We start from the raw sequence: 60,948 nt of genomic DNA, 5'->3' as shown, positions 1-60,948 counted from the left end.
GTACCCCCCAATGTAGTCTGGAGATTTAGGGTGTGCATGTGAGAAAACAGGGAGGGAAGATTCTGTGTGTTCCTCACATGCAGTGATTTAACTGGATACAACTCTTTGTGCTGCAGAATGTTATTCCATGTACGCCACTCATGAATACCCAGTTACCCCAAAAACATGGAGGTTACACAAAATTGATCAAAAAACTAAAGAGAAGAGTTACTGGAAAGTTTCAGATTATTTTTTTTAAAATTCAAGCACTTTAAAAGGGGGGCCAAAATTGTTCTTTTCTATGATCTGTGTGGCTGAGAAACACCTTAGCTTGCAATTCATTCAAGAATGATGTTTAACTGAAGTGCACATTTCATTTCTTCTCCCATAGAATTATTTACTGCCATATTTTTTTTCAGAATTCACCAGGAAAACCAGGTCAGTGCAACCTAAGTCAAAGTCCGAAGCCTCTTTACTGGATGGCGAATCCCTAGTTAACTCAGTGGGACTTACTTCTGAGTAGACGTGATACAACCAGGCTGCTAGATCATTTAAAAAAGATTGCGTCTAGAGTAGCACAATTTCACAAGTCAAAGTTGCAACCAGCCCGTACTATCCTTTGATCGTACAGCAGAATTGCCCCTTGTCCCAAACTGCTTTGAAATGGGTGCAAATGCAGTTCACTGTGGCCACCTGGTCACAGGAGCAGTCTGTCGCCTGTCACATCACTCCTGTTTAAAGGCAAATGATTTGTCACACTATCATTTTCTAAACTAGTGATGTGTGTCAACAATGGGGAAATATGCAAGGTCTAAGAAAGCAGCATGAAGTATTTGGCAATACTGAAAGAAACAAGAGGCAAAAAGGTTATTTAAAAACAATACCTAAATCACACTTTCCCCAGTGTTTCCAATCTCTCTGCATTCAGGTGCTCATTTCCACATGAAACAGCTCTGCTGAAGGAATTTCCCAATATAATTTCAAAAAATTGGGAGCATTGGTGAGTAACCTGCGGCCCTGCATGTGTTGCTGATCCCCAACTCCCATCAGCCCCAGCCAGCAGCACCAATGGCCAAGGATGATGGTACTGTAACTGCAGTGCAGCAACATCTGGAGAACCAAGCATTAGCCACCCTTGTTCTACAGCAGTGGTTCCCCAACTTGGGTCTCCAGCTGCTTTTGGACTACAATTCCCACCGTCCCTGACCACTGGTCTTGCTAGCTAGGGATGATAGGAGTTGTAGTCTAAAACCAGCTGGAGACCCAAGTTGGGGAAACACTGGTATAGAGAACACAGTCAGCATAGTTCATCTGTGGCTTCAGCCAGGCCTGTTGACCTTCTCATCATTGTCCCATATGAGCTGAGAGTGAAATTTACAATATACCAGATGCTCTCCTTCTTGCTGTAGGGAAGACAGGTAGTGCTTGCTAAGCTGCCTTTCAGGAAAGCTTGTCTCCTGTTATTGATCCTATCACTGAGAAAGTCATGATAAGCTTCCAAGCAACCCCAGGCCTTCCCGGAAAACAGCTTGAAAACCACAGACTTTACTCTGCAAATCCCACTGTTGGTGGGTCTTTCAAAGCAAAATGTTCAGATCAAGCATTAGATCTCCTTTCAGTTCAAAGATGAACATCACCCGCAGCTAAACAAGACTGCTGTATGGCATGTTTCAATTCTATGTTGTGTCTAACACGACAATAGCTATCATATAAAGTTACTACCACATTGGTAGGACAACACTCACTGATTGTGTATTATTTTGAACATGGACAAAGGCCAGGGTCTACGCTGGCTAACAATTTTGTTGAGCACAGAGGTAGATCTATTGATACCAGTACAAAGGGGTCTTCACTGTGACATTAAAATTGGTTTACCATACATGAAAAGGTAAGTAGTAGCAATGAAGTAGGTATGTCAGGCATACTGAAGTTACAGTGATATGTTGATGATTGGTGAACAGAGTATTAGAACCTGGGTTCAAATTTTAACTCAGACATAGTCTTGCCAGGTGGCTTTTGGGTGGCAGGGAGAAAGGTTTGGTCTGCCCTGGTTTCCAGAAGTAATATCAGCCTACCCCTCACAGGATCACTGTATAAATAAGGGTTGCAAAACATAATCAATAAGCAGTGGATTAAAAGTTCCATAAACAATGTTTGTGCTTCTTAAAACAGTTGACCAACAACCACCAATATTATAAAATGACACAACTCATTTGGGGTGGAAAACAGGGCACTCTTGCCATTGTTTTTAGCAGCATAGTGTTTTCATGTGACTGGACTTAAAATATTGTATCAAGAATGTGATTGCCAGATATGAAAAAATAAGGCTAGGAAATAGAGAACTAATATACCCCTCCCCCATCTCTTGGGGAAACATGTCAGTTAAGGCAACTGAATCTCATGAATGTAATACAGAAACCCAGTCTCTTGATTCCCCCCCCTCCCCAAGAATTTGGCAACTGCCACTAATAAAGCAGCACAAATTAAGTTTGGCAGCCATTAGAGAATTCCTATAGGATCCTGCCCAATGCTGCAGTATGCCAGGCACCATGACTAAGAGTGAATTCACATATTGAACAGGGTGGTTTTTTCTGCACCCAGAGAGTTAGCATAGTATACTAACTTTATATGCACACGTTTTAACATGGGACACATTTAATATGCAACCCCTAAGGAGAGGACTGTACCATGTACCCTGCACAACACTTGGATAGGCTCCAAGGCAATTTGGAGAGTTTGCCCCACCTGTGGCAACTTTGCACACTGTAAGAGTCTATGTTTTCTGTGATTACCAGTTTCCTTTCACTGTAATAGTTAAGTGATTTCAGAAGTGATGGGGGAAGATATCATTCCTTTGCACTACATCATTCAAGTTTTCCCACCCATCACTCTTCCCCCACCCACCCCCAAATACTTGTTACATAACTGAGATAAGGCAACTTATGAACCCAATATCAAAAGCAAACCACACATTCACACTCTGGGCCTTTGAGAAAAGGAATCTGATGAAGAAATAACACCTGAACTGTAGGTATAAATATAATAGCTCTTTGCTTTCCTGTAGGGTAGGGTTGCCATATTTCAGAGCCTGGGTTGTCCGCACCGGAGCCTGAACAAGAGCCACCAGCGCACATTTTTTAAAATAAAAAAAACCAAAATCCAGGAAATTTGCTTTAAAATGTAAAATCCCCCAGATGGGCATGTAGGACCCCCAAAAGAGGACATGTCCTGGAATTCCCAGACATATGGCAACCCTACTGCAGGGCAAAATTGAGAAAGGCAGCAAATCTAAAATAGCATCCTGTGATCTCCTTCTGTCTGCAACATTTTCCCAAGGAACCTCATCTTTAGCTTCTTGAGAGTAGTTAATGGGAACTGTTTTAAATATTGGCAGCAGAAAAAACAAAGTGGACAGTGAAGTAATGGCATCGACAGCAATTTGAAGCCATGATTAGGAAAATTATATTGCAAAGCTTAAATAACCTCAGTGCTAAAAAAATAAAAGTGTAAAATTGAAATAATACACTAGGACCGAGTTGTCTTCACCAAGGCTTTCTCACAATTTAAAATAAGTTCACCTAATTGTCACTGAGGGATATTTTGTCTTCTACAAATTATAACCCTTTGTTAAAATACACACGCTCCAATTCAGGGTTGCTGTTTTGGATCTTGGCTTGTAATTCTGGCTCCAGACGAGTTACAGACATGGAACTGAGCAAAAGAAAAACAGAAGAGACGTCACATACAACCCATGATCAAGTTTCATACATGCAAGTGGTGAAGCTTTATGATGATGGTTTGTTTTTTTTTAAAGTTGGAATTTATATCAAATATGATTTTGTACTAAGGGGACTTCATTATCAATTCTAAAAGTATTTTCTTGCACTTCAAACAGTCCCTGTTCAACATTATGAGCCACAGAAGAAGATTTTCAAGTTTTTGCTTGGCTGTTTTGCTTGGCTAAAGTTAACTGGTGAGGTACGTTAATGTGTCAGCCAGGAAAATGCACTTTACATGAACCATTAAGCTTTCACTTATAAATTAAACTTGGCCTAACAGTTCGTGTATCACCAACAGGTCTTTAAAACTGATTGCTAACATTTTAATTGCATTCACTCTTAATAATAAAAAACAGTTTAGCATGTGTGAAAAGAAAGGCATGCGGTTAAAATCAAAAACTGTGTCACAGAACTCTTTAACATGTCAACACTAGAGAATACCCACCTAAGCGTGATAAATTCTGATCCCCCTCAAGCTAAGCCTGGAACTGCTTTGGCTAGATGCAACTCATAGGCCTTTTCGAAGCCAAGAGGGGAAATGTTAGCAATCACACTGCTTTGAGTTAAATCAGCATTCATGTGCCAGAAGAGAAGCAGGGGGATTTCTGGTTCCATGAAATAACCTTGATCAATCCATGAAATGAAGTTTATATTTACTGATGCCAGCAAATGGGAGTCAAACTTTTGTTTATGTAGCTTCCTTTAGAGCTCGGTGCAGAAGCAAACATATCCCTTATACAAGGTGGCACGAAGGACCACAGTGTTGCAACAGGGAACACCAAAGCTGTTCATCTTCAACAGGAGGATGTTCCAGGAGCCTCTGTAAGGTTTCCCCCCATGATCCTATACTGGCTTGCAGGATAAAGCACTTCAGTGTGAAGAAGCTCTTAGGGAATCTATGGCATCCTTCCTCACAGGAGCCCATTCGTAATCTGGCTGAATGACTGCAAAGCATAACCCCAGTGGTAGCTATAGAAAACAACCAAGAAAATGCCTGTGGGTGATGAGAAAGAAGGCAGGAAGACTGCTGTGCTTCCTCTCCTGGGCTTCCTCTGGGTGGTGAAGAGGGAGTGATGATTATATAAGCAACACCACCAACCATTAGGTGGCGGTGTTTCATCCACTAAGTCCTTAGCTAAGGTTCTATATATTGTCTGTTGCATTGCCTTGGATCTGTTTCTCTAAAGAACAGACCTGTGTTGGAGGTCTGTGCTGTTGATTTAACTGGCAGTATTTTATTCTAAGCTGGTACGGCAGTAGCCAGGGGAGAGTTTGAGACCACCAATCTACATAGGAACAAGGTAACCCTCTGCCGGAAGAAATATCAACAACCTCATATATGCTGATGACACAACCTTGATGGCAGAAACTGAGGAGGAATTAAAGAACCTTTTAATGAGGTTGAAAGAGGAGAGCGCAAAATATGGTCTGAAGCTCAGCATCAAAAAAACTAAGATCATGGCCACTGGTCCCATCACCTCCTGGCAAATAGAAGGGGAAGAAATGGAGGCAGTGAGAGATTTTACTTTCTTGGGCTCCATGATCACTGCAGATGGTGACAGCAGTCACGAAATTAAAAGATGCCTGCTTCTTGGGAGGAAAGCAATGACAAACCTAGACAGCATCTTAAAAAGCAGAGACATCACCTTGCCGACAAAGGTCTGTATAGTTAAAGCTATGGTTTTCCCAGTAGTAATGTATGGAAGTGAGAGCTGGACCATAAAGACTGATCACCGAAGAATTGATGCTTTTGAGTTATGGTGCTGGAGGAGACTCTTGAGAGTCCCATGGACTGCAAAAAGATCAAACTTATCCATCCTTAAAGAAATCAGCCCTGAGTGCTTACTGGAAGGGCAGATCCTGAAGTTGAGGCTCCAGTACTCATGAGAAGAGAAGACTCCCTGGAAAAGACCCTGATGTTGGGAAAGATGGGGGGCACAAGGAGAAGGGGACAACAGAGGATGAGATGGTTGGACAGTGTTCTCGAAGCGACTGGCATGAGTTTGGCCAAACTGCGGGAGGCAGTGGAGGATAGGGGTGCCTGGCATGCTCTGGTCCATGGGGTCACGAAGAGTCGGACACGACTGAACGACTGAACAACAACAACCCTCTGCTGAAAGCCCCACTCCTAAGTAAAAGGAGTTGAAGAGGCATTAGAGTAGTTTCTCATTGGCTGGGAAACAGCGGCATCTTCTTCCTTACATAGTCATGGATAAGAAAGTGTTCCAAGACAGAATCAGGGCTTTTTTTCCCCAGCCGGAACTCAGTTCCAGGTGGGTGCCATTGTCATTATAAGAGAACAAGGTGAGTTCTGGCACCGCTTTTTCTAGAAAAATAACACTTAGTAACTACAAGTGAATGGGGTGAAGGAGAGGAAAATGAATGTGAGAAAGATCTAATCTTATCATGCCAGGCAGGATTAGAACAGAAGTGGTACCTAACCTGCTTCCTCAGAGCTAGGCAAGAGTGGACTTTGGGCTGGGAACCTATCCTAAGAATAAGGTCATTTTGAAAATTTCTTACTTCCAGTATTAAAAAAAAAGTGGGGGTTGTGTTCTGACTTCTGGAATGTCTCTCTGCTCATATCCATAGAAATGATGATGACTCTTTGTTTTCAAAAAATTTTTTTGCAATGTGCTCAGCATAATCTTACCTCTCACCATAGACCAAAGTAATTTTTTTAAAAAACATGCATTACCTTTTTTGTGGAAATAATGCACAGCACAGAGGTGTTGCGAACACCAAACTGGAAAAGACAAACATTAAGTTAGGTTATTTCGGGGTAACTGTCCTCAAAGTACGAACTGGCCTCTTCAAAATTTGCAGATAGTTTCAAAGCACCTTAAAATCCTAACTCTGGACATCAATATGAAAAGCACAGATATTGCAGCAAAAGATTTCATGGGCTAAAGTCCACTTCATCAGATGCATGGAACTCTCCATTGTTTCTTTCCTTTGCTCCTGCATTATGTGCTACATTCAATTTATTTACTATTCAACGCAGCTGATAGTAATGAACACGGTTCTGATATGGGAGGCTCGAAAAGGAACCACAGGGAGACTTGTAAAGGCTTCTGTGAGTCTCCTCCCTACCCAGTTTGAGTTCCAAAACTTGGAGGTTTAAATGGGGAGCAGGAGAAGGCTCCCAAAGCCTTTTCCAAGTCCCACCATATTGAGGATTTTAAAGGAAAGGCAGGAGGCAGCCCTATGCTCTCATTTGAGCCTCTGGAGAAGACAATGTCTTAAACCTCGTTGAAGTAGCTTGTGTGTGCAAGCTGTTTCCATGGGTGCTTTTGCACAGGCCAGTAATCCCCACACAACTGATGAAACCCTGTCCTCCCACCTATCAGCTGGTGACCCCTTGGTGGGCCAGGATTGGCCTCGTACTACAACGTGCCGTTCCCCCTCTGGGCTTATATGGCCCCCTGTTCCTCCCCTTTGTTTTGCTCTGTATCTTCCCCAACCAAGACGAAGTCAGCCTATTCCAGAGGCTCAAGGCCTGCTTTTGTTTGCATTGCTTCCCCAGTAGCTGCTTTGGGAAAAGGTTATCATAGCACTTTCTCCAAGTTATTTGCCTTAGCCTTAAAGAGAGGCTTTGATGGCCTCACTGTGCCAAAGTCAAAACTACACATTTTGCTTAATGTGTAGGATGCAGGTATTGTCTCTGCCCATCTAGTCCAGTATTTGGTCCTCACAGACACCAATCAGATGCCTCTGTGACGCCACTAGCTTTTCTTTAATTGATTACAGCTGAACCTGGTGGATTGTTTTTGGGTGGGGTCATAGGTGGAGAGGAGAAGAAGAAGAAGTGTTTGGATTTGATATCCCGCTTTATCACTACCCGAAGGAGTCTCAAAGCGGCTAACATTCTCCTTTCCCTTCCTCCCCCACAACAAACACTCTGTGAGGTGAGTGGGGCTGAGAGACTTCAAAGAAGTGTGACTAGCCCAAGGTCACCCAGCAGCTGCATGTGGAGGAGCGGAGACGTGAACCCGGTTCCCCAGATTATGAGTCTGCCGCTCTTAACCACTACACCACACTGGAGAGGGAAGGGACAATCCTATTATTTCCACATGTTGTGATCTCAATAGCAATTGCCCCTCCCACCATTGCTGGAATTAAAGAAAACACAAGATACACAGCCACACTGCACACATGAAGCGCAATGTGCGATTCCCCATTTAGGGTTCAAAATCAACATCCGTCACAGAAGGAAACATTGTTATGATAACCACAATCATATCCCCATGAATTCATTTTTATTTATTTTTATACTCACCAGAAGCCAACTAAACCCACTTGAATGGGGGCACTCATCCATGGAAACCTCTGCGTTTTAAAAGAAATGTGACATGATGAAATGAGATATTTCCTCTCACCACATATGTACTATTCACACACACCTAACTACTATGGGTTCTGCAAACATCCCCAGCCTTAGAGTCAGGTGTTATAGCCTCCAAGGTCAATAGCCACCAGCACACCCCAACTTTGCTGATTTGTCCATGTCTCCTTAGCAGCAGGACAGATTTCTAAAAGTAGGGCAGTATTATAATATCAGACACACAGAGTGTTTAAGGGATGAAAACAGTCCTTTCCTGCAATTGGATGAATTACTATTGTAAAATTCCACTGAAAGCACTGCCATGGGTATAGGGAAACGGTTTGGGTCTTCAAGTTCTGAAAATGTTCATTGCGGTTGTCCATTAAAATCCTGGGATGTGTGCTTTAGAGGTATTGTTATATAGTTGTAGTAAAAATACACCAGGTGAGAAATCACTCAGACAATGTGAGCAATGTTAGGACTTTCTACAACATGTGATCCCATGTTGCATTTGTTAAATAATGCAAAAGGATGAATTCCAATGCACACTTTAAAGTTGCAATTCTTTAAAAAAAGAAATTTGGTGCAAGTGCCAATTAAAGAGAAATTGGGGCAGGGGTTGCATTCTGGGGTATTTCTCTATAAGCAAGTGTCTTACAATCCTACCCCTACTCTCACTTTGGAAAGAAAAAAACTTTTTAAAACTTCATAAAAACTGATGGACAAGCCTCTCCTTTTCCCATTATCAACTGTTGTTCCTGTGTCAGTAAAGAACAGCTATGGGTCTTTGGAAATTATCATAACTTATTAAAAAAAAACAATGCATTGTTTCACAGCATACAAATCCTATGCACCGTTTATTGTCACATCATCAAGCAAAACTAATCTTGCAACAATTAATCATTTAAGGGATAATATAAAGATGCTGTGTTAAGACTTCTACCAGAAAGTAAATGCTAATGAAACCAAACCAAACCACAGCAAGCCTCTTCTATCTATTGGATTTGCTTCTCTTACTAAAAACTATCATTCCCTTTCATATATGGTATCATAAGCAGGATGAAGATTAAAAGTAAAATAGTTAATTGGTTAGAATTACAGTGGATGTGTGCAATTATGATTTTCAAGTAAAAAGCATTCCATATACTGCTATTCTATTAAGGATCAGAATGAAGTGTTAAATAGTTGGAAATAAGCAGCAAATGTGGAGCTATAGATTTTGTGCTTTAGATATGAGGTAAAGAGGCAGGGAAAATATTCTTTGCATATTTACTCAGAAGTAAGACACACTATGTTCACTGGGGCTTACTCCTAAGTAATTAATGTAGATGAACAAGCCTTTAGGATCGGAGGGACTACGGTATATTGAACTGCTCATCAGTTCCCAGATTAGACATATGCAAGGATCTTTAACAATGCCTAAACGTATCACACCTACAGATGTTGACAACTAAGGTCAGGGGTCCCCAAACTAAGGTCCGCGGGCTGGATACGGCCCGAGGGACTCAGTTATCCGGCCTGCTGCAACCCCTGTTGCCTGCCGCCACCCGCTCTTACTGGCGTGGCACGGCTGCCCACTTCCAGGTCAGGGGAGCACCGGAAATAGCTTGTGCGCATGCGCAAGCATCCTTTCTGGCGCACTTCTGGGTTTGAGGAGGCCCATGCACACGCACACAAGCTATTTCCGGTGTTCCGCCGACCCGGAAGTGTGCCAGAAATAGCATGTGTGCGTGCATATGGGCATGCGCTCCCCCACCCTCTGGCCCACCGCGCGATTGGCGCTGGAGGAACCGGCCCGAGGCCTGGTAAGTTTGCTGACCCCTGACTAAGGTGACTACTGGGGCTTTCTCTGCGCTGCAGGAACCCGAAGCCACAAAGTAGCTGCCTGTGAATCAGGTAGTCAAGGAACAAATGGTAGCTTTAAACTTCAACGATGGCGCGGCATGTAATGATGCAGCACTTACATCTCTCTGGAAACTCAGCAGATGGCAGAACTCCAGCCAGCCAAAGGGCTCCTATTTACTTCTTATTGCACCACACAGTTTATGATCAACCAGACACCAGTAGATGCCACCCAATGGAATCATTAACAAAAGGGCAGAGGATAGGAGAACTCTGCACTGGAGATGTTCTTAACACCGAATGCAAGATGACACTGTATTCCTCAAAGCTGTTGTTCGGAAATATTTCATTTTTTGTACGATGAACAGTTTTGTGTAGGGGTGCCTCTTGGACACAAGCGCAATCTAAAGTTTGTTTGAAGTTTGTTGTTACACAGAATTATGAGAAACAACAGCAGGCAGTCTGCTTTTCTAAGCATTTGCAGTGGGGCTCATTGAACCATTCAAGTCAGCTACCCTTTTCAGATAGAGCAGGCACACAAAAACATTCCTCTATGTAGGAACAAGAAGAGCCACTAATGCTCAACAGACAGACATATGGATGTTTAAATGTATTTCTCAGGTGCTTGGGGCCGGCTCATAACTAGCTGGAAACCTTTACTCAAAGTTTGGTGAGCTAGTTGCACTTAGCCTCCCACAACTGTGAGAACTGGACCATCTGCGTGGGTGCCGTAAATGGGGCCAAAATTACTCTGTCTTAAGACTCAGGTCTAACCAGGAACTTTGGCACCTGCCTTTTAACAAGTTGCCTATGCTGATTGGTAGGGGCTTTCCTGGGCTCCAGACAGGGGTCTCTTCCAGCCCTACCCGAGTTTGCTGGAGATTGAACCTGGGACATTCTTCATGAAAACAGACACTCTGCCGTTGAAATATGACCCCGTCTCCTATTACTACTTTTAATGAGATAAAGTCAGCATGAAATGGCTGTTCTGCTTGTTCCTTCCTCTGTTCCCCAGCTGAGGACAAAAGCAAGTGCTGGCAGGCTGCTGCTCAAATTAAAATCACATATTTTTCTCAAACTCCCAGTGATTAAAATGCCTGGCATGTTTAGGGATGCTGTCATTTCTTCCTACTATGCCGCAGCCAACTCCTCGTGCTCCATATTCACCACTGCTCTCAAGTCAGCTGTCTGCTTTTATTTGGGGAGTCACATTTGGAAAGCTTCGGCCATTTCCATGACTCAGCAAGGTTCACTATGGTTATATTTGAGGCATTATCTAGTGAAGAACAGCTAGAAGATCAGCCACCTGCAGCTAGAAACATATAACACCGGTCTTGAAAGACCTACATTGGCTCCCAGTACATTTCTGAGCACAATTCAAAGGGTTGGTGCTGACCTTTAAAGCCTTAAATGGCCTCAGCCCAGTATACCTGAAGGAGCGTCTCCACTCCATTGTTCATCCTGGACACTGAGGTCCAGCTCCAAGGGCCTTCTGGTAGTTCCCTCACTGCGAGAAGCGAGGTTACAGGGAACCAGGCAGAGGGCCTTCTCGGTAGTGGCGCCCGCCCTGTGGAATGCCCTTCCATCAGATGTCAAGGAAATAAACAACTATCTGACTTTTAGAAGACATCTGAAGGCAGCCCTGTTTAGAGAAGTTTTTAATGTGTGAAGTTTGATTGTGTTTTTAATATTCTGTTGGGAGCCAACCAGAGTGGCTGGGGAAACACAGCCAGATGGGCGGGGAATGAATGAATGAATAAATAAATAATAATTAGAAAGGAAGACAATGTTTCTGTGGCAGGATTCAAAGAAATGAAGACCTTCACACGATTCCTCTTCTCCTTCTCTTTGTCTGAGCCTTTAGAGTAAAGATTTTTTCCCTTAGGCTGAGTGAACAAGAGCTACGGTATTATCTGGAATGGTGGGAAAATGCTAAAGCCTGTATGCATTAATAAAGCAGGTTGTAGATGGTGTCAGAGTAGAGCAAGTAATGAACTTTAAGCTGACATGCCGAAGCTGCTTGTTGTTGTTGTTTTTTTAAAAAAGAAGTGCAGTTCATTGCTCAAGGGATCCAGGCCTGATCAATAGCAAGTCTTATAATTAACTAGCTGTAGAGCAATGATTCACCTGAGCTCACAGTCCATGAGGCAGAGAGGGGGCGGGGAGGAGCAGGAAAACATAAAGGGAGTCATGGTGGTGTCAAAGAACACTGAACAGTCACTGAAGGGCTCTTTCAGATGTGCTGATCTGAAAAAATTACAACAGCTTCATGTTGATTAAACTACATACACGCCAATGGAGACTTTGCTTGACATATGGCATTCTCTTTTCATTAGCTGTTGCAAGAAATATCACTGAACCAACAGAAATGCTCATCACGTACTTGTCACAGTCAAATGCAAACAGTGTCAACTCCAAAATGTGTAATATGCTTAAGCAAACATCCCTGCTCCTTCCAACATATTCAAGTCCCCCACTGGAATTCTACAGAGAATATTTCTTATTTGCTGATGGATGGGGATAAATACACTTACACATTATGTTTCCATGTTTGCTTTAGCAGCCCAGAGGATTAGACAACATTTCATTGTGCAACACAGTGGCCAGTGTGCTGGGGAACACGTGTGCTAGAATGTACCTCAATACATTTGTGAAGTCCAGTGGATTTTAGCAAATAAATTTAACTGACTGACACTTTGAACATGAAGCACTGAATTCTACATAACCTATTTCAGATAACACTTCATATCAATCTAGGAGACTTGAATCTAACTCTTACCAAGTCACTAGGTAACTTCAGGCAAGTAGCTATCTCTTAGTGGGGGATAATGATGGTCTATTATCACATAATTGTTATTTCATGAACTATGCCCCTAGAAAATGATCCTTACTTCAATGTTGCAGGGAAAAAAATTATGGGAGGGATTCCCTCATGAACCCTATCAGCAGAAGCCCTGTGCTTGCCCTAGGTGAGATTAGAATCTTACAATGACACTGAATTCCCCAACATACAGAATGTTACATAAAAAGAGCTGCTTCTCATGGAATTGCATAGGTCGGCAACAATGTGTGGTGCTGGTAATATTCTTGATGTTTAGTCCATCAGCAAGAGCATAAGAAGCATGGAGGCCACTTTAATGATTACTCCCTGTTGCCACTTCAAGCCACTTACAGTATATGCACAAAAATCTAAGAAGAGCCCTGCTGAATCAGGCCAACGGCCCATCTAGTCCAGCACCCTGTTCTCACAGTGGCCAACCAGATGCCTGTGGAAAGCCTGCAAGCAGGACATGAGTGCAGGAGCATCTGCCCGCCTTCGATTCCCAACAAGTGGTTTTCAGAGGCATACTGTGTTTCAGGCAGGTGTCTCCAGACCACCACAAACCTTTCACTCTGCCCCAAATAAGCAAATTTGCAGCACGATGGAAAAAGTCCTCTGACTATGTAGGGAGCTGCCATGCAGTACTCGATTTATGCATGACATCCGTTGACATACGGATCAATTTTAACTTAAAGCAGCTTCCATGTGACAGCATGCTTCATGTACATCAGCTTCAAATTAGAAGAAGAAGAGAAGAGTTTGGATTTGATATGCTGCTTTTCACTACCCGAAGGAGTCTCAAAGCGGCTAACATTCTCCTTTCCCTTCCTCCCCCACAACAAACACTCTGTGAGGTGAGTGGGGCTGAGAGACTTCAAAGAAGTGTGACTAGCCCAAGGTCACCCAGCAGCTGCATGTGGAGGAGCGGGGACGCGAACCCGGTTCCCCAGATTACGAGTCTACCGCTCTTAACCACTACACCACACTGGCTCTCCTTGCAGGAGATGTCATGCATCTGAAAATAACCCTGACTTTTAGCATACACGCTTTAATCAACATATACCTCCTTGTTACAATTTATGAAAGCAATGGTGTGGATCTAATTTGCACAACTGAATGAAGAGCTTTCACACACCCCCTTGTTTTATTCACAAACAAAAATGTTCCCTAGAGCAGGACAGGGAATAACAGCCAATTTTCTCTTTTTCTTTTTATTGCTCTGTGAACGGCTATTTCATTAAAACTGATCTCTTAATTGTACTGTCTGTAAGAAGAAAATTAATATATCTTCAGGAGCTTAGGCCTACCTTTAAAAATGCCTTCTTTTCCAAAGAATTCATTATGAACGGGGGAATGGCTAGAAAAACAAAGAATGAAATGCTTAAACTTTCGCAAACTATGTATACAGAGCAGTTTCTAATAACAGGTATTCTCCAATGAGTTTACTAGTAGTGTATAGCTTTCCTGAGGCACTCTATTAATATGCATAAATAAGTTAGCAATGTATGGAGATGAAAAAGGGTTATAAATAGATGATGCAGAATGTGCACATGAAGTTTCACAAGAGATACAATAAATAAATAAAAAGATTTTAAAGAATATTTGATGTTCAGCTAGAGCAATGGCTACAATATCAACAGTGCATTGCAGATACACTGTAAAAATAAATAAAACTCTGCCATGTTTTTCTACAATATCTTTTATGTGTGAGCCGTTAGCTGTTCAAATCTAATGTGTGGTCTGAAGCCAAAGTTCTTAGAAGAGCATGATTTCAATCACTACTTATGCTTAGCTGAAGGTGAACTAACCCATGCCAGGAGCAGCCATAAGGATCCGTGAGATAACCACCTGCACAATGGCCTGTTGGGCAGCTTTGGACGATTCACCTAATCGGTTTCCATTTTCGTCTGTAATTGGAATACCATACTTTAGTTCCCTGTTGGGTTTTAAAAAAAGAAAAGAAAAAAGCTGAACAATTGTGAAAGGTTATTCTTTAAGGGCACTATATGCTCAAATTGTTTATGCTCCTAAAGTTACATTCCAGAACATTTGTTAATCATTTGTAAACTTCAATAACAGCCCTACTTTGTTTTACATTACATTCATAAGAGCTGGTTTGCACATGATGCTCAAGCAATGCTATGGCTTTGTGCAAATGCTAGAGATTGGATTGTGGCCACTGTGCTCCTCTCCCAGTCCTCCTCCTGCTGCACCACTGAAAGCTAAGCCATGGGTTGGATTAGCACAGGGTGGGGAATCTTTGCTGGCTGGCGGGCAAGATCTCTATCTCCCCTACCCCTGCGTGGCCAAAGTGTGAGTGTTGAAGGCACACTTTGATCCTGTTGTGTGGGTAGGAGCTTACCTTCCTGAATTCAAGGAACAATTTGGGAGTTTTAAGCTCTCGTTTGCTCCTTTGAAGTCTTGCCCTTCCTGAAAGTGGCTTGCTCTGCAGGCTGGACTCTGCAGGAGTCATATCCAATTTCAGTCAAAGCTGGAGAAGAATTCAGGGCCATTTAAAGCTTGTGTCAGCTTTGAAATGGGCTTTAATGAGCCTCTGAATTTATTTTCAGAGTCTGGCTTGGAACAAATTTTGCAGCATCCCTACTAAGCAAACAGGTGCTCTGTGGCACATGCTAGATTTTTATCTTACCTTTGCCTCATTAATGGGATATTAATGCAGTTAGCAGCAGCTACAGCAGCAAAAGGAACAAAACGTCCTATAAGAGGTGAGACATGCTGTGAAAAAAGAAATAAGAGTTACCTGAAGATGGAGAAACCCCACCGATCCTCAGCCACTCTAAAATAATAATAATAATAATTTATTATTTGTACCCCACCCATCTGGCTGGGTCCCCCCAGCCACTCTGGGCAGCCTCCAACAGATATAAAAATACATTAAAATATCACAGGTTAAAAACTTCCCTAAACAGGGCTGCCTTCAGGTATTTTCTGAATGTCAGATAGTTATTTATCTCTTTGACCTCTGCTGGGAGGGCATTTCACAGGGCGGGCGCCACTACCGAGAAGGCCCTCTGCCTGGTTCCCTGTAGCTTTGCTTCTCGCAGTGAGAAGTATTGTTTTGTGAAAAGTATTGTGAAAAGCTGATCTTAAGAATCTATGCCAACACATCAGAGAATATATGTGCCTGAAGCTAGAATCTTTTGAGAACCCTGGTATAGATTGTACCTTTAAAAAATGAGAGTGGTTTCTCAACTGTATTACAGAGGCATAAAATATTTTAGAACAGAAATATTGAGTTATAATCACTCCCAGAAATCAGGTTAAGTTTTTGATGAAATGCCATTTAGGGAAGCTATATGATCAAAAAAAAATTAAACCCTTCTATCTTTCTCTTTGAAAAATAGTTGCAGTCATTCTGAGAAAGCTTTTTGAAGTGTAGCCATCTTAGAGTATGACAACAAACACAGCAGGGTGTCTCATGGTTTCTTGAAGATTTATTGCAGCAGAAGCTTTCCCAGGCAAGATCCTACTTCATCAGATGCACGAAATGGACAGTGAAGATACGCACATGTTAAATGCTTTGGGGTTGGAGATAAAAATGACCTTTAAACACCTCTTTAAAATGTATACCAAAGGTTTATTTTTGTTTTGTTCTGCAGATCGCTCAGTTTTTATTTGTGATATACAACCACATTTTGCTCTTATCTAGCTTTTAGGAAAATGAAATATTATTATATTTGTATTAGTTAATGTTGTTTCATTGTTTCTATGTAAACTGCTTAGATTTTTATTATACAAGCAGTATAAACTATTTATAAATAAATCTAAAGTGGATTTCATGCAAGAATCAGAAACAGCACCTTATCTGAATATCAGCTGCAAGACACCTCGCCCTAGAAACTGAGACTATATTTTCAGTGAGGTGGTAAATGCAAGCCTGAGCTCACATAACTGAATACTCTTCCATATAAAAATATTGTTGTACAAAGAAAGCTGGAAGTTCCAGAAAATGCTAGGCTAGAACACTTATCCCTGGCATCTAATTTCTGTGTGCTGACATATTCAAAGCTATAAAAATGAATCAGTATTGAACTGAAGCAAACAGGATTCAATCACAAGAGACTGATAAACCCACAGGTGAAAAGATTGAGTGGGCTCCTGAATATGCAAGGTCATGTCACAATAAATGCATTTGCTTTTAAGGTGCCACAAAAATCCTTGTTACTCCTCGTGCGAATGGAAATCATTAACTAAAAGTTTCCACAACAATCAAAACTCTTTCTCAAAGCAAAAAGGAGGAAATGATTAAATACCTTTGTTAGTGCATTAAGTCCTAGAGCAGTTGCAACAGCACCTGTGGTGGCAGAAACATAGGCTGTTCCCAGCTGGCTAAAACAAAAATAAGAACATTTGTGTGTGCACAATAGCCATATATGTTACATCACACATGTTCCAATTATGTAAGCATGGTACTATAACATGTTTTCGTGGCTGAAACTGCACCGGAATATAATGTCAGGGCATCTAGTGGGGTTACAAACTTTCCCCTTTCCCATTTATGATGCTAAGTGGCTGACTCCTAAGTGATCTATATGTTCTATATCCACAGTTGGGAGATGGTATGCCTCAGAATGCCAGTCACTGGGTATCACATGTGAGGAGTGCTATTGCCCTCAGTTTCCAGCTTCTGGCTTCCCATAGGCATCTGGTTAGCCACTGTGAGAACAGGATGCTGGACTAGATGGGCTTCTGACCCGATCCAGCAGGACTTCTATGTTCTTGGCTACTGAACTGACAGTTGGGTGACGAAGGACTCAGTGGAAGCATCATGCTTAGACTGAGGGCTGAGATCTTATAGCTGAGTGGTAGAGCATGTGGTTTTTGTATGCAACACATCCTAATCTCAGTCCTCGGTATATTCTGTGTAAAAGATCTCACTTGGAAACCCACTGTCAGTCATGCCATATGACAGTAGGTTAGACAGGCTAATGGGCTAACAATATAAAGCTGCCTCATACGTTTGACAGTTCACTATGTTTGGAAGCATGATAGAATATCTATTGGGTTGGGGCTTCAGATATACTTGTAGACCAGGGGTCAGCAAACTTTTTCAGCAGGGGGCTGGTCCACTGTCCCACAGACCTTGTGGGGGGCTGGACTATATTTTGAAAAAAATAAGTAAGTGAGCGAATTCCTATGCCCCATAAATAACCCAGAGATGCATTTTAAATAAAAGCACACATTCTACTCATGTAAAAACACCAGGCAGGCCCCAACAAATAACCCAGAGATGCATTTTAAATAAAAGGACACATTCCTCTCATGTAAAAACATGCTGATTCCCGGTCCGTCCGCGGGCCGGATTTAGAAGGCGATTGGGCCACCTCCGGCCCCCGGGCCTTAGTTTGTTGTAGACTCTTCCTCTGCAGAATGAGCCATGGCTTTCTTTTTGCAGCTATTTCCTCTGCCAACTCTACTATATGCTGAACTATGCCGGTCCATTTATCAGAGAGCAGGAAGATCTAGGTGCATGGACAGACTGTCCTTTTCACGGAAGAGAAAAGATAACAAAGGGTTCTCAAGGTGCTAATTTTGGGGCTGGATCCTTAACAAAAGTCTAACAACACTCATCATCTCAGCCGCCAAACAGCCCCCCCCCAAAATTTGGTCTAATGCCATCACAAGCTGCCAAGGAGACTGAGTAACCTTGAGCCATCTTCACCAGAGGCAGACAGATCACCTCAGAATATTCACTTCATTTCTTACATTTATATCCAGCTCAGCAGCACATACACAAGGTTCTCGAGTGCTCTCTCATCCAGGCAGTGACCAGACCCAGATGTGCTTAGCTTCAAAAAAAAAAGTTGCTTCGCTGTGTGCCTTTACACTCTGATACTGGTCAGAAATTGGTTATACCAAAAGCAGCTGGAAGGATAAAGAGCAGGGGTGGATATCGTTGGACTCCCACCAGCTCCAGCCAGCATGGCCAAGGATCAGAGACAAAGGAAACCACAGTCTAACAACATGTAGAGGGCTTCAGGTTCCTCAGCTCTGATGCAAAGACTTCCTAGCATGTAATTATGGTATATCTGTCTGTCTGTCTGTCTGTCTGTCTGTCTCTCTCTCTCTCTCTCTCTCTCTCTCTCTCTCTCTCTCACACACACACACACACACACAACCCCTGCATGTGCAAGCTTAGGATGTCAAGCGACACTGAGTGGCCGTACTGTGACCACCTGTATCCTACTGGTAGTTCTGCTCCTACATTCAAGAACACCATCTTCGCTCTGCTCTTGTCACACCTGGGCAACATATTTTGGTCTTCTACCTCAATGTTTCCCAGATGTGCTCGACCAGATGAATAATTCTCAAGACATTTAAAAGACCCCACCAGAACCAGAAAACTTCATGGACTACAGAAGTGAAGGACTACACATGCCCGTTTGAAATGCTCTGATCCCATACCAGGTGCAATCCATAGTAGATGTCTAGAATGCATTAGTAGCCTAATTTAGTCATTTAAATTATGCAAATATGACCTTGGGTGATTATCTACATGCAAATAACTTGTTTTTAGTACCAGACAGAAGTAACTAGGCAGTCATGCATCTAGTAATATCTCACATATATTACTGAGGCGGTGTACGTGAAGTGCTTGGAATGCTCGCTATATGCATGTTACATATTAATGTTATTAAATTAGCATCACTTCAATTTCCCCATTATAGTTTACCTTGTGCTTACATGTCGTCACGTCAAGCCAGTCTATGAAAAACCACATTGCAAATTTAATAATAATCCAAACTAGGCAATCTGGGATCCATTATTATTACAGCCGCTGAAAGCCATGCAGAAGAAGTAGGGGACCTCTCTTGCCTTGGGCATGCATTCCTCAGAACAGGGCAGAATACAGGGCTGTTTCAAATATGCAGGGCTTGGCTGTGGCTCAAAAACTAAACCTTACTGCTGGCTCCACAACCAATTACCACCCTCACCCCAAGCTTTAGGGAAGATGATTTAGGGCAGGAACAACTAGCCCCCATGGTTTGGCGGGGGGTAACCATGTTTTTCTAGTTGGGCAAGGCCCCATCAATTTGATGGCTGCTATTGTAAGTGGAGAAAAGCACTAACATAGACCCAGTACTGGGATGGGCAGAGCCCATCATTGTGAGGGAGGTGCAAGCAGTCTCCTCCTCAGTCATTAGACTGATTGTTTTAGGAGTGCAGAGAGGGAGATACGCACACCCCCTCTGGTGATCACAGATAAGCTGAGTAGGGGAGAGTGTGTGCTTTTGAACATGTTGGACTGTGTGTGTCCTGTGTGTGCACGCGCATGTGAGAATGTGGGCTGGCCACACACACTGCTGGCACGTGGTCCATGAGAGGTTGGCCAAGGGTGAACCAGGCTTCTTTTCTGGGGGGAAGGGGAACGGCGGCGGCAAAACAAGTTAGCCACCCCCGCTTTAGTGATTGGTCACTCCATCAGTCTTGTGAGCTGTACAGTCGTACCTCTGGTTATGTTTGCTGCGGGTTGCATTTTTGTGGGTTGCGAATGTGACAAACCTGGAAGTGCTTACTTCCGGGTTTTGCTGCGCACTCTGCACATGCGGAGAAGTGTTCTGCGCAGATCGTGCATGCGCAGAAGCGAGATATTGCCGTTTGGGATGCGGACTTTTCGGGGTGCAAACGGCAGCCCGGAAAAGATCGTGTCTGCAACCCGAGGTACTACTGTATTGGCTTTCATCAAAGATAACGCTGCCTGCATATCACATTACACTAATTAGAGCATAATTTTAACTCATAGAGATCCCATGTGCAAAATATTAAAGCATTTTGTCAGGCCATTCACATCATAGCACTGAATTTAGGTCTAAACTAGAGCAGATATTGTAATTCAAAGTTTTTGAATTTTCTGCCTAGTGTGGCTTAAATACCTTACCTGACAGTAATTGGAGCATCTCCACTCCTGTTGGTGTAATTTACGATGGCATTGAATGACTGGTTAATCCACTGCCAGAAGACCACTGCTGGAGTAGTTCTTAAAAACAAAAAAGTACAATCAATTTTATTTAAAGTGATGAGATTAAGACAATCAAATGATGTTGGGTTGATTATTTTTCATCACACTTCCCCCAAAGATTATTCTGTAAAGGATCAGCCAAATCAGTCTTTCGAACAGTTTATTCACAAAATGATAGCTTTCCTACATGAAATGTAGAAATGCACAGGTCTTCTTGAGGAATCTGTTCCAGTTTCAGTACTGAAATAAGTTAAAATTCTATTAGATGTAACTTTTCAGTTACAATAATGTAAAACTTGAAGTGCTTTTCCCAGGTACAGAGCTATGTTACCTGACAAACATTTCCAGCTCAGATTTAGAGAGTCACATAGATTATTAAAATGTACATTTAATATCAGGTGGTTTTTATCCTGTTAGACTTGACAAAAAAATCCAATTACTATAATTCAAGTGGGAAGGTAGCGATAATCATGGTTAAAGGAAAATTTGATACTTCATCTTCCCATCAGTATCTCGCATACTGAAGTTCAAGAGTTCTCAGATTGAATTTTCTCCACTTCATTTTCTTTTGAACGTAAATAAATAACCAAACCAATATGTGAAATATATAAGGGAGCAGAGGAAACCCAAAATGTTCATTTTAACTGTTTTTTGAAACATTCAAAGTATACAATATCACTCACTTGGGCTGCAGCAGCACTAAAACCCCATAGAGTACACAAAGTTGTTACAACCAGTGTCAGTTGTATGGCCTTCAAATTGGATTTCTCAATTGCATATTTATTTCACTCATGTACTATCATGCATTACTTACCTATAAAAGGTCATCATGCAGCCAGTAATGGTCATGTTCATGGGCACCTGAGCAGACATGCGGCCAATTAAAACCATCTTTTCCCCAGTATCTGGATGGAAGGCTGAATCGTAGATGTATTTCGCCCTCCATAGTCCATCTTCTGTTAATCCAGGGGATGCAATTCCTTGTCTTGGGGCAGATGGAAATATATGTGAATATTTAATTATAAATATGACATTAAGGTAGGTCCAAAACTTAAGGAATTATTCGCACAAAAGATTGGCACGTATCTTCTCTGCACACAGAACAGTGCAGCAGTTTAGCATAAGGACTTCTGTGTTCCTTTCCATCATCGTAACTGCTCTTTCTCATGCCAGTATAGACACAGAAGTACTGCAGTTAGGTCAGTGTAAGCAGCTGGCTCATATTGTTCATGCAGTTGTGGATCAAAGGGCAAGGCCCTAAGGAGAAAACAGTCGCTGCTTGTTTGCAAAATTGACTTCTGGCATTCTACTCCAACATATTTTATCACCCCCTTACGCTCCACCCCATCTTCCCTTCCTCCTCACTGCTAACAACAAAGTTTAATTCCTCATTCCTAAATGTTCACTGCAGAAGGCCTTTTCCTCTCAAGTAACCATGTTTAAGAGCACCCCACATGTTGCAGCTCTTGACACACTGCCTGGATAGCACAGCTGGTTAGAGTGTGGTGCTAATAATGCCAAGGTTGCAGGTTTGATCCCCGTATGGGACAGCTGCATATTCCTGCATTGCAGTGGGTCGGACTAGATCATGGGTAGGCAAACTAAGGCCCGGGGGCCGGATCCGGCCCAATCACCTTCTAAATCCAGCCCGTGGACGGTCTAGGAATCAGGGTGTTTTTACATGAGTGTGCTTTTATTTAAAATGCATCTCTGGGTTATTTGTGGGGCATAGGAATTCATTCATTCCCCCCCCCCCAATATAGTCTGGCCCCACACAAGGTCTGAGGGACAGTGGATCGGCCCCCTGCTGAAAAAGTTTGCTGACCCCTGGGACTAGATGGTCCTCAGGGTCCCTTTCAACTCTACCATTCTATGATCCGACCACACTAAAAACCAAGCTAACACCTGGAACATGATACATGCTAGCCCTGATCAGCAGTTACAATTAATGACGGTGGACACCTCTGGACTGGTGTTTTATGGCGTTCTGCCTCATATTCCTGACAAAGCAATAGTGTATTGCTCTCTGGAGGGGTTTATAGCACAACAGAGGTGAGGCAGAAATAAACCAGAACATTTTTTTCCGTATAGAAAGTTATGGAATTTCAGCAGGCAGTTACAGGATATGCCCTATTTGGAAACAAAGCACTGTCACCACCCCAACGTGTTTTCAGGCACAAATAGAATTGACAGTGGGATTGCATATGACAGCCTCGATAGCATGAGCACAAATATAATGAATGTACAATAAAAGGGATGTTTGGAAGGGCTGGCTATAATGCATAAATACACACCCACATCCACACACCCACATATCACAGAGGCTGCTTCTTACACTGTGTATATATTTTTTTCTCTAACAGCATAGAACACCCTTTTGGTTATAACATATGTACACAATGTTTGCAAGAGGGTGTCTTAAGGAGGCCTGGGTATTTGCTGGCTCCACAATTGTGGGATTGTCTTCCCATTTAAGACTTCCTGAGATTCAAGCTGGAGACTCTTCTTGACCAGACACTACAAGAGTTGCTTTTTTGAAGAGAGTGGGGGCCTGGGTATCATTTTCTACTGCAAGTGGCCATTTTATTTGACTCTTTGTACATTATGCCATGAGTATTCTCAACTACCTTGAGCTCTTGGGATGAAATGAGGGTGCTTTTAAAGAAAAAAAACTTTTACCGTACCTGTAATCATGCACAATTTTTCTTGCTTTTTCTAGTTGCTCATTGGACAACAAAATATTCCTAGGATCAGTGACGGTGAAGAAATGGCTCGCTCGTCCAATAAACGTGCTTTGATCCCAGCGAGGCTCTTTGATATTGATGTTGAATGGTATATCGGCTGACATTTTTTCAAGAACACTAAATAAAAAATGGAGACAGAAGCAGTTTTCAGTTTCACAGTTCTTGGCGTCCTGAGTTTAACAGGATCCCTTTAGATTTCTGGTTCTCTGCCACAGATCTCTGAACACTTGTTGAAAATCAGAAATAGAGAAAACTCAGCCCAGTGATGCAGTCAAATGCTGAAATAGCACTTGTGCTTCATCTCCGATAACAGAATATTTGACTGCAGTTTTCAATAGAAAACCCTGCTTGAAACATGTGACAACATGGATGAGCTCATGCTAAAAGTAGACCAAGATGTCCCACAAAGCTTTTGTTGAATGCCCTTCTGTTTTGTAAGCTCCCCATCATATTTAATTTTCTATTCATAACAGCAGAAAAGTTTATTGCAGCTCACTTGAGGATGAAACAGTGTGTGTATCTGCTTACAAAGTTATTTGAGATATACGCATTAAGGACTAGTTACAGGTGGGTAGCCGTGTTGGTCTGCCATAGTCAAAACAAAATCGAAAATTCTTTCCAGTAGCACCTTAGAGACCAACTGAGGACTGTATTGTATTTTACTTTCCCCTAGTCATCTTAAAGATGCAGTTAGCAGAAGGCAGCAAAATAACTATGGGCATGTTGTCCATAGGGTCAGATCTCACTGACATCTCATTATTTCTCACCCATGCCTTAAAGATGCAGGTAACCTCTGAAGCAGCATACTATGCAATTTATGTGCATGTGTGTATACATGTGCACATGGATATGGAAAATGAAAGCAGGTGCCATTTATTCTTCTATCACTTGCAACAAAAATATGCTGAGCTCTCATTACATCATCGGGGGGCTGCATAAAAAATGCCGGTGGGTACTAGAGATGGTCTAATGCCTACCAGTCGACCCAATACTAAAAAACCAAGGTGTTTATCTTGAGGGTTACAAATTTGCTAGTCTCAATGCAAAATAGTTGATGGTTTTATTCGCGAAAGACACAAAAGCTTGTCCTGCCTACCCCCACATCAGCATTATCAGTCAAGCTTGGATTCTCATAGCCAAGCCAAGCCAAACCAAACCAAACAACAAACACACCCTTTAATCGTCTCCTGGTTCTAGGGGACATTTCCTTAGAACTGGAAAGTCTTGCTGAAGTTTCTAATCTGAAACCTTATCATAGGACAGGATCTCCACTGGCCAATGTTCACTCAGTTTTTTTTTTAATAAAAAAACAACAACTCCAAGAAAGAAAATCCAATTACCCTAGACCAGGCATAGGGAACCTTCGGCTCTCCAGATGTTTTGGCCTACAACTCCCATGATCCCTAGCTAACAGGACCAGTGGTCAGGGATGATGGGAATTGTAGTCCGAAACATCTGGAGAGCCGAAGGTTGCCTATGCCTGCCCTAGACAGTTTAATTGCATTGCTGACCTTATCTCTAACTTATCTTTCTTATTCTTTTAAAACCGCAACTGCTTATGCCATAATTGACAGACAGTGTGAGCTACCATTTCCCATCTTTGAATCACTGGAGCTGGTCAATGTACTGCCCAAGGTAGGGATCCAAAGAGACGATCTGAATGCCTAGGAATCTTCATCATGTGCACAGGATTGCATTTTTTATTTATTTATTTTTTTGCTGATAGCAGAAGCCACTCATGCTCCACTGAATGCTGCTCTAGAGCAGGCATAGACAAACTCAGCCCTCCAGATGACTACAACTCCCACCATCCCTGACCACTGGTCCTGTTAGCTAGAGATGATGGGAGTTGTAGTCCCAAAACATCTGGAGGGCCGAGTTTGCCTATGCCTGCTCTAGAATATGCAATCAGGCAAGTTTCTGGATGTAAATAACTAGCTCTCTTTAGATAGTAATGTGTATTACTTCACATACTTCTAATCATGGTGAGACAGCCCAGTTATATTTGGGAACCCTTCTGATTATTCATAACCAGGCTTGATGCACCTGTGGAAGCAGCTTTGTGGTTCTCTGGATTCCAGATGCAATCTTCAAGATTGAAAGAGAACCTTAGAATTAACTCTACCTGTGTATTGTATTTGGAAAAGGTAGGGCATATAGGATTTCAATGGCTGTTCCAGAACCACAAAGTCATTGGGAAACAGTGCAGTGTAAGCATTTTGTTGTAGCCAGGGTTAAACTGGCTGGTTAAACTTGAGCCAGTGAATAGCCTGAGTGTTTGAAAGGTTACAGGGTCTTACCAACAAAAAATGTAGGAGAACAGTAACGCAAGTGTAAAATCTAATCTAGTTTTGAAAATGAAATGCAAGTCTTGAACAAAGTTCAACCAAATGCTTTTAGTATGAAAGAGTACATATAACAGCAAAAAAGGAGACTTTAGACCTTGTTTAAAGGTCAACAATGTACCTGCAATGAAACTCCAGTAGCAATCAAAAATTAGTTCACTTTTAAAAATAAAAACTTTCTATTGTATAATATGGTTGCAAGACACAGCTGGTACATGGAAATGCATTATTTTCCACAGCAATATGCTGCATGATTAGAGCTGAAAACATTTACATCCTTCTAGTTTAAACTACATTTTTCAGACTGAAGTGTTATAATCAGATTAGTGTGTTTTGGGCATACTGTATATGTTTATTGCTTGCCTGGAATGAGTTTTGCTTATGAAATGTCCATTCAGCTTCTGAAGGACACAAGAGCGGACACTGACTTGAGAAGTCCAAATAATCCACAAAACCCAGTACCTGGTGATAACAAACAATAGCACTGATGTAGTTAATTGCATTTTTCAAAATGCTTCATGTACCATATTTTTCGCTCCATAGGGCACACCGGACCATAGGGCGTACCTCATTTTTAGAGGAGGAAACAAGATAAAAAATATTTTTTCTTGTTTTCCTCCTCTAAAAGCCCTGTTTTTTTGAGGATCAGCTAAAAGTTTTGCAGCTTTTTTTGCAAAGGGAAAGGTCCTGTTTTTTTGAGGATCAGCTAAAAGTTTTGCAGCTTTTTTGTAAAGGGAAAAGCCCTGTTTGTTTTTTTTGAGGATCAGCTAAAAGTTTTGCAGCTTTTTTGTAAAGGGAAAAGCCCTGTTTGTTTTTTTGAGGATCAGCTAAAAGTTTGCAGCTTTTTTTGTAAAGGGAAAAGCCCTGTTTGTTTTTTTGAGGATCAGCTAAAAGTTTTGCAGCTTTTTTTGAAAAGGGAAAAGCCCTGATTTATTTGAGGATCAGCTCAGCTTGCAGCTTTTTTGTAAAGGGAAAAGCCCTGGTTTTTTGAGGATCAGCTAAAAGTTTTGCAGCTTTTATTGCCAAAGGGGGAAAAGCAAAGCTCCTTTTGCAAAGGGGGAAAAGCAAAGAGGAAAAGCCCTGTTTTTATGGGGTTCAACTCACATTTCTGCAGCTTCTAAAGGAAATGGAGCCTTTTCTACAGTTTCCAGACAGATAATCTAATTAGCCAGTCACATGTTGCTGGGGAAACAAACAACCTCCCTCTGCAGCACATTCAACAATGGAGGCCTGGGCAAGGGGGCGGGGCTAAAAGGGAGCCATGGACTCTTATCTCTCTCCCGATCTCTTGCTGATCAGCTGCTGAGCGGGGTCCTTTCAACACCCCCTTTTCTCTTTGTAAAATAAAAAGCATGATCCTCTTTTGGCCCCTGGGCAATTCGGCTCCAGGGACCACCATTCACTCCATAAGACGCACAGATATTTCCCCTTACTTTTTAGGAGGAAAAAAGTGTGTCTTATGGAGCGAAAAATATGGTACTTTATAGAAGGGGTGGAGAACCTGTGGCCACCAAGAAGTTCCTGGACTCCAACTTCCAACAGTCTCAGCCAACATGCCCAACGGGGTCAGGGATGATGGAAGTAGCAATGAAATAACATCTGAAGGACCACAGCCCTCACCCCCCATCCTTGTCTTATAAGATTGTAAGGATTACCTACATTATGCAACAAAAACAAGGAAAGCAGCAGTTACCAGTTACCAGCCTCTGAAGCCACAGAAAATGCTGTGATTCTCTAGCAGTTTGCCTTAGCCCCCTGAGGCGCAGGCCATTGTCTTTTGAGACAGATTAATACCAACAAAAATAAATAAATTACAAATATAGTGGTGGGGATTTAGTGGTTTGCATAAAGCAATCTAACAAATTCACTGCAGGAGCAATGGGCACACTCTGCTTAGTTCAATTCAAAATGAGCTCAGTTACAGTATTTAAGAGCTTTCTTGGAGGATTCTTAGAAGAAAAAGAAGAAAGCTTATCTCTTTTCTGAGAGTTCTCTTGTGGCTTGCAGCCAAGAAGTCTTGCTCATTCATTTTTTTGGGTGCAAGGATACATTAATCACAGCCAAGACTTAGCTGTAAGGTCCCCTACCTCATATAATTGATAAGAATGCTTCCCTGGCCCCATCCACAGTTTAACTACAGTCACATGGACAAAAGTAAAGGAATGTTTTACTGCTGAGGGCTATATTACCTTAGGATTAATCTGTCAGGGGCTGTATGTGGTCAGAGAGTCATGGAGGGCTGCACTTGGCCCCCTGGAGGTCCCCACCCCCGAACAAGTTGCTGTAAAAAGCTATTCCAAGTATGCCAACCAAGGAGCAAATTACTGAGAGTTAATAACCACCCCTGAAGGTATCAGTGCAATGCACTACAGCCACACTGAACAAGCAAGTCTAAAATTAAAGTGATGAAATTCAACACAAACAAGTGATGCACTCATACCCTTTCTGCCAAGTACTTTTCTGGCCATCTTGTCACAGCAGGAGGGTTCAGGTACACTGGGAAGGTTACGCAGAATAGCTCAAGAACAACAAGCATCATGCAATGGGACAGGTAGAAAATCCACCAAGGTTCCCGCCTCCTCTGAGTGATTTTAGTTTTCCCCTCCCCTGCATTCCCCTGAAAATCAACTCCTGGCATTTCTAAAGAAGGTGCCATTCAGAACTTCGAGGCTGTGGGTGTCAGGCTTCATTTGCTTCACCTGACAAAATTGTGCCCTGCCTGCAGCTCCAGTCTGAGAAAACCAGCAGCCCAGCTGATGGTTGGGAAGGAGTGGTGCAACACATCCATCAAGCTAGGAAGGCAAACACCCCGCCCCTCCAATGTTACTTTCACTTAAAATCAGCTTGCACTGGCATTTATCTGCATCAGCCGCTTTGTCTGCAATATACACTTCCCCACAGTGCGCTAGGAGGAGCCTATGAAGCAAAGGAAGACAGAAGAAAGGAAGAGGGTCTGCAACATCAATATTACAAGATGCAATTTATTGGAGGGTGGGAGAAGTCCCCATGTAACCTAGCAACAAAAACTACAGCTCCCGTATAATTCCCACTGCCGAGGCAGCCTGCACAGCAGCAGAGCAGCCATCTTTGGTGTGTAACTTAGCAGGAGATTTCATCATTCCGCGCTGAAGTCACCTCCAGATGTTCGCGGTTCACAGCAGTCCCTGCCAGCGCAGCAACTTCACACAAAAACCTGTTCTCCGCAGTGACACATTTCTCTTAGCCGAGCACGGCTTTACCCTTTCCTTTCCTATTGCAACCGCAGCAAACGAGGTCCCTGGGGAGAATGGCCGCGTCTTTCTCCTTCCCAACAACGTGGTCGCGGGAGATTATTAACTGTAAAAGCGCACACACCTTAACCTGGTCTACCTCATTCTCAAAGTATCTATGGGGTCCATTTAACGCAAAATCAGGCAGCTGGAAGGGAGAAAGCGATCAGTACCCAAACGAACGTCTCTCTCTCTCTCTCTCTCTCTCTCTCTCTCTCTCTCTCTCAACAAAACAAATACTTTTAGATCCATCTACTGGGAACGCACACATAACCGAAAGGGACATTTTAGGCTATTCGCTGAGCCCACTAAATAGTTGCACATGGTATACAGGAGGCCACAAATGCTGAAATGAATTAAATAGGCATTGTAATGCTACATTACATCAAGGGTGCAACTTGAATAAAATAGGGAGGGCAGGTAAGCCCCGCCCCGCATCATCGATCACGGCGCACGCGTACCATTTGAGTAGATATGCCCATAAACGGGGGGGGGGGCACTCAAATATTTTATTGGGAGGCCGAAGGGACATTGGTTCCTATGTATTGTATTTTGGGGAAGAGGCTACTGTTGTAGGCAGATGCAGCCTCGGGGAAGAGGATGCCTCTAGCGCGCTCGAGAGATGGGCACCGGGGAGAAAGGAAAGCGTAGCTCTCAGTCATTTGCAGAGACGCAGCAGCTGCGGGGCGCAAAGCCAGCCTCCCTCCCTGCACCGCTCCGGGGGATGGGGAGCGGGGAGGGTCACCCTCCCCCCCCCACTTTGGGGCTGCTGACTGGGTGAAGCGCCGTCGAAGGAGCGCCTACCTCCCGACCGGCCAGGGATGGGAAGAGAGAGGTGCTTCTGGTTGCTGCCCAGGGTTACTCACGGCGCCCGCTGCGCGCCCCGCTCCACGGCTGCCTCCCGCACGTCCGCGCCGGCTCTAGTCCGATAGGCGCGCCAAAGCCCGCCGGAAGAAATTCAGGAGGCAGCGAGCGAGCGGCGGCGGCGGCGGCGGCTGCAGAGCGGGCCAAGCCGGGGTAGGAGGGGCGAGCAGCGTCCGGACCGCCCCCTCGGGAGGGAAAGGGAAGGAAGAGGAGGGCGCGCCAGGGGAGGAGAAGGGCGGCGAGGCGGCGCAGTGGCGGAGGGCTGCGTTCGCTCGCTCCAGGTACCCGGGCCAAGCGCCGCGAGGGAGAGCCAACAGGTGAAGCGTTGCGTTGCCCGCCTCTGCGGTGCGCAGCATGTGTGCGGGGAGGAGGGGTGGAATGGACCCCGCAAGCCCCACCCCCGCGGAATTTTTGCTGAATCAGCCTTCCCCCCCCCCCCCGCGCGCCCGGATTCTTAGAAAAACACGTGAGGGCAGCACTCTGCCCGGTGTTTGGAGTGGGGTAGGGGATCCCCACCAGACTTCTCCATGGCAGCTTGGGCCTCAACATGCCCCGCCCGCTTTCTCTTTCCTACGTACTCTTCCAGCAACAAATATGGGATTGTGGAGTTGGAAGGGACCCTTAGGATCATCTAGCTCAACCCCCTGCAATGCAAGAATATGCAGCTGTTCCATACGCGGATGGAACCTACAACCTTGGCATTATCAGCGCCATGCTCGGTAACGTCTAACCAACTGAGCTATGCACTGACAAATATGTTGCCAGTGTTTGAGATGTCTCCGTCATGGCCCGTTTTCAGATTAAATTTCCGTCGGAAAGTGCTCCTGTTTTCGTCCGGAAGCTGTTTCTGGCAAGGGCATCTTTCAAAGACAAATGGCCATGAAAGGAGAAGGGATGGGGCGGGTGGGTGGAAAATTAAGGATGGAAGACTAATTCCGAAGAGGAGCCTTCGAAATTATGACCTCCAAGATTCCACCAGATCTGATGAATGTCGATGGTTTTTTTTTTTATACACCTGTATAAAATTGTAGTCATTTGTAACTTTTTACACTTAAAAACCAAATCAGAGTGTCTTCTGTTTACAGGGGATACATAAGAAATTATTGAGCTGATTTTCACAATCCCATTTGAGGCCAACAGAATGAATAGCTTCTAGCAACATTTGGATTATTGGTTTCTTTGCTGAGAGCATTAAGTAGCCTGGAGATAGTCTAATGAAAAGGACAAAGGGAAAGTCAGAACAAAAATGAAGTATCTGAAGAAGTGTGCATGCACACGAAAGCTCATACCAAGAACAAACTTAGTTGGTCTCTAAGGTGCTACTGGAAAGAAATTTTTATTTTGTTTTGACTATGGCAGACCAACACGGCTACCCACCTGTAACTAAAAATGAGTATGTCACAGTCTTTGATAAGCTCACTCTTCTTTTGTAACTAGTTGAAAAGGTGACGACCCTTTTAAAGCTAAACAAGTGTGTGCTGAGCTTACAGGTTTCGGTTTAAATGCTGCTTAACTCTGCCGAATTTATAGTAAATCAGAAAACCAGTGCTGCTGACCTAAGCACCCTCTACTGGAATTACACTGAAGATTGCAATGGAATTTGCTTTTAAGTGTTAAGGCATAAGGCAATATACACATTCACTTACCAGGCCTGTGACTTGATATGTGTGTGAAAGGCCACATTGTCAGGGGTTTCTGAGCAAGGAGATGCAGATGCAGGCCTGCCGTTTGTGTTTATATCTCTTTAGAACCACAGCCTCCCTGGCCATCGTAGCTAACATCCATTTCTTCAAGATGACTGACTCATGCATATAAACCCTGGCATTTCAAATAAACTATCTGAAAACTCTATTAAGAACCTAAGACGAGCCCTTCTGGCACAGGCCAAAGGCACAACATCTTGATTTTACAGTGACCAGATGCCTATTGGAAGCCCACAGGCAGAGCTGGCACCTTTCTCCTCACCTGTGATTCATAGCAACTGGTATTCAGAAGCATACTGTCTCTGACATAACCACCCATGCTGAGTCTACCAGCCATAGACTGAGCAATCTCCTTTTCCATTATTCACTTACTTCCATCTCCTTGTTTAAATAAGGGCTAACTAAGGCTGCTGGAGGAGACTTTTGAGAGTCCCATGGACTGCAAGAAGATCAAACCTATCCATTCTTAAAGAAATCAGGCCTGAGTGCTCACTGGAAGGACAGATCCTGAAGCTGAGGCTCCAATACTTTGGCCATCTCATGAGAAGACTTCCTGGAAAAGACCCTGATGTTGGGAAAGATGGAGGGCACAAGGAGAAGGGGGCAACAGAGGATAAGATGGTTGGACAGTGTTCTTGAAGCTACCAACATGAGTCTGACCAAACTGTGGGAAGCAGTGGAAGACAGGAGTGCCTGGCGTGCTCTGGTCCATGGGGTCACGAAGAGTCGGACACGACTAAATGACTAAACAACAACAACAAGACTACCTTGCTGCCTGCATGAACCTCATCTTAATTGGCCCATTAGGTCTCCCTGCCACTCATAGCCACCTAGATTAAACATCCTAAATATGAAATGCTGTACCCTGAGTCCAGTAGTGGATGGCATGGTGAAGGGCCACTGCTCACCTGACAGCGAATTGTGGCGCTGCTGCTTACCAGAAGGGTGAGGTTGGTGGGGAGATTGGCATGGTGGTACACACGCCCTAACTGGAGCGCCAAATTGGCTCCACTGGTTGCTGCAAACCAATCTCACTGATTCCTTGCTCCGTTACCTCCCAGTAAGGTACCTCCCAGTACCTCCCACCATGCTGTCCCCTACTGGCCCATTCCTTTGCACCTCTAAACCATCTCAAGAGCCAGGATATAACCTGTTCAACAGGTTTTTTTTAAAAAAATCTCAAACACAAATAATCAAATAAATATAATGAAACAGCAATTTCCTTGTTTATTTTTCTGGTTCAAGGAGGCTTCTCTGTATGCCCTCCCATTAAAGAGAGTAATGTGACCATGAACATGTTTTCATACATAGTAATTGAGTGCATACAAGTCTAACCCAACAGCAGTATTAATAAAGCAAATCTAAACCCACAGACGTTGATTGTCTGCACTTACCTTTAAGAAGGACTTTGTTCTTTAGAGCAAAGGAACAGCTCATTCTGAGCTGTCCAAATCAAGTTGGAAGGCAGGAGTGGAGAAACAAGGATCTACAATGAGAATCATTTGCCATGGAGAATTCAGCCTAGCAACTGCCTGAACACCTTAAGAAATACGACTGTTTACATACACTAACTTGAGATGGAATCCAATGAGCTGTCACAACTAGCAAGTTAGCTTACATTGAAATACAGTGGTACCTCGGGTTACATACGCTTCAGGTTACATACTCCACTAACCCAGAAATAATGCTTCAGGTTAAGAACTTTGCTTCAGGATAAGAACAGAAATTGTGCTCTGGCGGCACAGCGGCAGCGGGAGGTCCCATTAGCTAAAGTGGTGCTCCAGGTTAAGAACAGTTTCAGGTTAAGAACGGACCTCTAGAACGAATCAAGTACGTAACCAGAGGTACCACTGTAGTTGCAGTGAAAGACAGCATATCACAAACAGTTTGTTCACAGTTGCTAGAACTATCCTGTAAGTGGCACTACAGGACTAGGTTATCACAGCAGCTCAAAATGACAGATGAAAAGTATTTTGCTTTTATTGAAAGCCTGTATCATATATATAGAATGCTACTAGGGAATTGGTTGAGTTTTCTGGTTATAAACTTTGGGGATACTTTGTTTCCTTTGTTTGCAGTCACAAAAGATTAGAAGTGGCACAATGCACTAATGGATTTCCCCCCAGTGAATAGCATTGCTAAATATTGTAGCTCAATTCCACTTTGAGTTTAGGAGTTTGGATGTTCAGGCCAATATAAGTTTAGTTCCCATTCAGCATTTGAACTGATTGTGTTTTGGTTTATGTAGCAAAATATACATATGATGATTCATATTACAGTGTTGATTTCTATATTTCTACTTTTATGGAGCTATTGTTTCTCTTAGATATGTGATATAGATAACAAGAAAAAGATGAATAGTATGTATTATAAATTGCATATATAAAACACTAGCAACATTGTACCTGGTGTTTTTTGGGAATTCTAAGACCAAAAAATCAGTGCAGTTTTGGAATCAGTGGTAAAGATCAGTGTAGTTTTGAAAGGTTTGATCCACCATCTTGATTCAAAATGGAGTTCAATTGTACCCAAACATAGATTCTTGCTCCTTGATTTCAGGAAATAGATGAATCCTTGCTCCTTGATTTCAGGAACTGTAATGCAAAATTATTGTTCTGTTTATTTACTTATTTAGTTGCTTTTTTCAGAAAGGTGAACCCAAAGTGACTTACAAAAACAAAACAAATTTGCTTACGGTCTGTAAGCCAGTATGGTGTAGTGGTTAAGAGCGGTAGAGTCGTAATCTGGTGAACTGGGTTCGCGTCCCCGCTCCTCCACATGCAGCTGCTGGGGGTGACCTTGGGCTAGTCACACTTCTCTGAGTCCCACTCACCTCACAGAGTGTTTGTTGTGGGGGAGGAAGGGAAAGGAGAATATTAGCCACTTTGAGACTCCTTCAGGTAGTGATAAAGTGGGATATCAAATCCAAACTCCTCCTCCTCCTCCTCCTCCTCCTCCTCCTCTTCTTCTTCTTCTTCTTCTTCTTCTTCTTCTTCTTCTTCGGTGTCCAAATGCATATTAAACAGACAAACAGCTTTCCAAAATATGTAGTAGATGCAGGAAAATAATAAAAAGAGGAAGGCGTGCTGAAAAAACCATTACTGAAGCACATATCACAAATCCTGTCTTATGTACTATGTCAGACCATTGGTTAGGATCTGAATCAATTTACAAGGAAAAGGATTTAGACTTAGGAAGTACTTCCTGACAGTATGAGGTGTTCGATTATGGAACACACTGCCTCAAAAGGTAGCGGTCTGCCCTATGTTAGAGGTTTTTAATCAGAAGCAGGATGGTCACATATCAAGTAGCTGTGTGTTTCCTGCCTTGTTAGGGGCTAGACCCTTGGGATCCCTTCCAACACTATGATTCTATTATGTCACTGTGTTCCACGAGGCTTACTTCTAGGTAAACTGCAGCCCCAGTAATGAAAATGATAGGAAATTTGAGAGAATTCATCTAAAAGAAATTCTCAGGGGGTTCATTGCTAAGAAATGGACAATCTGCAGCTACTACTGCCTGAATGCTCACCATTTGCTTGTGGAAAATTTCAAAGACAGGCTGATTTTGCCCCATGGGCTGCTCACTCATTGTCACTCTAGGATGAGATTTTGAAACACACATAGAGATTGTCAGTGAGTTAGCCCAGCAGCGCAGACACATTTCAAAATGGCTTTGAGGAACTGCAAGTGAAAATAAGTCTTCAACTCCTTAGGGGAATGACTAAGGTCTTTGAGAAAGCTCAAGGAAAACTACAAATTGCTACAGTTTCCGGGGGGGGGGGGGTTGGTTTGTTTCAGCAAAAGCAATAAAGAGTCCCATGACACCTTAAAGACTCCAACAAATTTATAATGGCTGAAACTTTCATGGGTAAGAGAGGCAGGAGAGGAGAGGAATTCCCACTGTGAATTGGATGCAGCACATAACTTACTTTCTGAAACCTCCCTGCTAATGTCTCAGCAGACACCAAACAAGTAGCAAAAAAAATAAGTTGGTTTTAAAACTGCATGTTTATAATCTGTTATAGCCCAGTGCACAGGAGATGGGCTTGCCCATAGCAGTTCACAGGAGTGGGCAATGGCTCCCGACACTGTACTAGATAAAGAACACAAATGGTACCTTACTGATGGAGGAGAAATCTGATTCAGTTCACATTTAAAGGTGAATCCATCAAACTTCAACTTGAAACAATATGCAGACCAAAACACAGCTATCCTTCAAAATTCACACTTCAGGCATGTGAGATCTATTTGCCTTTTTACTAGAACTCTAAGTCTACTAACCAGAACTACTTGCAAATTAATGACTTATGGCAGGCATAGGCAAACTCGGCCCTCCAGCTGTTTTGGGACTACAATTCCCATCATCCCTGACCACTGGTCCTGTTAACTAGGGATGATGGGAGTTGTAGTCCCAAAACAGCTGGAGGGCCGAGTTTGCCTATGCCTGACTTATGGGGACTTGTAGGGCAGTGTGGGACCTGGGACCTCTGAGATAATATGTTCTCAGTACCAGGACTAAGCCTGTTGCTCTTTCACAGAGAACTCCATTACTGGTTTTCTCCAAAACTTCCTTAATTTTATCATTTTAATTTAAAAAGCTTGTCATGGTGGCAGAAACCATATTATTGCTATTGTTAAAACAATAGGGAAGTGGAAACTTGTGGAGCTGCTACAAATCATTGAGATACATACTTGCACAACTACCTTTTGCTGGCTACAAATTTACTATTCCAGATTATGAGGATGTGTTCACAGCCCTCTTTACTGTGCACTCACTGTAACTGTAATGCTGGGTCTTTAATCCAGGTTCACACAACCTTATTCAAAATGCATACATATCATCTACTTTTTAATAAGATTCTTCCATTTGATGTGTTTCTCAAACCAGCTTCACACCGACTGGAGTCTGTAAACTGTTCCTAATTTGTCTTTAGCAAAGGTGTGAACACCATTGCAAAAATATCATCACCCAGTCAACGCCCCATGGCATGTGCATAAACAGAAATGAATCTGACACTAATGAAGCCATGTTGATGTAACCAGCTGGCGGGGGTGGGGAGGAGGTGGGCGGGCGGGAGGGCTGTGAAACAGATTGGGGGGAAAAAAAACTTCACTCTGCTCTTCAGGTAGTAATGTGCACACACCCTGAATGAATCTGTTTGCCATTAAGAGTTCCAGAGCAAGCAACATGAGACAATTCTGTGATATCAGAAAATGCCGTCCCTGATGTCTTATGAGTCAGATGTGAATAACTCTATGATGAAAGAGACCCACAAAATATTTCCAGCTCTGGGAAGCTGTGTGTCTCACAGAGGGACACTCATAAGACTTGCTCAGAAACAACAAATAATTCATACAGCAACTGACAGAGAGAAGAGTGTCAAGGCTATCAAAACACATTGTGACTAGCTGGATTTCATTAGGACCTCATTGAGATGAATGTCATCTAGCTCTGGGACTGTTCAAAGCCGCAGAGAAGTCACATCCGGAAAACAAACTGCTGGTAGCAATGGCTTTTATTTTTATTTTACCTTTCATTAATGTAAGAGAGAACAAAACCAATCCAAATTTGGTGTGTGTGTGTGAGAGAGTGAGAGTTCTGTGACAGTCATTTGGCAAAGAAAGGCAAGCAAGATTCCTTTTGTTCCCAGTCTCATCAAAATCATTGTGTTTTATTCTGGTTCTGCACTTATAGCTCTTAACAAAAATTAGAACAATCACTCAGTAGGGCACCCTGCTCAGGATAATTCACTGTAGATAAATTAGACTTTAACAGACTTTATACTTAGTATTGCACACAAGGCACTGAATCAAATCAAGCTGCATGTTGTATTGCTGATGAACAATGACAATGCAGTACACAATCACAGCAGTGGCAATGACTGCAAAGCCATTTCAACACAAAATTTGATTAAATGCATAATGAAACATTCCAAAATAAAGAAAAATCTTTCTTATGCCCCCAAATAGGCCATCTCCCTTATGGCAAATCACATTCTGTTGAATAAATGAATTATTGCTTCAGTTGATACAAAGTTAGCTCCTCTCTTCCTACTAAAACCTTTTCTATAACATTTAAGAATAGCTCTACTTTAAAATTTAGAGACTAGGAGGAACTTTGGTTTTTGTACAACTCAATCAAACAATTCCTTTCTGATATAAAAATATAAAAACATGATGGATGGTAGATACTGGTGGCATAACCTTGCTTTTAAGAGGAATATTAGAAAGCTGACTAGCCAGGCTATTACTGGAATGGTTTGCAAACAGAACAGTAAATGACCTCCAGAATTTGCTATCCATGTACTGTCTTGGATAAGAATCACAGTGGAAAAATAGAAACTTCCCACATAAGCAAAAATTGTTTGGAATTTTCATGAGTTCTGGTCCTTAGCTAAGATTAACAGTTTAATTCTAAGCATGCTGGCGTGGAATTAAATTTCACTGCTCTGAGTGGAGCTTAGTTCCTTGCATATGTTTATGATTGTAGTGTGTACTCCAACAGGCTGAAAGAGTTTAAATATGCAAGGGAGAAATCATGTAACTGAGCAAATCTGTTATTATTACAAATCCAAATTGAAAGGATGGAATTCGGGTATTGCTCCATTTTGTTAATCTTAAATACTCCATCTTAAGTGTAGTTTAAATCATTATAGTATTTATTTCTGCTCATTTTCAAGTTTCTGAATTTTTTAAGGAAACACCATATTTCGGACCTATAAAGGAGCTGATTCAACCTTAGCCTTAAATGCACTGTGTTGGTTGAATCCTATTAAGTTCTACACAAAGCTGACCCATTTAAAGTAATGAAGCTGAGTTAGTTGTGTTTATTAACCTCAGTGGGACTGAGTAGGACCAGCATTGCATTCTACTGAGAACAACCAAAGAACCACCTTGTCAAGACTTGCAGCTGTAGTCATCCAAGCCAGGGATCTCCTGGAACTTTGTTTTCTCTTTCTCTCTCTCTGACATTTAAATTTTGTGTAGTTTAAGATTGCAGCCTTAGATAAGCCTTATACTATAGACCCTGGTACCTATTTATTTGTAGGCTACATAGGAGCTAACACCATGTATTATTCAGTGAACTTGCATCACTTACATCTCATGAAACGGATGTCAACATCACTAGTGTAGTGTAGTGTAGTGTAGTGTAGTGGTTAGAGTTCTGGACTAGGACTTGGGAGACAAAGTTGTCAGATCCCCAATTGGCCATGAAGCTTGCTGTCAGTCAGTGTCTCAGCCTAACGTACCTCACAGAGTTGTTGCAAAAATAAAATGGGGAGGGAGGAGAACCATTTATGCCACCATGATCTCCTTGGAGGGAAGGTGGGATATAAATGTAATAACAACACACACACAAACACACACACACACACACACACACACACATCAGAGGAAATGTCTGTTCTTCTTGTAATCCCTGTCTAATATAATTTGTAAACTGGCTGAACTCCTGAGCCCAGGAGTTAAGATGCAGGGCTGGTCTGGGACATTTTGCTGTGTGAAGTGAAGGCCCAGATAGTAACCAATCTTGTTCGATTTACAGAAACATAAGGCCAAGCTTGTTTGCAGAGCCATACTCCCAGTCTACACATATTCATATTAATGACAGAATACAGCAAGAATGGAGAATCTGTAGCCCTCCAGACATGGTTGGACTGCAACTCCCATCAGCCCAACCTTCACCCAGTATGGGACAATGCTCAGGGATGATGGGAGTTGTAGTCCATCTCAAGGACCACAGGTTCTCCACCCCAGTAGAGAGCCTCCATGCATTCACTCACATATGCATTTAGGTTCTATGCTCATTGCTAATCTGAGTGTGTAGTGGAAGCACTGAATGTGATTCCCCTGAATAGGGTTGCGATGGCTGCTTTCTGAGTCATTTCATGTTGTATACAGAAAATTACAAATCAAAACATGCAAGGACTCTAATCAGTTTTGTTTCTGACACAATGACTTATACATTTATATTCTATCCATTTCTACCCCATGGGTGGTACAGTACATGAATTATGTTTCCAAATAATTCTAAAGAGTTGTCCTTCCATGCCCTTGCCTTTATTATTTCACCTCATTTGTCCCAATTAACCTGCTGTAGCCAGCCTTTTTTAATTTTCTTCCCCTCTCACTCTTGTTTGAAGGACCTGTTATCTTGAGCACTTCATTTGGATTCATGTATTTACCACTGAATGCTCACCAGTGTCACTCTGATGGGGTGAAAATGAAATGAATGCCTTTGAATGCTCTGTTTGTAAGAATATTAATAACATTATTGTGATTTTTTTTCTCCCAGAGTGCCTGCATTATATTTTCTCCCAGATTGCTGTACATAAGCCACAAACAGACACAGCCCATGGTCCCCAGGCTTGCAAAAAAAAGGACAAGACTCAGAGAGTGATAGAAAATGGCGGATGGGGAAGATTGGTTTTGACAATGTTGGAACAAAAAGGAAAGTTGTTAAAAGGCATCTGCATTCAGCTGGGGCCAGGCTGATAATATTTTCTTGGTGTTGTTGTTAGGATTGCATTTCCCAATTGGTTTGGGTCTTCTGAATGGTTATGGGGCCAGGGCAACCCTTTTCTTGCTTCTGCAGTAACAAGACAACTGACAACAGATTTCTTTCTTTCAAGATCGGAGAAGCAAGCTATCTTGAGCTGCTCCTTCTTTGCCAATGGCTGGCCTTCCTATTGATGTGGTATTATTTCTGGGAAGGTACCCTGTAACTAAGGATGCAGTCTGATGAAGCATTTTGAAAGCTGGCCAAGTGGGTTCTGTTGGTGTTTGTTTTCTAGGACTAATACTTGTCATGGATCCCTGAGCTAACAAGGATCTTCTTTGCTCCCTCCTCCTTTGCGTGTTATTGTTGCAGTTTCTACATTACCCACTCTTCTGAATTGCTCAGCTGGAAGCCCTACTGTACATCCCTCTTTCAGACTTTCGCCCTCTTCCTGAGAACTGTCCAGCCAGTAGCTACTCCGCCCAACCAGATCTTGCTTTTGTATAGCTGCACCCCACAATTCTGCTAGGCAGTTAGCCATTGCCTGGAAATTGCAGCTTCACCCATATTATTATTTTTTAATCTACCCTAATGCTGCAGAACCAGTTCTCCCTCCCTCTGGTATGCGTCTGACAGATCACAAAAGGATAGGTATAACAGTACAACCTCTCTCTCTCTGTGCCTCTAAATTTCTCTCTTCCTCTTGGCAGCATCTGCTCCATTCCTCTTGCATGATGAAGCATCACTGCAATGCTGCTTGTCACCTTACTTCTCTATCTCTCCATTTGCTGGAACGGCTTCTAGCAGTTTGCCTTGCAATTGCCTCTTACTATTCTACCCCTCTCCCCTTTTCTGATCCTGTCCCACTACCAAAAAAAAAAAAAAAAACCACCATCCTCTGCTGTTGTCGGTTACATCCTCATGGAAATCTTATGAAGGCACCCATTAGATTGGCAAGCCCTGCTTTGGATAGAATTCAGCTGCACTATGGAGTTCCCAATCAGAAGCTCTGTAGCGCAGCTGATCCCAGTGGGGCTTGAGGCAGGTCGGTGTGGTTTGGAGAAAATGGCCTCACATGCCAAATTGGGACTGCTGATGGATCTAATTTAACTTATGGGTTGGAGGTTCTTCACCATGCTGGATGTGGCTGATAGGATTTGGCGTCCAGAACATTTGGAAGGCACCAGGTTGGGAAAGGCTGACTTAACTGAAATGAAGATAGTGAATTCTTATATTGTTCCTACATTTCGTGCAACGTTTCATAGAATCATAGAATTGTAGAGTTGGTAGGAACCCTGAGGGTAATCTAGTCCAACCCCTGCAACGCCGGAATCTCAACTAAAGCATCCATGATGGATGGTCATTCTACCTCTGCTTTAAAACCTCCAAGGAAGTAGAGTCCACCACCTCTGAGGGAGTGTGCTCCACTAATGAACAGCTCTTATTGTCATAAAGTTCTTCCTGAAGTTTAGTTGGAATCTCATTTCTTATAACTTGAAGCCATTGGTTCAGGTCCTACCCTCCAAAGCAGGAGAAAACAAGCTTGCTCCATTTCCCACGTGACAGCTCTTTATATACTGGATTGGCTAACAAACTATCTACTTTCAGTCTCCTCTTTTCCATGTTAAACATATCCAGCTTCCTCAACCGTTCCTCATAAGGCTTGATTTCCAGACCCTTGATCATCTTGGTCACACTCCTCCGCACTCTTTCCAGCTTTTCAGTATCCTTCTTAAATTGTGGTGCCTAGAACTGGACAAAGTACTCTAGGTGTGGTCTGACCAAGGCAGACTATAGCAGGACTATTGCTGTCCTTGATCTGGACATTATGCAGTACTTCTGTTGATGCAACCTAGAATAGCATTAGCTTTTTTGCTGCTGCAACTCATGTTAAGTTTGTGGTCTACTAAGACCCATAGATCCTTTTCACATGTACTTCTGGCAAGCCAGATGTGCATCTGGCTATTCCTGCCTAAATGTAGATCAAGGTTAGTCTTTGTTTGCCAAAGGAAATGTTTGATATATCACTGAAAAATAATTGATCCTTGAACTAGCACATTGGGGCAAATCAACAGGAAAGTTGAGTCTGAAGCTGTGGCTAAATGATTTCCAGGGTTCCATCAGTCTGACATGATTCCCCTGCTCTGAAGTCACTTAAATATTAACAATGGGATTTTAACAGCTTTCATTTTATTACTCACATGGGACAAATCAGTTCTAAATCACATTGGTTCTTTAGACCGGCAAACGAGTTGCAGTGTTTTATTAACAACATAGGGCTCACAATGTATTAAATGCTAGAATTTAAAACCTGTTGAGAGGTTTACATAAGTTTTACAGATGTTTCCCAGTCATTCTGAGCTGTCGTGAATGAAGCATATGTACAGCCATATATTGGCTGCTGACAGGCAAGTGGCTCCATCATCGAAATGGAAAAGAAATAGCCTGTGGTTGTGTTGCACAATCCCCTCCCCCAGCAGTTGGCAAGAGTCCTGTCATCTTGACATGGAGTGCTATTGGGATGCCTTAGATTTAAATGGAAACTTTCAAAAGACCTCATTTTAAATCCAGATTTATCTTGATGGGCTTGTTCTGTTGTAAACACTTTCGAAAAGCTGCACCCGTTGTAGGGTGGCTATTAAAATCCTGCAATATTGCAATGCAAAATGCAGTGTTTGTAATGATTCCATGACTAATGTCCCAGCTGGAAAAAGGAGGTCTGTACTTTGGGATTCAGCCCATCTCCTGCTTCTCCTCCCCTACACCTGGCCAGGAGGTGGTGTGACTTATACAGGGTGAGTCCTTTAAAAGATGCCCCATGGATACAGAGTACACATGTTCCACGGGGCCTCTTTTAAAAGACTCACCCTGTACTAGACACGTGGGGAATAGGGCAGTGATGTGACCTAAGAACCATAGAGTTGGAATGGGCCCCATAAAGCATCCATGGCAGATAGCCATCCAACCTCTTTTTAAAACCTCCAATAAATGAGAGTCCAAATAAGAAGCATGGAAGGCAGTTGCCTACACATTTTTGCAACTGATATTCTTGCTCCTCCTGCAGCTTTTATCACCATCCAGCTTGTGAAGGAAGCAGGACCCTTAAATGAAGAAGTTCCAAACTGACCACTTGTCATTGGTGGGCCCTTCAGCCTGTTTCATCTATCCTTTTGTCTTAAACATTATACTAGTAGGAACATGTTACCGTTTTTGTTCAAGCACTCTCTTTAATCAAATAAGCGCTTCACAGATTGATTGCTGCTGCCTTTATTGTAGAACGGACTTCTTCAACCGGGTGCCCTCCAGATGTTGAACTACAACTCCCATCAGTCCCAGCCAGCATGGCTCATAGGCAGGGATGGTGAGAGCTGTAATCTAGAACATCTGGAGGGCACAAGGTTGAGGAAGGCTGTTCTAAAGAAACAATGGAAGCCATTTAAACAGATACGTCAAAATGGTTGAGTATTAATATAATCTATTTGTGTGTGTGTGTGTGTGTGTGTGTTTTAACAAATCCCACTAAGTAGCACGTAAAGGCTCTCCTGGTGGCAAATAATTATGTTTTCTCACTTCCTTGCTCCACATCTTTTCCCTCAAGGATGAAATGAATAATGTTTAGAGGACGGGATAATAATAAGCCGTGGGAAGGGAAGCTCGCGGTGGTACAATTCCCCCTTTCCCCTCCTCTTGGTGTGTGTGTGTTTGAAAAAAAAACCCAACAGACTGTAACATGCATTTTTGTTAGCTGCTCAAGGTTAGCTAAGCATTATCTGTCGTAACTGACATTAAGAAAAATTATAGGTGGCATAAAAGCATCTCTACAAATGCTAAACCCTAGGAAATTAACCTTTGATTCTGCCTGACAGCTCAGTGAGTCTATTTGTTCTTTCATGACAGTCAACCCTCCCTCCAACGCCCTGCCTGAGATTTCTTAAGTCTTCATTTACAAGCTTTACCAGAGAACAGTTTGTTATGCCAACATAGGAGATTTCTTTTTAACAGTGCAAAACTTGCACAGGTTTGCTCAGAAATACTGGTAACTCCCACTGAGCTCAATGAGACTTTATTCCAAGTAGGTATGCATAGAATTGTCACCTAAATAATCATTTCACTGGCCTTTAATAATGTATACATCAGGGTTATAAATAGTTTGCATCACAGGGAAGAAAGGAAATGAAGAGTTTCTTATTTTGGAACATTCAAGAATCCTGAAAGATGGTTTTGTAGATCAGAATTATTATTATTAAGGAATAGCTTGGGACCCAAGCTGCTCCTTTGTTTACAAAAGGAAGTGCAATTCTGCTAATTCCTCCTTCAACCTGCAGTTCCTGAACCACAATTAACATTATTCCCATAGGTATCTTAACCTCCAGAAACAGATTTTTCAGGGGGTGTAGGATGACCAGGAAGGTAGAGGAGGACATTTCATGATTGGAATCATTCACAGAAAGAAAGTTGGGAACTAAAGCAGTGCAATTTATTTACTTATTTAAAGATATTTATAATTTTCATTTATATACATTACAACAATTATCTAACCAAGTTTTAACATTTTCAATTTTCAGCTCCCTTCCCCCTCTTTCTGTGGTTCCTTACATTTATTTCCATCCTTTCCTGCATACTCCAAATTGCATTCCATTCCTTTCTAAAAAGTTTGTTATCTTGATTTCTTACTTTTCCAGTAAGTTTCGCCATTTCTGCATACTTCATTAGTTTCTGTAACCATTCTTCTCTTGTCGGGACCTCTTCTTCCTTCCACTTTTGGGCAAATAACATTCTTGCAGTTGTAGTCACATACATGAATAAATTTCTAAACTGTTTGGGTAGTTCTAATCCTATAATTCCCAAGAGAAAAGCTTCTGGGTTTGTTTTTTTAAACGAATGTTATTACAAGACCACCACATGTGAAAAAGGTGCCTTCTTTCTCTTTACATTTCCAACACTTATTAGACTTTGATTTATACATTGTGTTAGGTACTATCTATATTGCATTTTCATAAAATTTTCTTTTAAACCATAACATGCTGTAAATTTTATATCTGTATTCAATAATCGTTCCCATACTTCCATTTCTATGTTATGACCAATATCAATTGCCCAATGTACCATTGAAGATTTCACTTGTTCATCATTTGTCTCCCATTCCAATAACATTTTGTACATTTTAGACATAACTTTAACATTACAATTTGTGATATTTGTTCCTCAACCCCCCCGCGCTTCATATCCTTTTAAAATATTTCCTTCAAATGATGATATTGTAACCATGTTGTTAACATTCCTGGTAAATCCTTAAACTCTTTTAATTTAAATTTTCCAAGGTTCTCTCCCAGTAAATTTCTAAAAGTTGCCCAAATTTCCACCATATTTTTCTTTTTCATTGCTATGGCTTCCAACGATGAAAGCCAAAGTGGTGTTTTAGTTTTCAGTAATTTTTTTATATTTATCCCATATGCTATACCTTTTTTTCACAATTATATGGTTTGTAAAACCTTTATGTACTTTCACCTTTTCATACCACAAATAAGCATGCCTACCAAAAATATTATTGTGAGCTTCCAAATATAAAATATGCACATTCTTCCACCGCAACCATTCCTTCAACCAGCACAGACAAGATGTTTCATAATATAATCTCATATCTGGCAGTGAGAAACCTCCTCTCTCTTTCGTGTCTATCGGTATTCTATATTTTATTCTCGGTTTTCCCCCTTGCCAGATATAGTTAGAAATATCTTTTTTGCCATTTGCTGAAGCAATCTGTCTTGCCAATTGCCGGTATTAATTGAAACAAAATTAACATTCTTGGTAATACATTCATATTTATAGTCGTCACTCTACCAAGCAACAAATGTTTAAATCGACCCCATATTTGCAAATTTCTTTTGATATTTCCCCAGGTTTTCAAATAATTGTCTTTATATAGATTTATATTCTTTGCTGTTAACCATACACCTAAATAATTAACCTTCTTTTCAATCTTTGGACGTAATATATTTTGTAATTTATTTTTACTCTCATCATTCATGTTCTTTACCAGGAGCTTGGTTTTATCTTTATAAATTTTAAGCCCTGCTATTTCTCCATTTAAAAAAATCTCTTCTAATGCTTTCAGAATTGACACTATTGGTTTTTCTACAGATATGACCACGTCATCTGCAAATGCTTTTAATTTGTATTGTTTCTGTCCCACCCTTTCCCCTTTAATTTCTTAATTACATCTTATTCTTTGCACCAAAACTTCTAAAACTAATATAAACAATAAAGGTGACAGTAGACAACCTTGTCTAGTACCTTCAGTAATCTTACAATACTCAGTACGTTATTTACTATCAATTTTGCTGAGATTCTATATACCGGTATATTGCCTTAACTCCTTTTATAAAAGTGTCTCTACAGCTCATATATTCCAAAACTTTAAACATATAAAGTCCCAGGAGACATTATCAAATGCTTTTTTCTGCATCTAAAAACATTAAGGCTGCTTGTTTTTCATTTCTCACTGCTAAATATTCTATTACATCAATTATATTTCTGATATCTTTCATTTGTCTTCCTGGCAAGAATCTTGATCTTGATGGATTACCTCTTTTAATACAGCTTACAACCTGTTGGCTAATATATCTGCAAAAAGTTTATAATCATTATTCAACAAAGATATAGGTCAATAGTTTTTAACTAGCTCTGGATCTCTATCTTGCTTAGGGATCAAAGTTATATAAGCACGCTTCCAGGATTCTGGCAGCTCCCCTGTATTTAAGGTCATATCCATAATTTCCTTTAAAGGTTGTATAAGGTAATCGTATAGTTTTTTTTAAATATATTGCTGAAAGTCCATCAAGTCCAGGTGCCTTCCCCATTTTTGTCTGTAAAATTACTTGTAATTCCATCATTGTCACTGATCCATTCAAAGATGTCATTTATCTTTTGATATCTTAGGTATTCCCCTGTCTTCTAAATATTTACTCATTTCTTCTAAGTTACCCCGTTTAGCTCAATAAAGTTCTGTATAAAAACTACTCTTCCTTCTGTATTTATTTTATTAATACAGGTTTCTCTCTCTCATTATTTGTCAAGCTAGTTGTTTCCCTGGCTTATTAGCCTGTTCAAATTGTTTCTGTTTTAAATATTTAATTTCCCATTCTATTTCCTGTTTTATTATCATTGAATATTGTGTTTGCAATATCTTAATGTCCTGTTTCACTATCTCTTTTCATGGGGAAATTATTAATTCATTTTCTTTTATTTTTATTTGGAGTGCTCCAATATCTGCTTTTGGAGTGACTTACATTGTGTTTCCACTGACGTTCCAATGCACAAAATGGAACTTGCACACCATTCTCTTGAAACTGAAGCCCTGTGCATTTTCATTGTTCCTAAATGTTTAGCTTTGGAGCATACAGAACAACTCCTCTATGGTCTCCCCACATTGCTTCTCCAGAGTGACCCTAGGAGTCAATCATTAGTGGCTGTCTCACTGCTTTCACTCTGAGACCTCTTCTCAGTGGCTAAAAATCTCCCCTTTCATGCTGGTTGAGCACCTCTAGGACACTGGAAGCAGGTATATTGCTGCAGAAATAGTCTTTGACCCCTAGCAACTGCCCCTCTGCTCTCAAGCCACATCTCTTACTTGGTCAGCACCCTTCTGAGTCTTTTGCCTCCCTGGAATTTCTTGAACTCTGATAATTCTTGTTGTTTGCCTTGGGTCCCCTCTCTATGGTGAGATGTCTTGTATTTCTTGTATTCCAATGCATATAAATTAGCACACATGCACAGTTTATTCAAATTTGACTGCTTTTTTTGGTGACCAGCCTAGCCTCTTCCACATGGGAGAATGAAGGCTATAAGTGCCTAGTCAGTGTGGTGTGCCAGAAGGCTTGGTTATACATATCATGCCATGCCCTAAGACTGTGCACCGATCACTTTTATGTGCATTGATCATATTTCAAAGTACCAAATGCCATCCTGCCACATTGTATTCTCAGACGTCCTCTGTGAAGAGGGTTAGGCTCAAAGACCAGCCAGTGAACATCACTTCTGAGTAGCTGTTGGAACCAGATCTCCACCGTCTGGGAGGGCAAAACAACCTGGATGTCTGTGAGAGTCCAGGGTTGCTTTTCTTGTTCATGTAATAAATAAAACAGTACCAAGCAGTTGTAAATGAGCCGTTGTGCCTCTCTTTTAGCTAGTCATATTTATTTGGTCCATTTCCCTATTAGGGCCAATTGTCAAACACCTTTAAGCCAATTTGATAAGGGTGCCTCTTCCAAGTCTTTCTAAAACTGGCCTATACACAACCAGTAAGGGATTTAAATGAGATATCTGCCTTCTTTGCCAGGTTGGATGGCCCAAATACACAGTCACACACAAGGGACACAAAACAAATAATGGCATCTGTTAATATGGGGAAGTGCTTCTCTTTTCTGCCATAAGAGGGAGCCAGGCCCACGCAGAAGTCTGCGACATGGGAAGTTAGTGAACACGATGAACTGCAAAGAGAAAGTGGTGATGTATAGTGGGGGGGGGAGAGAGAGAGAGAAAGGAGGACCAGAAATAAACCAGCAGGAAAAAGATGAGGTGAGCGTTGATCTTTCAGCTGGGAGCAACAGCCACTACACTCTGCAACAGCCACGACACGATGGTATAAATGACTTCTCTATGTCGGTAGGTCCATGCCAGAGGGCAAAGATGAGTCTCAGATCTTGGTGTCAGCTTGGATTATGTGTGTGTTTTCGTTTGTGGGAGATGGGGTTCGTGGCAAGGCAGCAGAGTTCATTTGTGGTGTTTGCTTGTTATTTCTATAGCGGTCTGGTTTTAAATGCAAAGGGTGACTTAGGAGAATTGAAATGCCTACATTCTTTTGTGCTTGGTATGTTTTAGATTATGTTTCAATATTCATAGACATGTGTGGCTATGCACAGTCACATATAAAAGTGTATACGTATGCCAAATGGCATTGCTAATCAGGCATCTCCCAGGTCTTAGGTCTCGGGGGCTCGTTTGGTGTGCACTTTCATGGACTGTTCCAAAATAATTTAATTTGTCGCCTATGTCCGTTCACTGTCAGGATAAATCAGCGCCCCTTGACTTTTGGGACGATTGTGAGATAGTGCTACTGAGAGCAATGTAGTATTGGAGAGTTTAAATTAATAGAGCATGCTCAAAATCTGAACATTTGGGTAATTAATCTCCCACTGCTTCCTGTTGTGCCTGCCTGGAGAGTATGGGAAAAGAGTTTTGTGTTTTCCTCCATGCTCTCTACAGGAGATGCTGCTTGAATTTTAAGGGCAGGCAATCTGAGGGGCTCCTGCTTGTCAGTTTCTCGGTCTCATGCTTGGCTTTCCCTCCTCTGTGATTTAGGAAAGAGACCTCGAACATACAGACCTTTTCTTGCATGGCAATGTTGCTGTCTACCACTCTGGGCAAGAAGGATCGTGTGTTGTCAGGGTCCCTGGCTCGGCATGCTGAAGAAAGAGCACCTGGAATCAGAGGTGTAAACCCAGAGGTGGAGAACAGACGACCCTGAGGAAGCTGCTGTTCCTGGATGTTTTTGGTTTTTTTAAGGGAGAGGGACTGGCTATGATCTGATCTCTGGGATGCCACAATCTTGAGCTGTAGGGAGAAGGTGGATGCTCCTCAGAGAAACAAGAGAAAGTCGCTCAGCAGTGAAGGACCTCAGCTTCTTAACAAACTCCAATTGCACCTAATAGCCGGTGGCTGGGAAACTACATCAAGGTCCAAAGGGATCTGCACTCAGGTCTTTCCCCCCCTACTCCTTCCTTCTCTCCCTCCCTCCCTTTGTCCAATGACGGCAACAAGACAAGCTGAACTTCTCCCAGATCTTTGCCAGATTATTGGAAATATTGTGCCTTTGCTTGGGATGATTTCATCCTGATGGGCCACTTCGACGGGATGTACAAAACGTGACTTGGGTGATGAGCACCCAGACGGGGACTGACTTGATGCACAGAGTTTACACATGAATCGCAAGGGAGCACTGAAAAGGAAGGAGCTCATCCACATCATCAGAAGACCAATTTAGAAGGAGAGATCTTGAAAGTTAGGGCTGGTGGATTTTGCTAATAATAATAATAATAATAATAATAATAATAATAATAATAATAATGCACACCTGCAGGTCCACATACCTGCCTACCCTATATGCCGTCAGAAGATTATACCTGATGCAATGCAGCCCAGCAGCTGCGATTGTTGTCTTTTTTGCTTTGCTATGCAATTCAAATTCTCGATAAAGTAGAAAGGAAAATGTTCTTCCCTGGACAACACTAGAGCATCAACAGTCAAAAAGGTAGGACTTGAAAATTTCTACTTTAAAAAACAAACAAACCAGCAACAGACAAATAAATAAATAAATAAATTGTGATCTCTTTGGTATTGAATGTCTTAAAATGTAAATTTATTTTCTTTGCCTCTAGGACTGTGAATCTTAAAAACAATGTGGAACAGTATGAGGAGCTGATTCTGAATCTGCTTGTAAAGACAGAACTGACATTTTTAATTTTGGTAGCAGAAAGGGACAAAGTCTGTATGTATATAAAAATGTCCCGCCAATGGAAGGGATGGAAAATTGAATCGGAAACAAAAGCACCTAATGTGTTCTGCTTCAATAGAGCTGAAGGGCTAGTTAAATGGACACTGGACAAACTGAATCAATAGCCTATTTAAGGGAGAATCCATGTAGGCTGGAGAGTGATTGTGCCCCTGGGATGCTGAGTTTATTTGTACAGGACTCTGAGGATTTTTGTACTGGCCTGTTCTGCTTAAGAGTATTCCATTTTAGGCTGAAATTCAGGAAGGATTACTGGAGGGGAAAAACCATGACTGTGACAGTCAGTTTCAGATACTTGCCACAGAACGCCTGACGTTTCTTAATGAGATACCTAAGGATGATGGGATCCCTCCCGAGAGCAAAGAGACTTTAGCACAATCCTTAGTGGGGGTCTGCCTGGTGGTGAGTAATTAATGGACACCTGATGTCTCTTTTGCAAGCTCTGCAAGGACATGAGCTGATGTCATCGCAAGCCCCCATGATATGATCTTGCCTTGGGAGGAAACATGATTTGGAACAACACCACTATGGACGGGGAAGGGATGCTTGTGAAAAGGGATTCCTGCTTTCGGATCCTCACCGGTTGCTTTCTTTCCTTGCTGATTCTTTCCACACTCCTAGGGAACACACTGGTCTGTGCTGCGGTCATCAGGTTCCGCCACCTGAGGTCCAAGGTGACCAACTTCTTTGTGATCTCTCTGGCAGTCTCAGACTTGTTAGTAGCCGTCTTGGTCATGCCTTGGAAAGCCGTGGCGGAGATAGCTGGATTCTGGCCTTTTGGGTCCTTCTGTAATATTTGGGTGGCATTTGATATCATGTGTTCTACAGCCTCCATCTTAAACCTGTGTGTCATCAGTGTGGACAGATATTGGGCCATCTCCAGCCCATTTAGGTACGAGAGGAAAATGACCCCGAGGGCGGCGTTCATTATGATCAGTGTGGCATGGACTTTGTCCGTGCTGATCTCCTTCATCCCAGTGCAGCTGAACTGGCACAAGGCTAAAACCACCAGCTTCTTAGACCTGAATTCCAGTTTCCAAGGGGTAGACATGGACAACTGTGACTCCAGCTTAAACAGGATGTACGCCATCTCTTCCTCCCTCATCAGCTTCTACATCCCAGTGGCCATCATGATAGTCACCTATACTAGGATATACAGGATTGCTCAGAAGCAAATCAGGCGCATTTCCGCCTTGGAAAGAGCAGCCGTACACGCCAAAAACTGCCAAACCCCCGCCGGCAATGGAAGCAGCATGGATTGCCAACAGCCAGAAAGTTCCTTCAAAATGTCCTTCAAGAGAGAAACTAAAGTCTTGAAGACTTTGTCGGTGATCATGGGGGTGTTTGTGTGCTGCTGGTTACCCTTTTTCATACTGAACTGCATGGTGCCCTTCTGTGAGCCCACCATACAATCCAAGGGAGCAGAACCGTTTTGTATTAGTTCTGCCACTTTTGATGTCTTTGTTTGGTTCGGATGGGCCAACTCTTCGCTGAACCCCATCATCTATGCCTTCAACGCAGACTTCCGCAAGGCATTCTCCACTCTCTTGGGATGCTACAGACTCTGTCCCGCTTCCATCAATGCGATAGAGACGGTTAGTATTAACAACAATGGGGGCATAGCCTTTTCCAGTCAGCTTGAGCCCAGAGGGTCCAGCCCCAAAGAATGCAATTTAGTCTATCTGATCCCCCATGCTGTTATATGCCCAGAAGAAGACGACATGGCAAAAAAGGAAGAGGAGGGGGAACTGTCTAAAACGCTGGAGAAAATTTCTCCAGCCCTATCAGGTATCTTGGATTTTGAAGCTGATGTTTCTTTGGAAAAGATCAACCCCATCACACAAAATGGTCAGCATAAAACCTGAGGTGTGAAAGAGCTAGCAGCCCATTGAAATGCAGAAGGAAGATTTGTAAGGTGTTTCTCTTTCTCTCTCTTTTTCTTTTGTAAGAAAGTTTAAAGCCATCACACAAAAGCCCAGAGTTCAGTTAGCTGCTGTTTGACAGAAGCATCCAATTTAAAACAAAGAATTCCAACCTGCATAACATTGTATTTATAAATTGTTCTATGTTGTTCATCCTGAATTTGAAACAATCTAAATTGTAGATACTGCGCAGCTGTGAAGGAAATGGAAAAGCAGCTTGTTAAATGTTTGCAGAAACAGAACTGGGGGGAAGCTATTGAATTTTATTTATGAACAAAATGTATTAAGCTAAGTATGAGGTTCCTGTTTGACTTGCATAGTTGTCTTTGAGTGTTCATAGGTTGCAAGTAAAGTTTGGTGACTTTTGCCAGGTTAGGTGGATGCCTTTTTAAATGATTTCTGAACATCAATAGAGCCTTATAACAAGAGTGGAATATTTTTAATAGTAGGAAGACAATGTGTCAATACTGGCTTTATTTATTTATTATTTAAATGGCTATTTTTTCATATGTTAAGAAATCTAGCTTTATTTATCTTATTTTATATATGTCTAAATAATGGGATATTTCTGGGTTCTCTTTCACTGCATTTTTTGACCAGTTTACTAGTCAGCACTTTATAAAACAAATAAACAAAGGAACAATTTTGAAAGTGAGCTTTGCCTTTGAACGTAGTTGTTCAAAACAGAGGAGAAGCTGAAGAATCGACAAAGTTGTGTTATGATGATGCAGTGTTCTTGTGGGGCTTTCTGTACCAAAAATATAGGACCAGAGTTGACTGAATGGCAAGATGCAAAAGGTTGTGCCCTTATAAGAAACTAAACAAACTGCCATAATTTTATTTTGGAATTTCCTGTTATGTTGACTTTGCTTGAACGTCAGCATGTGAAACTGTATATAGTACACCTTATATATGAATACAACTTATAAGATGAACTGAGCTAAGAAGAAAACCATCTTAGTTAACCAACAGTGGGTATTTGTCATTTTGTAAGATAAACCACCCCTCTCGGACTTTTTTTTTAAATGTCAAATTTTGACTATTGTTTCTTGAGGGGTGGGGGAAACTCCCCCTCCCATGTAACCAGTGAAATGGAGAATAGATCTATCAATAGCTATTATCCATGACAGCTAGAGCCTCCATTTTCAGAGGCAGTATACCTCTAAATACCAGATGCTGTGGAAAAACCACGAGGGAGGGCTCTTGCCCTTGGGCCTTGCACATGGACTTCTTGGAAGCATCTGTTTGGCCACCGTGGGGAAAAGGATGCTGTCCTAGAGACATCCCACCCTCACCCTGGTCTGGCCTGTTGAGGTTCCCTTTGCTCTTATGAAACTGGTAATAAAAAATGAAGAAGAGATAAATAAATATTGATGTCATCTGAAGCTGCACGATTTGCTACTGTACCCATTCAGAATGTCGGAAGTGAGATACTGCGATATAAATTTCAGTTGTCTTGGTTGGCTTCCCTCATGTAGAAAATAGTGCCTCATTCCTATTTTGGATGCCGACACAGTGAATGGAGAAGCAAAATTCCCCACTATTCCACAAGTTGCCGAATATTTCTTTTTGACTACCTACGTAGAAACCAAAATTCCTGTGACATTCCCTTGAAAATATAAACTAAAAACAATGATGATGCCAATCCCACCAACAGACACCAGCATTGATATACAAACACATTCCATCTGGGGGGGTTCCTTTTGAGAGGGGAAGGGTAAGAATGTTAGCAAAACCCCAAACTTTTGCAGAAACATTACTCCTTATTATAGCATTCATCCAGAAGTGTAGTCAGCAAAAGAGGACTGGGAGAGATCAATTAGAAGCCTAATGAAAATATACACCCTGAATCAGGTCTGTGTTATTTAAGTATTGTGAATGTTTTCATAATTCTTATTGCCTGTAAGCTGCTTTCATACATATAATAAAAATTATTTTGTGAACATAAGGTCAAATAAAGCAATTTACATTACGTTTATTAGATAAATCATTGTGTTTTATTTGTCATAGTGTTTTTAATAAGAATAACAATCTCTTTCCTCCTTTTCCCCCCTTTGTAACCTCTTGCTGCAACAACTATTGAGACATTTAACTGATGGCGTCAGATTGGAACATATCCCATTGAAATGTTTATTTGTTTGGTGCCCATGGAAACTTGAATTCAGATTGGATTGATTTCTATCCTCCTTGAAATGGTGTAAGAAAAGTGGCAGAGGATCTGCTTTGTATGCACAAGGTCCCAAGGTCAGTCCCCAGCTTCTCCAGGTAGGGCTGGGAGAGACCCCTACCTGAAATTTTGGAGAGCTTCTGTAAGTCAGTATGGGAAATACTGAGCTACATGGACCAATGATCTGACCTGGTATAAGGCAATTTCCTAGGTTCTAAATAAGAAGAAACCCTATGGGTATGGCAGAAAGAGCTGTTTGTGGTTTCTTCTCCCACAGTTATTTATTATTGCAATTATATCTATAAGCAAAAGAGTAAGGACAAAAAAAAAAGAACTTTAAGGAGGTAATTTAAAATGTCCATGCTTTTATGCCATCACCAGTGTTTATAACTGAGCCACTGCTTCATCTCTTTGCTTGGAAACTTCTCCCATTTTGTGGATTCTGGTCTGTAATATCTCAGAGGTGAAGAATAACCAAGAATTACTTCATTTTTCAGAACCTGATTGGCAACGCCAATTAAATGGACGCTGAATTTCATCTTTCAGTGGGTCAATCTTGTAATTCCAAGATTCATAATTGTAGAGGGCATCCTGAATATGTGATGATTGTATAGTTTAGGTGTCTCAAACAATGGACAAATCTGACCTCCCACTGAGAGTCTTCTTTTGTTGGAGTTGGATTGAGAAGTGCTGTGTACTTCTGCTAACCTGTGATCCACTGAAGTATCAGTGCTGTTGAGGAATATTTGAGTCCTTTGAAACATTGCTTTGATGTTAGTGGGACAACTAGTTGGAACCTGCAAAAACATCATCGTCGTCATGGAGGCTGTAGTCTTAAGAAGTTTGCTATTGCGACATGTGAATATGACCACTAGGTGAAGGTGGCTTTAAAGGGGGATTAGATGTGCCCATGGAGGATAAGGCTACCCATGGCTACTGGTTAGGATGGCTATATATTACACCCCATAGCAGAGACAGTGTGCTTCCGAATACCAGTCACTGGGGATCATAGGTAGGAGAGTGCTGTTGTGTATATGTGGACTTCTCATAGCTATCTTGTTGGCTGTTGATGGGAAAGAATGATGGACTTGATAGAGACTTTTCATCTGATCTAGTAGTTTTTGTTATGTTCTTATGTCTTTCGTGCCTTTCCCTGACAGTTAAAATACAGTAATAACAGATTAAATCAGTAAACATTTGTTACCCTTTAATGACACCCAAAATCAGGCAGTTGATTTTGCCTAATGGTAGGGCTGGTCCTGAGTGAGCACTGCTTGCTCCTCAGGCATCTGGTTGGCCAGTACTGTATGGGATTCTTCAAGAGCATGATTACCTGCACACCCCTACTGAGCAGCAAGCCCAAGTTTACATCGGAGTACAATGTGAATAACATCCTTTCCCTGTTACTCCTAACTATAGGAAATACTAGCCAGATGGCTATTAAATACAGTATCAGAGGTGGGATTTTCTGCCTCAGGACCCAGTTTACTTGGCCAGCCTTGGGTGGGGATTTGGTATTCTGCCTCAGGCAGCAAAATATCTTGTTTGTAGTCCTTTCCCTATGTGTCTTGAGATTAACTTGTGAACAGAGCTCATGCGTGTACGTGCACAGGGAGGACCTTGCTTTCCACAGTTCCTGATCAGATGGGGGCCTACAGATGGAGAGTTTAGATCACACAGGCTCTGTCCAGATTTCATACTAAATACCTGCATGAAGAAGAGGTGGCTCTCTAACGTAGTACACCAGGTTTGTTCAGACACGCCCTGGCGCAGTCAGTAATTTTTGATTGTACAATAGGATACCTGTCTGTCTGGCACTATATCTGGCATTACATTGTGGAAATAATAACACTGCAGTGGGATTTCCTGGCTGGCCTTTAGAGTTCTTGAGCTTTGGCTGGTTCGCCAGCTCAATCAGTAATGAAGGGAAAGAACCTGCCTACATGCTCACGGAGGAGAAAGCTATCAATGGCAACTTTGCCATGTTCTACCTCCACTCTCAGAAGCACTATACGTCTGCATACCATTAAGGAGAGTGCTTTGCGCTCAAATTCTGCTGGCAGGGCTGCCCATAGCTATCTGCTTAGCCACTGTGAGAACAGGATGATGGACCATTGGTCTGATCCAGCAGGGCTCGGTCTTATGTCCCTAATCTTTTGGGCACCTCTCGAAGACCTTTATTTCATTCTGTATTGGATTTGAAAATGTTTGTCTATAGTACCTGGAATTGTTTTTCATTGTTTGTGTATATGGAACTGTTTTTATTGCCGATGTTTTTTTACCATGAAATATCTTATGGGAAGTGATTCATAAATGGAATTGATCAATAAAACAAACAAGCAGTAGGCTTGAATAGATTACTGTCAAGCACTCTTTATGGGTCTGCTCTTGACAAGTATTTGCAGTTCAGTAACTGCAGCAGGTCCAGAACATGGCTGCCAGAAATTGGAATGGTTTAGTTAGCAGGAACCTCACAACACCAATTCCAGAGAGTCTACAAAGCCCAATTCAAAGTGTCCACCTTGACATATAAGTCACTAAATGACTTGGGATTCAATTATCTGAAGGAACACCTATCTCTGTGCCATCCTGCCTGGGCTTTAAAACCGGCTGGCAAGGTATTTGTTGTTATACCATCTCCAGGTAAAGCATGTTGCTCACTTACCTCAAAGAGGGCCTTCTCTGTGGTGGCACCCTAGTCTTGGAATTCTCCCTCCCACCAGCTCAAGTGTGACTGGCACTTTCTTTACTCTGTTTTAGGTGCCAATGAAAACTCAACTCATTACTCAGGCTTTTGGTGGGGAGGGATTGTGAGCAGGGGCAGCCAGTACTGGTTATGTTGCTGTAGAAACAATTAGGTATTTTGTAGGGAATTTAGTTTCGTTCGTTCGTTTGATATGATAGATATGTATAGCGTGCATTTATTTTATTATGTGACCCACCACCACTGTGCGATGAACAGCAGGATAGCAATTCAATGAGTAAAGAAATGAAGAAATATAATCATGATGGCTATGTTTTACCTCAATTGTTAGAGATAGTATGCCTCTGAATGCTAGTTCTCATGGGGGGAGAACGCTCAAGCCCTGCTTTGGGGCTTCCCATAGGCATCTGGTTGGCTACTGTAAGAACAAGATGCTGGACTACATGGGTCGTTGGCCTGATGTAGAAAGCTCTTCTTAAGTTCTACTTTATTTCCTATTGTGCTGGATGTTGGGGATGGGGGAACAATTGCAGAGCTTAGTAGGCAGTAGGGATGGAGGAGAAATTTGCTTCAGTGCCACATTTAAAGTTGAATATGTCAACTTGGCATTTTCCAAAATGTCACCACCACCCAAAATTCGCAGGTGTTTTCTTCAGCCAAACGATGCTTACAAAATTGCACATATTTGGGGAAAGAGTGCATAAAAATGAAAATATTACACACAGAAATACATTATTAGGGGAAATTGCTTGTAGAAATGAGCACATTAGTCAAAGCTGCATAGAAAAATGTGTTTTGTTAGGAGAAAGTCGCACTAAAATGCCGATAAATTTTCAAGAGGGTTTTTCTTTTTAAAACGAATATCGCTGCAAAATGTGGAGATTTGAATGTAAAAAATGAGAAATGGAGAAAAATGAAACTCCTGGTAGGGAGTGAAGGAATCTTGACTTAAATAGAATAAAAGGGGCTCAGCTGCATTTGGTTTTCTCTCTTCTCCTTCCTGGCTTATTTTTTTAGCCTCATAGTTGAGTTTTGAGAAAACCTTCCCTGGCCTGGTTGCCTCAAATCTTTAAACGCTGCCTTCCAACCAAACCTAAAACCTTTATTTCTCCCACAGCTTCACTTTAAGGGATAGTTTTGGTTCCTTGTTTGGGCTAATGAAGAAACAGAAAGTTGAATCTCAGAAGCAGGAATGGATGTCAAGAGTCATCCACCAAGTTAGGCTGGTACAAACCACCGCTGAATATTTTTTTGGACCATAATCATAATGTGTTGCTAGGGCTTCTGTCTATGCTGTGTTGAGCCTAATTGATTTATTTTCTTTTTTGGGAAAAAAAAGTGAAATGTATTTTGCTTCATTAACATGTAGTCTACAGTGATAAAAATAACAAGAGTCACTTTGTGGATGGTTAGTGTTAATTTTATGACTGGCAGTGCTATTGCATCCCCAAAAAGCAGAGAAGGAAATGCTTCTTGGCTGTGATATGCCATTTTACGGGCCATGGCCAAACTGTCACCCCTCCCATGAAGACCAGAAGGCTCTTGGCCATTCTTCTATTCTGCAAAGCAGCCTGTGAGTAACCAGCTTTGACGTCACTTGTGACAGGTGAAGCTGTGTTAAGCGTAGGCGATTCCAAGTGGAAGTGGAAGAATGACAACAAACCTTGGATTCAGCCTTCATCATGTGAATATATGTGACTGGAGTCAAATGCAGTGTTTTGGTTCAATCTTTTTCGAGAAACAGGGTCAGCTTTTGTAAAGGAAAGATAACACACAAGGTCAATAGCCAATAGTTTGAGGGCAATAGTTAGGGCTAAGCTAGGCAAAGTGCCATTCATGCAATTAGCAATCTTCTATTGCGGTGCCTTAACTGTGAGCTACTTTGAGGACATCTATGTGGAATGAATGAATGATAATAATAATAATAATAATAATAATAATAATAATAGATTGCTAATTATTATAGCTGTTGTATATTTTTTATTATTATTTTTATTGTTACGCTCTTTTTTGGTTGATTTTTTTGTGATTCTTGTGCATCTGAGTTCGTGGAAGCAATAGGGACTTCAAAGGTTACTTGAATGTTCAGAAAACAAGAAATTGGAGCAGTTTGTGTTTCCTGTTGCCTGCACTTCTTTGTAATGTGATGGGGAAAAAACTGAGAAAAACAAAAATTGCCAAATTGCCCACCACTTTGCTGAAGCTGAGTAGGTTTGGGTATGGGCAGGGCTTGGTTGAGTGAAATCCCTTGGGAACAACATGCATGTCACCTTGGGATCCTTGACAAAAGAGTGATGGGATATAAATGTAAGAAAGCAAGTCAATAGCTATAATTTGATTTTGGACCATCCTTTAATCTTGTGGCTAAAAAGTAAGAAGGTAATACTGTTATAAATTGGAGATCAGAACAATTTCTTCGTGAGATAGGAAGTGGAAGATTCACTTGAACAAGGCTGTGACGACCCCTTAGATTATTTATTAGAGATAGAGAGTTATAAATAGCATATTATCTTCCAAGTTCTCCTTCCATGGTTGGAGGAAGAATGTTTCTCAGTACCAGTTGCTGTAAATCCCATGTGGGGTGAGCCATGGTTCATTCAAGTCCTACAGTTGGGCTTCCCATAGGCTTCTGGTTAGCCATTGTGAGAACAGGATGCTGAACGAGATAATTCATTACCATGACCCAGCAGTGCTGTTCTAATGTTTCAGCATACATGAGGTTTCCAGGTGGTCATTCATCCAGACCATAACCCTCCTTAACTTAAACAAAGTGACTGCATCCTATGTCCTTAGACAGGTCCTGGGGTAAACGTATGATTTAGACACAATTTGCTCAGTTCTTAGCCACTCTTACGATTCTGCATATCTTGCTATTTCCTCTCAACCCCTCTCTTAACATATAATGAATTTTATCACCTCGCTCTAATGTTGCATTCCTTGACGCTATAAAATATATTTATTGCTTGATCCAAATATGCACTTATTAAAGAGCCAATAAACATATTTATGGTGCAATTATTCCACACAAACTCCAGCTCTGCTTTTTCTAAAAACGACTCTTAAAAATCATCATGATGCATTGTCTGCTTATTCAGGTCTTCGCTTAAACCAGGGAGAAATCCTTGTGAATTACAGCCCACAAATTAAAGTTTGGTACATAAACTGAAGAGGTTACTTAATATATGTAGTGCAGTTCTCAGTGATTTTCCTAGATTAAAAAACAAATGAAACACGACATCCTAAGAGTCAAATATGATGCACTTTGTTTAAGCCTCGCTATAGGGAAACTGGAGGGCATATTTAGCATGCTTAAATGTAATGTAATGAGGCTAGACTATGATTTTTCCCTAACCATTGTTTTAAATGGTCAGGATTAATAAGACTCTTTACTCTGGATGTCAGATCAGATCAGTTTTTTTTTTTTTTACCTAA

At 41.9% G+C, this 60,948-nt stretch overlaps 2 protein-coding genes across 5 annotated transcripts; one reads left to right on the top strand and one right to left on the bottom strand.

Annotated features, from left to right (window-relative positions):
* Positions 1-3,518: 3,518 nt before the first annotated feature.
* Positions 3,519-30,082, bottom strand: SFXN1 (sideroflexin 1). Of its 4 annotated transcripts, none has more exons than XM_033139978.1 (11): positions 29,889-30,082; positions 23,411-23,587; positions 21,541-21,711; positions 20,646-20,744; positions 17,020-17,095; positions 15,396-15,481; positions 14,554-14,681; positions 14,053-14,102; positions 8,038-8,087; positions 6,457-6,504; positions 3,519-3,690 (listed from the first exon to the last, which is right to left on the bottom strand). In XM_033139978.1, exons 2-11 carry the CDS (start codon positions 23,572-23,574, stop codon positions 3,594-3,596), a joined length of 969 nt encoding a protein of 322 aa, XP_032995869.1. In that variant the 5' UTR covers positions 23,575-23,587; positions 29,889-30,082; the 3' UTR covers positions 3,519-3,593. The 4 variants fall into 4 exon arrangements, 3 of the variants coding, with proteins under 3 accessions (XP_032995869.1, XP_032995870.1, XP_032995868.1); XM_033139979.1 differs by having other exon boundaries at positions 29,951-30,082; XM_033139977.1 differs by lacking the exon at positions 29,889-30,082 and adding an exon at positions 26,179-26,267.
* Positions 30,083-50,689: 20,607 nt separating this feature from the next.
* On the top strand, positions 50,690-52,668 carry DRD1 (dopamine receptor D1). Its single transcript, XM_033139976.1, has one exon. It carries the CDS (start codon positions 51,230-51,232, stop codon positions 52,586-52,588), a length of 1,359 nt encoding a protein of 452 aa, XP_032995867.1. The 5' UTR covers positions 50,690-51,229; the 3' UTR covers positions 52,589-52,668.
* The last annotated feature ends 8,280 nt before the right edge of the window (positions 52,669-60,948 follow it).

Source organism: Lacerta agilis, chromosome 2 (genome assembly GCF_009819535.1).
Source record: "Lacerta agilis isolate rLacAgi1 chromosome 2, rLacAgi1.pri, whole genome shotgun sequence".
Lineage (NCBI taxonomy): Eukaryota > Metazoa > Chordata > Lepidosauria > Squamata > Lacertidae > Lacerta > Lacerta agilis.
This window is presented reverse-complemented; position numbering and strand designations above follow the sequence as displayed.

What these genes read in the sequence shown, in the direction of transcription:
- SFXN1 (XM_033139978.1), bottom strand. Translation starts at nt 23,574, where the DNA reads ATGTCAGCCGATATACCATTCAACATCAATATCAAAGAGCCTCGCTGG. An exon ending in TATGGCTGCTCCTGGCATGG is followed by an intron (nt 14,103 to 14,553) that starts GTTAGTTCACCT and finishes TTGTTTTTCTAG; the next exon opens with CCATTCCCCCGTTCATAATG. An exon ending in AAAAGAAGGCATTTTTAAAG is followed by an intron (nt 8,088 to 14,052) that starts GTAGGCCTAAGC and finishes TTTAAAACGCAG; the next exon opens with AGGTTTCCATGGATGAGTGC.
- DRD1 (XM_033139976.1), top strand. Translation starts at nt 51,230, where the DNA reads ATGATTTGGAACAACACCACTATGGACGGGGAAGGGATGCTTGTGAAA.